This window comes from Pinus tabuliformis, chromosome 1_2 (genome assembly GCF_031772625.1).
Source record: "Pinus tabuliformis cultivar Carrire ecotype Pingquan chromosome 1_2, CPIR1, whole genome shotgun sequence".
NCBI classification, from domain to species: Eukaryota; Viridiplantae; Streptophyta; class Pinopsida; order Pinales; family Pinaceae; genus Pinus; species Pinus tabuliformis.
The window spans coordinates 1,223,974,620-1,224,046,708 of record NC_142298.1 but is presented as its reverse complement, the minus strand read 5'-3'; positions in this window follow the sequence as shown (position 1 = coordinate 1,224,046,708).

Genomic DNA, 72,089 nt, shown 5'->3' with positions numbered 1-72,089 from the left:
CCTAGATAAAAAGTCCGCAACAACATTTTCCTTACCAGGCTTATCAACGATGGTTATATCAAACTGTTGTAATAAAAGCAAACTTCTTATAATTCGAGCATTCACATCTGGTTTTTTTCATTAAATATTTGATTGCACCATGTTTAATATGCACAAATGTTTGATAGCCTGTAATGTAATGCGTGAATTTGTTTAATGAATGCATAACAGCCAGGAGTTCCTTTTCAGTCATTGTATAATTTAGCTCAGCCTTTGACAAGTTCTTAGTGGTAAAATAGATAGCATAAGGCAGTTTTTCCTCTACTTGACCTAGGGTTGCTCCTATGGCTTTGTGTGAGGCATCAACATGAATATGAAAGGGGAGGGCCCAGTTTGGGCCTTGGATAATTGGTGCAGTGGTTAACTTACCCTTTAGAATGTCTAAGGCCTCTTCACAGTTTTTTGACCATATAACTCAGAATCTTTGGCCAAAAACCCAAATAAAGGAGATGCCAACTTGCTGAAGTCCTTTATGAACCTTCGGTAGTACCAAGCTAACCCTAAGAAACTTTTGACATCTCTCTGCTTTAGAGGAGCTGGGACCCTTTAGATGACAACTATTTTGTTCAAGTCCACATACAGTCCTTGTTGAGATATTGAATGACCTAACACGGTCCCTTCAGTCATTAAGAATTCACATTTTTCAAGACTAAGAGACAGGTTCATTTCAATGCATTTGTGTAGTGCTTTTCCTAGGTTAGTTACGGCTTCTTGAAAATCACAACCATAAGGTGTAAAATCATCCATATAAATTTTTACCTCATCATGGACTAATTTGGTGAAAATACTCAGGACTTCTCTTTGGAAAGTGGCAGGAGCATTGAATAGGCCAAAAGGAAGGACCATATAAGAAAAAGTACCCCAAGGATAGCAGAATCTGAACTTATCCTGGTCTTCTAGGTAGATCTGGATTTGGTTGTACCCACTAAATCCATTTAGGAAAGAGAAAAACCTTTTCCTTGCTAGGCCGTCTAGCACTTGGTCAATGAAGGGTAGAGTAAAATGATCATTCTTCCTTATTTGTGGCTTTGTTCAACACCCTGTAATCGACACAAATCCTCCACTCACCATTTTTCTTGGAAACTAACACCAAAGGGGATACCCACTCACTGTCGAAGATAGGGTAAATGAATCCTGCATCTAGTAGTTTTTGCAGTTCTTCTTTGACTATATCTTTAAGAGCTGGATTCATCCTCCTTTGTGGTTTCTAGACTAGCTTGCAACCTTCTTAGATGTATATGTGGTGAGTGCACACTGAGGGGTGCACTCCCTTCATTTCCTTGTAACTCCAAGTGAAGGCTTCTAGGTTTTACTTTAACATGTTGCAGAGCTTCTCCTCTTCGAGAGCATAAAGAGATGGATTAATTTTCAAGGTTTTCTCTTGGCCAAATTATATGGTTTTTACATGGTTTGGGTTGGAATCAGCCAAGCATAAGTCAATTGGATGATTGTTCTGGGTTTCCTTTACTTCTTCTTCTAAAGGTAATGAACTAGGAGTTGGACTTTGGAGCACGTGTTCAATCAAGTCATCTTCATCTTTTTTTCCTCCTCCCATGGTTGCTTCCAAGGAATAAAGTTGGGTAGAATAAACATCATCTTCTTCCTCCTCCTCCAACCATAAAGGTAAATCATGCTCTAGAAAAGGATGAGCAGGAGGGTATAGGACTAACTGCTTGGACATATGCCCATTCTTGATGGTCATATTCGTAGCTTTACAGCTAATGTAAGCATCGATTGTGGCAAACCATGACCTCCCAAGGATGAGAGGATAACCAATAAGCTTAGCCTTAGGCTAGAGAACTAGGAAATCTGCAAGGTACTCCCAAGAGTCAGTGGAGACCATCACATCCTCCACAATTCCCTCAGGGTTTACTGTGGAATGGTCTGCAAGTTTCAAAATTGTTGTGGTCTTCCTCAATAACCCTTGGATGTTGATCTTGAGCATATTGTCCTTGGTCATCACATTAATGGCAGCCCCAAGATCAATTAGAGTGTGTGGGACAATGGTGCCATTAATGTGCACATCTACTACAGGGCTTCTAGGGTCCAAATATTTTGGACATATTACCTACCCCAGTATTAAGTCGGACAACTTTCCAATGACATTAATGGTAGGGGCATCCCTCTTTTGCCTCCCTGGATTCTTGAAGAATTTCTCCTTAATCAACTTATTGTAAATGGGAACATCTTTTATTTCCTGGAGAAGGGGTATATTTACACATAGATTTTTCAATTCTCCCAAAAGTTCAATTTCTTCGGGGGGTAGGCTATAGTGGTTGGGCTAATCTCTCAGGAAAGGGTGGATTTAATTTAAGGTTCCTTTCCTCTCTTTCTTCCTCAACCTCCCTAGGTAGAGGGGGAGGTTGGTTATCCAGGAGAACTCTCCCAGATCTCAGGTTAATATCCTATATTTCCACAGCATAAGCTAGATATGATGTCTCTCCATTGTATACTTGGTGAGCTTGCCTATTGTTCGGGTTTGGAAATGGCTGGGCAGTCATATGGGATTACTTGGGTGGAGCATAGTGTATGAGTTGTGGTTGGGCAGGTGGTGGAGGCAATAGAAATGGAGCATTGTTGTATTGGGGCCTCCACCCTTGGAGTGGTGTATTCCACTGAGGTTGTTGCAGAGCGTAAGGTTGAAATGACTGGTTGGCTGGCTGGGAATGATACTGAGATGCATAGGACCAAGGAGGGGGTGTACACCAAGAAGGATGAGTAGGGGGACCCCAAGAAGGTATAGTTGTGGTTTGGTTGGGGCTGTCATATGCATGGGATGACCCTTGCATGCCCTACTGGTATGGTCTAGGCCTAGGAGGTCTCGTTTGGTTAATGTAGCAAAGTTGCTCGGTGACCCCTTCAGCCCCTTGATATACAACTTTGAGTCTGGTAGTGGTTTTCTTCACAAATTGAGAAAATATCAATACATTTCAATGGACATTCATTCCTAGGATGTCTCCTGGTGCATCTAGGACAAAAGATGGCTAAATCTCTCTTTGCTTCCTCCTGCTTCCTTTTAATGTTCATGGTGTCCATTTGCAAGGCAAGGGTTTGCAACATCTCAATTTTGAAATCTTATATCATGTTTCTAATTTCACCCTTGATGGATGATTTGGAAGATGATGTACTGGCCTTAGGTTGACTACCCCTATCCTTTTTCTTGGCCACCCTAGAATGGTTTCTAAAGATAGTCTTGATATCCTCATATGGTAATTGGTAGATATCTCCTCTTGCTAAAAAATGTAAGGTATCCAGAAGATATTCTCTTACTCCCCTGAGCAGGACTAGCTTTAGTGACTCAAGGTCAAGTGTGCACCTAACCCTTTTGTAACTGAGTTGGAATCTTTCTTTGTAGTCCTCTAAAGATTCATCATGGCCTATGGTAATCTTGAAAATTTCTTCTTTAGTATCCTTTGACCAACAGTAGTCCCGATATTTTTTGTTAAAGGCTTGCCACATGTGAGCCCAAGTTGTGATGCTATCTCCAGGTAATCCCATGAACCAACGCAATGTTGCATCCTTGAGGATAGATGGAAATAGTTTTAAATTTTTCTCATCAGCCGTATATTCATAGGTTTGAAATATAAAAACAAACTCAAATAGGAAAGTGTCGGGGTCTTCTGTGGTTAGGCCATGGAAATGAGGTAGGGAAAAGGGACTTATATTTTTCATCTTAGTGTCCCCATTGGTTTCCATGATGGAGAAGGCACCCTCAACTCTCTCTCTATTACCTCTGTCATTTTGGTTTTCAGCCATTGATTCAGTAGGAATGGGTTCCTTCTCTACTTCTTCCCCTGTAGGTTCTTCAAATATGTTAGTTTTCTCACCTAAAAGTTCCTCCAGTTCACAACCACCAAAGAAGAGAGAAGGTTGACTATTGGATGCAGTGTGGGTATTTGGCAAAAAATTCCCTAAGTTGTCCCTATTCCTATGAGGCATGAAAGGAAATACTTTTGGGTTGGAACCTGGAAATTACTTGCGCAAATGAAATTGTTAATTGAATGAAAATCACTGACAGAATGAAAAAATATACTTGGTAAATTGAAATCCTACTTGTAGAATAGAAAGGAAAGCAAATAATGAAAAATTAATGAAAGGAAGCAACTAGATTACTTTTGCAAAAATAAACTAAATGGCAGAATATTGAAGACAAGTGTTGAGTCTTGAAAATGTCATTCATTTCCATTACACTTTCACTATTATGTCCATTATATCACCTCCATTTCACCTCCATTTCACTACTATGTCACCACATTCATCCCACTTTCATTATCATTGGGCCACCTTTATGTTTTTCCAATCTTTATTATTTCTAAGCCTTTTAAGTGAATTTGTGGTTAAACATTAGAAAATAATGTGCATATGCTTATACCTAACAAATGGGTTGAGATTGTTGACATGTGTAGGTTGAAAGGAGGCTTCTAGAAGACCCTTATGTGGCACCCCAAGGCCAAATTCGAATTTGAGTGGAAAGAATCATGGTATCATGAGGATATGTGTCACATCTCCTAATTGTATTGTAACTCTAAGAAGACATGTGTCTTATCAGTTCCTATTTTGCTTAGGACTCTAGAGGTAGAGGGAGAGATTCATGGATTCTCATTAATGAGATGGCTCTCATCTTTTTGTATAAATAGGAGATCTCTCTCCTTCATTAGTTAGTCCTCTTTAGCTTAGAGTTTGGAGTTCTTAAGTCTTTTTAGCTTGTGAGTTTGTAGTTCTTCCTTGATGGCTTTTGAAAGCTTTGGAGAGCTTTGTTGTACTTTGTAATTTTGAATAATTTGAATAAAGCTTTGATGTTCTCAACATGGAAGGAGATGTGAAGTAGATGTCATGGAGCACATTAAAATGTAAGGTAGAGTAGATTTCATTTTGTAATTTTGCTTTGATTTCATTATGTCATTTGATTGCTTTCAAGTTGGTAGATTAGATTTTTCATTCATGCAATTTTAATTCATGCAAGTGTGTTCAACCGGTTGATTGTAGGTTAATAATGCACATATCTTTTTAATGACTAATGACATGACAGAATCATCTTGTCCTTCTGCTGATTTATTTTTTTGAGTTCTAATTCCAATATTGTTATTTCTTTCAGTTCTGTTTTGCTCATTTATTTTCATGCAATTTAGTATCACATTACTCAACTTGTTCATGATTGCTTCCCATAAGGTAGATTGAGCTGAAGGGTAAAGGATCAGAAGAGTTGAAGTAGTGTGATTAGTTTCCTTTATGCAATTTAGATATCATATTGCTTAACTTGTTCATGATTGCTTCCCATAAGGTAGATTGAGCTGAAGGGTAAAGGATCAGAAGAGTTGAAGTAGTGTGATTAGTTTCCTTTATGCAATTTAGATATCATATTGCTTAACTTGTTCATGATTGCTTCCCATAAGGTAGATTGAGCTGAAGGGTAAAGGATCAGAAGAGTTGAAGTAGTGTGATTAGTTTCCTTTATGCAATTTAGATATCATATTGCTTAACTTGTTCATGATTGCTTCCCATAAGGTAGATTGCGCTGAAGGGTAAAGGATCAGAAGAGTTGAAGTAGTGTGAATTAGTTGCTTTGCTTTCAGTCTTTGAGTTGCTTTATGTTCAATTTTTATTTTCTTTTTCATACAGCAGCAAGGATACTGGGTTTCATAGTCACTAGCTCATTGATTAGTTATTGCATTCTATTTTGATTGAAGTAGCTGCATATTTACACTTTTGTTTAAGTACTAATTCCATTAATAACATGTTTTAAGATATTTTGAAGTGCTAAGTTTTGGAAGTTACCATTAGGGACATAGGCCTTGTCTTGAAATCTCTATCCATACTTGTCCTTTAAAAGTATTCTTAAGACCTTAGAATAGGATTTTCATTTGCATTAGACACTTTAGGAAACCAACAAAAACAAAACCCCAAAACAAAATAAAATCTATAAAACAACGAAGTAAGAAAAAGGTTAACTAAGCACATATGGTGCACCACACTTCATCAGTTTACGATACCTGGATTGATAATTTATGTAGAGCAATTTAAGACGTTAAATTGACGAGACAACAAGAAATAGAAGAAAAGAAAGCAGTAATCACATTCTACTCAAACATCTCCTCGACAACGACGCCAAAAAGTGATGAGCGCCAGTATTGCAGCAAAGACACTGCAACTACCAGGCTACCAGCTTACTTATCAACCTGGGGTTCGTACAAACTTGGAGGTGATAGTGTTGTATGCACAAGTAAAAGTGATGGTCCTGCCTATTGTGTTGTTGGGAAAAGTATCCAATACGGAATGACCCTATCCCACTCTAAGGGTGATAGTACCTCAGCAACAACCGAATGCAAAGCTATTCAAGATTACTTCTTTATGAGATGTAAGAGAGAGGAGAAAGAGATCCACTAACCGTTATCTTCCGCTAATGGTTGATCCAATCTTCCCTCTTTGCTGCTTGGTCCCAGCTCCTTGCTCTTTCACTGGCCCAGCTACACAGAGATCCTGCAAAAGCACAATAAAGGGAAACTACAAGAAGCATACATCCATAACTGATTCAAGGATTAGAATAAATCAAACATACAAGTATCAATACGCCACAAAGACACATGCATATAGAAGAACCTCAAATGCTTTATTAATGGAAGAAGTAAAGTTCTGAGAGTGTTACAACCATAAGAGGCCCAATCCAGCAACACCTCCCAGCAGAAAGAAATCTCCTCTTCACCTCCTTCAAAGCAATCACCCAATAGTTCTATACTCAAACCAACAACACTTCCTTACATTCACAATATTCCAGCCTCCCTAGACCTCATGAGAGAGCTCTATATATAGGAGATTTGGAGAAAGGATGAGTCAGCTTGAGGCTGGCATGAAGCTGACTAGTGTCCTCTCCCACTTCAGTTATTCTTCAGTTCTTGAGTCCACTTGGAGTTCCTTGCTTCCACTTGGAGATCTAGATCCTCTTACTCATCACAAGGCGAATTCCTTGATCCAAGTGTCATTTTGGAAGCTTCCTAGGCATTTGACACCTTGCAGAATGACTGTGCCACTTGGCCAATCTCGCCCAGCGCAGGTAGCCTTCATTGCTTTTGACATTCAGCGCAGGTACAGAGTGGAGCAGTTGACATTCAGCGCAGATGCTCAGTGGAGTAGTTGACATGATCCAGAATTAGCTTGTTTTTGAGTGTTTTCAGGTGGAGAACTGATATTTAGTGCTGTGGTTTGCTGACCTTGTTCCTCTAGGGGTAGGAACAACATGTTTAGGGACTTTGGATCCCTTAGATTATTGACATTTCATGCTTCATGCTGTAAGGCACAAAAATGTCTATAACAGTTGCCCCCTAAAGTATGAGGTCGTTTATCGGGTGAAATGCTTTATCAGGAGGATCCGAAGTTCATTCAATCACTGAGAGGTGTCCTGTAATAAAATACAATACAATACATTATTTTTCATTCTGCTTTCATGATCTAGCTGAGGCGGGCATTCCCATGCTCAGCTTTATAAATTCATTTTGGTACATAGAACAGACGATCGTCTGATGGTAGACTGATAATTCTCTGCTGAAATTATCATCCTTTGAGTAGGATGATCATCTGTTGCAATGATGTACATATCAAATGTCTTTATATTTCCTGAATATATATCGCAGCCCAGATGGATGAAACTAGATCCAGGGTCTTCAAACTCGTTCGATTTTCACTCTAAGTACAAGTCGATCCATGTGAGAATTGCGCTGAAGTCGAACATGGAAAGACACCGCTTGATTACCGGTCAATGATGTAAACTGTTAACAAGCGCGAGAGGAATCACCAATAATGACAATGACCCTCAAGGTACTGCAGTACAATTCACGTGGTGTGAATAAAGGACTTGGCGTCAAACACCACGCAAAATCTTCTGGTCGAAGGTCATTGATGTATACCTGTCGCCGGAAGTGAGAAACTTGCCATTGAGGCATGCAAGCTTCAAAGTACTGAAGGGGTTGTTCCTAGATCAACTTCTTGGATAATGAGCTGAAGTCGACAAGAAGTGATCTGTCACAGGAGGGCCTTAATGAATCCCACATCAGTGACACGGAACGGAGCTAATGATTTTAGTGGAGGTGAAAACAATCTGTGAAATATGATTCAGGGTGGCGATCATGGGTGGATGAAGGATAATGTATGGCAGTGGATGGGACACGGTTGACTCTTTCTGAACAACATCTCTTGAACATATAATGACACTGATGTGATGGATCGGTAGCATTACCCCAAATGTGGATGGTTTGGCGAAGACCATGGTGATGAGACCGGTGAATGAAACAACCCAACCCGATGTGATACGGAGGACAAAGTGTCATGTTCAAGAGCGACTTGCTACCATTAAAGCTTTGAGGTTCTCCCAATTTTTCCCCAGTCATTTCTGACCAGTACCTCTTTATTTTTGTCAAGCTTGAGGAGGATAACATATGCTTGTTCTATAACCTGCCCTTCGGGCAAGCCCATCGCTATGTTTTAACGAGCCTAGCGATAGGGAAACTCGTTCTCGTCTAAAGACAAGTTTGTCGCTATTTAATCATTTTAACGAGTCTAACGACAAGGAAAACTCGGTCCTTTTCATTTTTAGAGAGTCTGAAAAGGTACAAAAAGTTAACTCCAAAATTCCTTTTTCGTCATCTAATCCCTTAAGTCCGAAAAAGTATAAAACAATACAGAAGGGATGAGTTTTCGATAACTTTAACGAGCCGAATAAAACAAGCGCTCGACCTTTTTGTGTAATAATCCCTCAGGTCCAAAAAGATTAAAATCTACGGGAGGGATAGCTCTTCCGGTCACTTTAACGAGCTGGAAGGCCAAAACTCGGCAAACTTTTCATATTTTACGAGTCAGATGAAAAGAGCTCAAAGAAGACTCGTCTTTTGAGGAACGAGTGATAAACAGGGATAGCAGTAGATTCCAGGTACAGGTTGGAATTTGCCAATCACGGCAGTGTCACAAGGATGGCTAGGTGAAATCACTCTTCGCAGTTGTTCCTCAAAATGGGTAAACAATCATATGGAGGTAAACGATTGGCCAAATGAACGGTGGAGGTGATGGCTGCAGCAAAACACGACCAAGGTCTTTTTACGGTTGATCAGGGTACATTCTTAATGGTTATTTACCGGGAAGTTCATTTTTTAATGAGCTTAAACTTGCTCAAAAGCTTATGTTTATTTTTTAACGAGCATGAACTATGACGCTAAAACTGCTCAGATCTCGCTTTTCTATTTTTTAACGAGCATAAATTCCGCAGTAAAACTGCTCGATTATCCCAGTCGTAAGATAAGAAATGTCTCCTACAAGATTCCAATTTTTATAGAGCTTGCACCTCACATAAGCTATGCTCCCTCTCATCCTTTCTTTATGTAAGTTCGGAAACGGCTAATCCCAAAAACAGATAAATAACCGCTCCTAGCTTGCACTCCAAAAGGTTTGCATGCCCCCAGGTATAAAGTACAATTTCAAGGCTGCCCCTACTTATCCGATAAAACATTTGTTTTAAAGGGTGAGGCTTGCCTCTTTCTAGTTACCCAAAGATTGTCTTGTTAACACCATCAAATGAAAACACTTCCTCGGCACTGTCTACCGAAGTAGACAATGGTGAATGACCCTTGTCAAACAAGTAACCTTGACAAAAGAATCTTGTTCCAGAACAACCCCTCTTCCATCCACGGACGGGGTACGGACTAGTCATATTATTTCGCGGAAACTCTACCCTATACCCAAGGTTTCCTTTGCCCGAAGCAGACCAGGATGCATGCCCCCTGGGTTCCAGTCCTATCTTTCCGAATCACTCACATTCATCGGGAAGGAGGACTGGTGGTGGAGACATTTCTTGAGTGAATAGACCATTGAGGGTTGGTATGTGACTATTTGCGATGCGTGATCCCGGAAATGAAAGTTGGTCTACGAGCTTGACCATTCTTCCTTCATGTGGAAAACACATTACTCTAAAGAGTGAGGAGACTATAGCTCCCATGCAATATATATAGTCTCGTCCAAGGAGTAGGTTATAATCCAAGGGTCCTTGAACGACCATCACGTTCATTTGAACGGTCTTCCCTTTCAATGTAACAGGCACATTGGGGAGGATCCCTAATGGTCGACTGGTTCCTTTATCAAAACCCGAGAGATTTCTTATCTCAGGCAAAAGCTCCGGGGAACCCAGTGCTTTCCAAGCAATAGAGGAAAGGATACTCACAGATGCCCCTTCATCAATGATAGTTCCAGCCATTACCATTCTGTAAATTTGGACTATGATTCTGAATGGTATACTGGCTGGTAACCGGGGTCTGCCTAGTTGGTTCTAATCAAAGGACACAACCAGGTTGCTTGGCGGTGGGACCGAATACACGGCCGGATATGACCTTGACGATGTTCCTTCCTGCGATAAAGGAATGGGCGCATTGCCCTGATGCTCATCAGAGTCGGTGTTGATGAAAAGAATCTGGATGGTGTCATCCTTATTCTCTTCAGTGAGGGTGTCATTTGAAGATGAATCTTCAGTGACGGTGTCATTTGAAGATGAAACCTCTGAAGGCGGAACCGGGTCAACTACCGTATCGACCTTTAGACTTTCGTCTGGTCTGGATTCAGTAGGTTCATTTTCAATGACTGACGCTTCAGCTGACCACTTGAGCGGGCCAGCTGTATTTTCAACCAACGAAGGACTTGGCACGAGTTTTTTGTATCCAGGAGGAAGTCTCAACAGTGAAACTGGACGATCTTCCAAAACTCTCTTTGCTTCGTCTAAGAAGGGACAACGGTGGATGGCAGGATTGCCTTCACACAGTCTGCAGGGGGATCTTGCTCCCCCTTTTTGTCTTGAACCTTCACTTTCGCTGGTTGACGGTAAGCATTCAACATGGCTATCAGAGGTTGATGCTCCAGAATTGTGCAACCGAGGGGACCAGTCCCTTAGTATCCGGGGAATATGGGGACAATCTCTATGGAAGTGGTCTCCTCTACATATGACACATGGCGATTTAGGCCCGGTCTGTGCTGTGTGTGGATTTTTGTCAGATGTCTTTTGCTTGCCCCCAGGCGCCTTAGGCTCCTTCTTCTTCTTCTCCTTCTTCTTCTTCTCCTCCTTCTCCATGGGAGCTTGGCTTTTGCCGGCTCTACCTTGCGAAGATGAAGGATTGGAGGAAGAGTTATAGGAAGTTGAAGGCTAGTGGGCAGCTCTAGACTGATCTAACTGTTGACTCGACTGTTCAGGAACCATGGTGTTCTGAACTACATTGGTTGAGAATAGCCAAATAGGCAGGCCAATTTTCAGTCCTGGAAGCGACAATGTGGCCATGTGGGGCGCACCAACTTCTCCCCAAGAGGAGAAAGGACTAGGATTTCCATCATGTGGAGTTCCTTGGTTGGGGCGTTCCATGTTCTCAACCTAAAGATCAACACGGGAATAGGAGGTGATTATGTTCCGTTTAAAATAAATTTTATAACGACGCTTTAGACACAACTTGCTTTTTCATTTTTTAAGAGTCGAGAAAAAGCTAAAGATGACTCTAGTCTCCTTCGATGTTTTAACGAGCCCGAAGTGACAAATGCTCGGATGGACTTTTTTAGTTATAGAGTTTGAAAAAGGCCAAAAGAAACTGCTCTGGAGTTCTAGGCAGAGGGTGTGCCAAACTTTTCGCAAAACCACAGAATACGTTTTACGGTACGAGTGGTCGATCTTCGCGAATGCTGTGTTCACTGCATTGCGATCAGTAGGGCGGCCGACACGGTTTCCTATGGATAAAGGCTTTGTTCCTATAGGGGTCTCCCAATATATACGCGACGGTACGTGGGAGCACAAGTCCGTATTGATACTTATCGCTTCACCGTGGAGGAATCACCCAACCACTCAACGCTAAGATATCACGTTTAACGACGCCGGAACATGTCTCTAGCTTAGACCTCTATGTGTTTGCGTTATGTTTCAATGCGTTGTTATGTAAATTCAATTCATTTTAATGTTGATCTTGTTTAGCAGTTTGCCTTTATGGATCACCACGAGATGTATGATAACACTCCTAAATGCAGTCTAAGATGATAAGCAAGCTTTTCAATTTTTCAACTTTGAAAATCTTAACTACTGAAGGAAAAGAAAGATAACATCTTTTCACACAGATCATAGAGCACACACTAATGCACTTTTTCCTAAATCATCATACAAGTTGTCATAATGTACATGCACAATGCAGGTATTTCTTTTCTCTTTCTTAATGTTTGTGCGACACAAAAAGAAAGCTGTTGTATAATTTTGAATTCAATTTCAAGTGAAAGCAAACAAGCTTGTCCAAAATCAAAAGACACCTTAAGATTTACTTGTTTCGACACTAGAAATATATAAATTCAAACCATATGACGAAAGAAAAAGCTCAATCAGCTATGAACAGCAAACAAACTAACTCTTAAGATCAAAACGACACTTTATCACAGGTCTAGATCTAAGAGGCCACAGCAAGACTAGTTCACTTTCGTTATGGGAAACTGTAAATGATACAAGAAATACACAAAGAACAAACACAGTTTCTTTATACAACCGAGGCAGAATAGTGGCAAGAAAAGTTGGTTTCAGATAGGTACATTGACTGGTAACAGGCAGCAAAAACAAGAGTGAAAACAGGGCAAGAAACAGCAGGAAACCCCAGTAGCACAAGGCAAGACTGGTCCAGCGCAGGTGGTACACAGGCAGTTTGACCTTCAGCACAGGTAGCCCCTTCGGGAACTGCGCTGAAATGCAGACAGCCTTCACACAGCCTGCACTGAAGAACGAAACTTTCGTTTCTCTTGGTTTCCGGGTCACAGATTGCTCAAAAATTCACAGTTTTTGGCCAAATCAGAAGCTATCAGTCAAGTACACACTAAGGGATGAAAAGGAGGATGAAAAGCTATCACTAAGAGCTGTTCAGAGTCCTTGTGGATCAGCTCTTCAAATCATAAACTTGCCCAGAAACTGAGCTAGAGTAGCTGCCCTCTACTTTGCATTTGAAAGATTCAAATGCAGTTCGATTCGGTACTCCCTGTGTTTATGAAATGAATAGCAAAAAACACAAACAACCAACAAGATACGATCCCCAGTGGAGTCGCCAATTTGTTGTTGGGAAAAGTATCCAATACAGAATGACCCTATCCCACTCTAAGGGTGATAGTACCTCAGCAACAACCGAATGCAAAGCTATTCAAGATTACTTCTTTATGAGATGTAAGAGAGAGGAGAAAGAGATCCACTAACCGTTATCTTCCGCTAATGGTTGGTCCAATCTTCCCTCTTTTCTGCTTGCTCCCATCTCCTTGCTCTTTCACTGGCCCAGCTACACAGAGATCCTGCAAAAGCACAAGAAAGGGAAACTACAAGAAGCATACATCCATAACTGATTCAAGGATTAGAATAAATCAAACATACAAGTATCAATACGCCACAAAGACACATGCATATAGAAGAACCTCAAATGCTTTATTAATGGAAGAAGTAAAGTTCTGAGAGTGTTACAACCATAAGAGGCCCAATCCATCAACACCTCCCAGCAAAAAGAAATCTCCTCTTCACCTCCTTCAAAGCAATCACCCAATAGTTCTATACTCAAACCAACAACACTTCCTTACATTCACAATATTCCAGCCTCCCTAGACCTCATGAGAGAGCTCTATATATAGGAGATTTGGAGAAAGGATGAGTCAGCTTGAGGCTGGCATGAAGCTGACTAGTGTCCTCTCCCACTTCAGTTATTCTTCAGTTCTTGAGTCCACTTGGAGTTTCTTGCTTCCACTTGGAGATCTAGATCCTCTTACTCATCACAAGGTGAATTCCTTGATCCAAGTGTCATTTTGGAAGCTTCCTAGGCATTTGACACCTTGCAGAATGACTGTGCCACTTGGCCAATCTCGCCCAGCGCAGGTAGCCTTCATTGCTTTTGACATTCAGCGCAGGTACAGAGTGGAGCAATTGACATTCAGCACAGATGCTCAGTGGAGCAGTTGACATGATCCAGAATTAGCTTGTTTTTGAGTGTTTTCAGGTGGAGAACTGATATTTAGTGCTGTGGTTTGCTGATCTTGTTCCTCTAGGGGTAGGAACAACATGTTTAGGGACTTTGGATCCCTTAGATTATTGACATTTCATGCTTCATGTTGTAAGGCACAAAAATGTCTATAACATATTGTCACTATTTAGCTGGTGAGAGAGCACTGGTTTCCAAGCCATAATTCTATAGAGTTAGAAGAAGCTTGATTATTTGATGGAAGAATGGAAAATCTACTCTAAGAGAGGTACTCTACTGCAGTAATGATAAACAACATGTAATGCTAAATCACACCATACCCTAATTAACAATTTAAGCAGCTATGCTAAGCAAAATTGCTAAATCAGCAGTAGACAAATTTACTATCTAAGTTGCAGAACTAAAAAGCATCAAACTATATTAATGTGCAAGCAAAAAAACTAAACTAAATTTGTTTTCACTTTTTTGGTTTTTCTAGGAAAAATCAACTATGCAAACTAATTCTTCTTATGGATGTGGCAGGTGGATGGAAGGAATTTGAGGATGGCTAGAGGGTTTATGAAGTGGTTGGATAGTGTGGAGGGGTCCAAGGAGGATTTTTGTGACTTCCTAGAGGTTTCCCATCAATTCGGCCTCAAAACAGGTCGTTTCAGGAAAACCTACAAGATGTACTAGAAACCTAACAAGATGATCCTGTAGGAATTATAGGAAACCTATAGGATACAAAAGAGAGCTAATTGTGAGGTGTTGGAGGTGTTGGGAAGCTTGGGAAAGGTGTGTGATGAGTGGAATGGGTGTTAGAAGGTCTAGGAGCACTCAGGAGTCAATATCCAAGATAAGAGATGGTTAGATTCACTCAATGTATCTAGGGTAATTTCAATGAAAAATGATGAAAAACTAGTGAGGGTGATGGTGAAACAAGAGATGGCTACAGTGGATGAAGTGGAAGGTAGTTGTTGGTGATGAAGTCTAGCTCTCATCTTGAAGTACCTACTCTGCTTAAAACATGTGTGTCTTCCAAGAACTATGCAACATGATACATTTTCATAAACTAGAAAAGCATGAATTAATTTCCTATATTATGCATGAAGAAAGCTGCTGGAGGGAATGAAAGTATGAGTGAGAACTTATTGTAGAAATGGAGATGGAAGAATATAACAATGAAATCTTCCTTGCAACATGAACCAAATATTGAATCAAAGACAACAAACTCCAAAGCTCATACTAGAACTAGAAATATGTGTTTCTAGGTCTGCTGAAGGGTCCCTTCCCCAAGTCATTTTCCTAGAGGGAGAAAGTGAGGCCAAGCACCTGCTAAAAACCTTGTGGTGATCCTTTTTCTCCTTGCTAACCTAATACTTGAAAGAAGGCAGAAATGGAAGCAAACTATCACACAACCAATCTAATCTATACTATTGTAATTGAAATGCATCTACTAAGCAAATGAGCAATTAGGCTATGAATCTATACTAGCATACATGTACAATAAAGAGGAGCCTAGGCTACTAGGTTTGGGCCCTAAACCAATATCTTCAACCCTTTGAGTTAACTCAGTGCTGGTTCAAAACAAAACTCATTCTTATTACCAAAACAATTGATTACATCAAAAGTTGTCACAAGTCTTGCAACTCGAAAATGGAGTAGATTTTTACAATAAAAAAATATGAATCCTACAGAGGTCTCAGGCCTCTCTACTTATACATCTAAAGTATCCAATGGCTTCCTTAAAATTAGGGAGGCTCGGCTCCCAAACTCGAGATAAACTAGTTCTTTGTCTTTCACTTGCTCGACTGCCTTCTCGTCCTCATGATTTGCTTGTTTGCTCTCCGAGTTGATGGAGGAATATTTCAATGGAGGGATAATAAATGAGGAGGATTTACCTCCTATAATCCCTCTCACTTGTTCCATTGGGGTTTTGGCCTTGGTCTTTACCAAAGTTCCTTGCTTTTATCCTTTAATCCTGCATTAAATGCAAATTAGACCATAAAGAAAAATATCCAACTCTAACTCATCTCATAAACAAAATATAATCAAAAGTATGCAATAAGTTATGAGAATCGTTGGTTTGACTAAGCTAGGAGGTGAATTAACACCCATATAATTACCCAATGATGAGGCTCATCACTCAACATGATAGTTCTGGTACATTTGTGTTGTTGCTGGACTTCATGTCGAGCTGCAGTGCTGCTAGGTGATAGATGTCTTCATGGTGTGTCACAACTTCACCTAATCATTGCAAGTTGTGCTAAGTCTTCGATGTTCATGGGATGGCTTGATGTTTCTTTGGTACATTTCTCCTTGCTTTTATGTTGGAAGGCTTGACAGGCTCATTTGTTCACGAAAGGTGCATGTTCATTCATTCGTCCATCCGTGAGCACATCTTGCATGTTTGTTCATCTGTCTGTCCGTGAACACATATTTGCATGACCATGCATTTGCAAGCACATCTCTTCACATGCATCATACATTTGCCTGTTAGTGAACCTGTCCTTTTGCATTTGCTCTCTTCGTTCATCCCATTCATTAGCGCAACATGTTTTTTGGTGTACCTATACCTGCACTCACTCATGAAGAGACGACATCAAATCCAAAAACCTCCTAGTCTACCATGACACATGATCATTTTCGACACAGGTGATTGGGAGAGGTAATAAGATTGTGAGGCAAGATGATGGCTCCGTGCAATGTTGATGAAAACTGTGCAAGGGCCACTGGGTGATGAAGAAGGGAAATCCGGATTGATAGTGACTGTTTGTGAGGTCTAGCTCGGCTGGAAGGAAAAATTGTGCAAATTTTGGGAGGAATAGTCCAGGTTGTAGGAAGGCATAGAAGGAAAAATCTGTGCATTTTTTGGAATGAGTGGGTAGTCAGGCTTGACAAAAAAATTTGCACAATTTCTTCGGGGAACTGGATGGGCTAAATGGAGGAATGATAGACAAGATTTGTGCAGTTTTTTGGAAGAACTGGTCGAGAAACCAGCAGCCAAAACTACGCAATTCTTGGATGGAATTGGCAATTGGCTGTTGGGTCATTGGTAATAGAAACTGTGCAATTCCCAAGGCGAACTAGCAGTCAGCTAGCTGGGAGCTTGGAAAAAGAAACTGTGCAATTCCCAGACGAAAATGATAGTCTGCTACTTGGAGCTGATAGTTAGAGAAATTGCACTGAGGCTGGGAGGCTAGCCTACTGATAATCTCTACACAATTTCTGAGCTGAGCGGACTGCTGGGCAGAAGAGGGCCTGCTCACGAAAACTGCACAATTTTCTAGATGAACAACCAGTCGAATGTTGGGAGGATTGGCTAGAAAAACTACACAATGTTCTGAGGAAGATAGGGATGCGCACTGGGTGTTTGTCTGGCTTATCTGCGCAACTTTCCCAACCAGCAGAGTGGGAAAGGTGTACACCCTCTGTGCAATTTTTGAGGGGAATGAGTCTTGGGGTGAAGCTAATTGATTTCTTGCAGGAAGCACAATTTGAAATGACTTTCTTGGTGCTTCTATGTTGTTCTGGGTGATAATCGATCGGGTCTATGGCGGGGTGCTAGTCTAGCTGTGAGATAGGAGTCTGGTTGTTGAAACTTTAGCCAAATGAGTAAGTGTGTGAATGAGTGAAAGATACACATGAGAGCTTACAAACACACATCAACATGACTTGGAGATGAGACAACCCAAAACATCCAGACACACATCCTCAACATGACTGACCGAAGGTGTGAGCAACAAGCGAGACACTTGTGATTGATCGTTGATCGATCATGACGACACTTGTGCGGTAGTGAGTGTGACTCCGTGCGTGAGTGTGACAGATGCTTTCATGGTGAACACAACGTGTACACACGAAGTGAAGACCTTGAGTATGACGAGAACATGGTCACAAGCATGACTTTGCTACTTCCATGAAAAAACTTGGATGAAATGAACAAGAAAGGTGGATGCAAAGACTCACACAAGCTCACGGACTGTTCCTAAGTATGTGCAATCATCAAGCGAAACTCTCAAGGGAGGCTCTAAAATTGGGTGCAGGCCAAAATTTTTGAGGGTGGTTGTAGTCGCTAAAACAGGTGGAAAATAAGTAGAAGTAGAGGCTTCAAGTCTACGTCTAAGGGAATAAATTTGTGCAAGTCTCTTTGAATCTGATAATGGAGTGAATAGATCAAGATCAGAATGAGATTTGGTATGCTTGTGTCAAGCTAGATTTAATCTAAGAAGTCATCCGGTGAAATATTTTAGCCTTCTAACCTCTTATTCACCATTAAGAGGTAAGTCTTATCATTTTCCCTGGGAAATGAACTTCAAAACTTTGATCCCTAGCAATGGAACCAATCTGATGTTTTTTCTTTGTAGATAGTTCTAGGCTCGGGAATTGTGCCATAGCATTTAAATAAGGATTTATTTTAAATGGATGATCAAGGACTCAAACCATTCACATTTGTATTATACATAAATTCCAAATATTTCTTAAAGTTTTGATTCCAACACTAACAACATACAATCTTTAAATGCATGTGATAGATGAAAAAGAAGATATCTAATAACTAAATATCCTTCCTGAATATTGAAATTATCAAATAAAGCATAGGCGTATAGAAAAATTCCTATAGTTAAGACATATATGTTATGAAACCAGCTCAAGAAAAGATAGAAAAGAAAGATCAACGCCTTAGAATTCAGCCTCTTCGAGGGGGCAACCTCCTTTACATTACATAAATGAACAATTCTTGGATGATACAAATGACAAAACCTCCTTTATATATATAGGAGTCTAAGGAGTCACAATATAATCCATCCGACCTAATGATAATAATATAAAGCCACAAAAATAACAATAGAGGGATTCTATGGGGCACAGAAATAACAATATGGGGGTAATAGGGGCACAACAATATAAATAAGGGGTATAACTATAATAGTAATGGGGTAATCACTATTATTATAGGGACCCAACATGCCCCTCTCCTTCAAAAAAGTGTTGTCCTCAACGCTTGAGTAGTTTTGGATACTTCTGCATAAAATTTTCATCCTCCCATGTGGAATCTTCAGCAGATAAGTTCTTCCACTTGATAAGATACTCTGAAATTGATCGATTTCGTAGCTGTCGAGTTCTTGTTTCTGTGACTGCTTCCGGTTCCAATATAATTTTTCCTTCCTCGTCAAGTTCTGGCAATATTGTTTGAACTGGGAGCTTGTCGCCTATAACCTTTTTTAAACATGAAACATGGAAAACTGGGTGCAATCGAGAAGCTGCAGGAAGCTCCAATTTGTATGCCATAGTACCAATCTTTTGCAACACCTTGTACGAACCATAATACTTTGGTGATAATTTATTATCCTTCTTAGCTTGCTTTAGGAACTTTTGCTTGTATGGTTGTAGCCGTAGGAATACCCAATCACCTACATCAAAACTTCTTTCACTGCGATGTTCATATGCCTGTTGCTTCATTCTGTTTTGTGCCAACACGAGGTTATCCTTTAAGAGTTGGAGGACTTGTTGTTGATGTTCGATGTGATGTTCCACTGCCTGAACCTTAGAATTTTCTCTTAAATATGATGTGATGGATGGTGGTTGGTACCCATAAAGTGCCATAAATGGGGTCATTTTTGTTGATGTATGGAAGGAAGTGTTATACCACCATTCAGCCAGAGGCAACCATTTGACCCATTGTGTCTGTTTATCATATACAAAGCAACAAAGATATCCTTCCAAACATTTGTTTACTATCTCAGTTTGCCCATCAGATTGAGGATGATAAGATGAGCTATGGGCTAACTGAGTACCAAGACAAGAAAATAATTTTGTCCAAAAATTTCCAGTGAAAATGGGATCTCTGTCACTTACAATAATCTTTGGGTTTCCATGTAGCTTTTGAACTGTTTCCATAAATGCAGTAGAAACTGTACTGGATTTAAATGGATGTGATAATGCACAAAAGTGTGCATACTTGGTAAGTCTGTCAACTACCATCATGATGACACTCTTTCCCTCAGACTCGGGTAAACCTGTGATAAATCCATTGAAACCTCCTCCCAACGTTGGCTTGGAATGGATAAAGGTTGTAATAGACCCGATGTCTTAATTGTTTCAACTTTATTTTGTTGGCAAACCAAACATTCCGCCACAAACTTTTCAATATCTGATTTAAGGCCATCCCAAAAAAATTCCTTCTTAACCCTGTGGTAAGTTTTTAAAAATCCTGAGTGCCCTCCTAAGGGAGAAGTGTGCAATTCCATAATAATCTTTTGTTTTAGCTGGGAATTCTTACAGAGGTATAAGCAATATTTGTACCATAACGAATCATTTTGCCAGCTAGATGTATCCGAAGTACTGGAATCTTGTTGTAGCTTTCGAATAAGTGCCCACACTTCTTCGTCATTCTTCCATTCCTCATTTTCTTCGTTTATCCAATCTGGTTGGATAATAGAAATGGCACACAACAATGCTTCCATATCCTCATCCTTTCTTGAGAGTGCATCTGCCACCACATTTTGCTTCCCTTTTTTGTGGATGATTTCAAAGTCATAACCCAACATCTTTGTGACCCACTTTTGTTGCTCTTCCGAGGATAATCTTTGTTCTAAAAAGTATTTAAGGCTATCATGATCTGTTTTTACCTTGAAGTGTCTTCCCATTAGGTAGGGTTGCCATTTCTTAAGTGCATGGAGTATTTCCAACATTTCCTTCTCATAAATAGCTTTGCTTAAAAACTTTCCCTTGATTGGATGAATTTCAAAAGCAATGGGTCTTTCATCTTGCATTAGAACAACACCAATTCCATTTCCTGAAGCATCACATTCCACAATAAAGGTTTTTGTGAAGTTCGGTGTAGCTAAGACCGATGCTTGGCACATTGCCTCTCTAAGATGTTTAAAGGCCTTTGTTGCTTCCGGAGTCCATGAAAATGAATCTTTCTTCAATAATGTTGTTAGAGGTGCTGCTATTATCCCATAATTCTTAACGAACTTGCGATAATACCCTGTCAACCCAAGAAATCCTCGTAGATGCTTTATGGATGTGGGGATTTTCCATTCCTTAATGGCTTTAATTTTTTTAGGGTCTACCTTAACTCCTTCATGAGATACAATATGACCCAAATATTCCACCTCCTGGACTCCAAAGAAACATTTGGATCTTTTTGCATATAATTGTTTCTCCTCCAATAGTTGTAGCACCCTGTCAACATGATCCTTCCAAGACTTGCTGTAGATGATACTCAAAAGAGAATAAGAAAGATGATACTCCAAAATCAGATGATGGTGCAAAGATGAAGAAACCCTTGAAGTGTTGGTTATGTGAAGGACCACACACGGTGAAGAATTGTCCCTCTAAACTAAAGGTGGCTACGGTTGCACAATCTGATGATGAGGATAATGATGCTTCTTTGGGGATGATGCAGATACTTGGTGCTTCTGCTACTACAAAAGCAGTCTCTAAGGACGATCCAGAAAGAAACAAGTTAGAGTATGTTCGAATGAAGATTGGAGATACTAATGTGGTCACTATGGTAGATAGTGGGGCTTCTCACAACTTCATGGGAGAAGATACTGCAAGAAGAATTGGGCTGAAATTTGTACCGGCAAAGGCGCAAATGAAGACAGTGAATTCTCCTCCTATGAACATCCTTGGTATAGCTGAGAAGGTGGACACTACACTTGGTGAATGGACCGGGAAGGTGAACTTCACTATAGTACGGATTGATGACTATGAGGTTGTATTGGGGATGGAGTTTATGAAGCAGTTTGATGCTATGATTGTACCACATTTGAAGAAGCTCTACATTTACGATGGAAGGGAAGATGTACCTATTGGTGTGCCTACCATTGGTGCAACAAGGCCTCATTGTAAAGTGGGAGCGATGCAAATGGAGGATAAGGAAAAGGAGAACAAGCGGTTGTCCACTGTTGAGGCAAAGCTTGTGGAACAGTCATTGGTCATTAGATCACTCTCAGATAGCATCTTGGACTTAACAAGAAGGCTAGAGTTGGTGGAGGATGATGATGATGATGATGAGGTATATGTGAGGCCGGATGTCCAGAAGGAAGACCGGGTTGCTTATCTACAAAGGATGGAGATTGAGGATCCTGATAGATGGATTGAATTGATTAGTGAGGAGGAGCCTTCAGGCTCTGCTCCCTCTACATCTTCTTAGATGAATAAGAAGGTGGGCTCATTGTTAGCTGCTCATGGCAGTGAGCCCTCAAGCACATGGAGTAGGTATGATTGATGGTGGCACATTGCAGATGATGAAGAGGACTTCATGGACCTAAATGGGGCACATCGAGAGTCGGTTTGATGAGATGATCTCTTCACTTTGGAGGAGACACACACATGGACAACGTATTGCAGATGACAATGGTTCTACATATGTTGCGGTGATGTTTGCCTTGTGTGGAGGAGACCATATCATGGTTGATGGTATGTTGTCGAGGACAACAACGATTTCAGGTGGAGGAGAATGTAAGGCCTCCGAGCTGCGGAGCGCCGGGTGAATGACGTGCACAAGCTCGGGCAGGCATGTGACTAAGTGTTGAACGAAGGCATATACACGATGATTAAAAAAATACACATGGCAGCCGACTTGTGAACGATAGCTTGTGGACGTGTGTTAAGTGGTTTTGGGGGGTCGGCCATGGGGCTGCACACCCCATGTAATCCCACGTAGGTTGCATATAAGTGTAAAGAGCATGAGGCTCATTTGTTCAACGAACTCGCATCTTCTATACGCACAAGTGCAGGGGTAAAACTTGCGCAGTTTTGGATGGTGCTGCGCATAACTCATGCGCACTGTCCAGAAGCAGTTTTGAGGAGTTGTCTTGTGCCAGTTGGAGTGAGGGTACGGTTTACCCGGGGTTCGACAGATGTACGTGTGCAGGACTTGGTGAAGGTTATTAGTGACTCGGGTGAGCACTAATTCTTTATGCAAATGGTGTACATGTTGTAAAGGCTGTTCTATGTCTCTGTTGTAAAATTATTCTAAGTATTGGCTTGGAACTTGCTAAGCATTACTTGTGTTGCAATATTGAAGGCGCTGTTATAATATATTGTTGGGCAGACTTTCTGGGAGTTGCCCCTCCCTTTGTACTTGCTTATTGTTGATGTTCTCGGTTAATTGTATATGGTTAATGATTGAGAATGATCTTCTTTAAAGTATAAAGGATAACTCTTTACTTGGTTGCAAGAGAACATAAGTTTATGTTGGAGTAGGCGTAGTCCATAAACGTTAGTATTGTTAAAAAGAAAGCATTCGGTGGTGCCGCACCTCGCTACAAGTGGTGATCTTTCAACCGCTTGTAGCGAGGTGCGACACCACCGAACGCTTTCTTTTTAACAATACTAACGTTTATGGACTACGCCTACTCCAACATAAACATATGTTCTCTTGCAACCAAGTAAAGAGTTATCCTTTATACTTTAAAGAAGATCATTCTCAATCATTAACCATATACAATTAACCGGGAACATCAACAATAAGCAAGTACAAAGGGAGGGGCAACTCCTAGAAAGTCTGCCCAACAATATATTATAACAGCGTCTTAAATATTGCAACACAAGTAATGCTTGGCAAGTTCCAAGCCAATACTTAGAATAATTTTACAACAGAGACATAGAACAGCCTTTACAACATGTACACCATTTGCATAAAGAATTAGTGCTCACCCGAGTCACTAATAACCTTCACCAAGTCCTGCACACGTACCTCTATCGAACCCCGGGTAAACCGTACGCTCACTCCAATTGGCACAAGACAACTCCTCAAAACTGCTTCTAGACAGTGCGCATGAGTTATGCACAGCACCATCCAAAACTGCGCAAGTTTTACCCCTGCACTTGTGCATATAGAAGATGCGAGTTCGTTGAACAAATGAGCCTCATGCTCTTTACACTTATATGCAACCTACGTGGGTTTACATGGGGTGTGCAGCCCCATGGCCGACCCCCCAAAACCACTTAAAACATGTCCACAAGCTATCGTTCACACGTCGGCTGCCATGTGTATTTTTTTAATCATCGTGTATATGCCTTCGTTCAACACTTAGTCGCATGCCTGCCCGAGCTTGTGGATGTCGTTCACCCGACGCTCCGTAGCTCGGAGGCCTTACATTCTCCTCCACCTGAAATCGTTGTCGTCCTCGACAACATACCATCAACCATGATATGGTCTCCTCCACATAAGGCAAACATCACCGCAACATATGTAGAACCACTGTCATCTGCAATACGTTGTCCATGTGTGTGTCTCCTCCAAAGTGAAGAGATCATCTCATCAAACCGACTCTCGATGTGCCCCATTCAGGTCCATGAAGTCCTCTTCATCATCTGCAATGTGCCACCATCAATCATACCTGCTCCATGTGCTTGAGGGCTCACTGCCATGAGCAGCTAACAATGAGCCCACCTTCTTATTCATCTAAGAAGATGTAGAGGGAGCAGAGCCTGAAGGCTCCTCCTCACTAATCAATTCAATCCATCTATCAGGATCCTCAATCTCCATCCTTTGTAGATAAGCAACCCGGTCTTCCTTCTGGACATCCGGCCTCACATATACCTCGTCATCATCATCATCATCCTCCACCAACTCTAGCATTCTTGTTAAGTCCAAGATGCTATCTGAGAGTGATCTAATGACCAATGACTGTTCCACAAGCTTTGCCTCAACAGTGGACAACCGCTTGTTCTCCTTTTCCTTATACTCCATTTGCATCGCTCCCACTTTACAATGAGGCCTTGTTGCACCAACGATAGGCACACCAATAGGTACATCTTCCCTTCCATCGTAAATGTAGAGCTTCTTCAAATGTGGTACAATCATAGCGTCAAACTACTTCATAAACTCCATCCCCAATACAGCCTCATAGTCATCAATCCGTACTATAGTGAAGTTCACCTTCCTGGTCCATTCACCAAGTGTAGTGTCCACCTTCTCAGCTATACCAAGGATGTTCATAGGAGGAGAATTCACTGTCTTCATTTGCGCCTTTTCCGGTACAAATTTCAGCCCAATTCTTCTTGCAGTATCTTCTCCCATGAAGTTGTGAGAAGCCCCACTATCTACCATAGTGAGCACATTAGTATCTCCAATCTTCATTTGAACATACTCTAACTTGTTTCTTTCTGGATCGTCCTTAGAGACTGCTTTTGTAGTAGCAGAAGCACCAAGTATCTGCATCATCCCCACAGAAGCATCATTATCCTCATCATCAGATTGTGAAACCGTAGCCACCTTTAGTTTAGAGGGACAATTCTTCACCGTGTGTGGTCCTTCACATAACCAACACTTCAAGGGTTTCTTCATCTTTGCACCATCATCTGATTTTGGAGTATCATATTTCTTCTTCGTTTTGGAGTATCATCTTTCTTCTTCTCTTTTGGAGTATAATAGTTAGTGAACTAGATATACACTACTTGTCTTCATCATAGTTGCATACATACATGAGTTTACATAATAGTTGCTTACAGAAATCTGAATAAGAAAATAAAAATTTTAAGTAGTTTAAAATACCAATTCACTCCCCCTCTCAGTATTTTTCTATCAATTTCTATCAGAGCAGATCCTTTAGAAGAAGCTTGATCGCTTGAAGAAAGATTGATCAAAATAAGTAGCCAAGAATGATCATCATCTATCAAGCCACCATTATTCAATTGATCCAATCTGTTTTTCTGGAAGGTCAGAACAAGAGCTTACCTACAGTCACTTGGAGCAATTGGAGCAATTGTTTATGGAATCGTTGAACGATGCTATCAATATCCAACGTTTATTCCCACAAATGAAATAGAAAAGAAAAAATATGATACCAATGTAAAGGTTGTTAATGATCTGTTAGGAATCTTGGCAGAATTAGAATTTGTCAAAATCATGTACCTCAATACTACAAAGGCTACATGGGACAAGATCATCCAAAGTTATGAAGGTGACACCAAGGTAAAAGTGCCAAACTTTAAACTCTTATAATTCAATATGAAAATCTCAAAATGCATAATGATGAAAGTATTGCAAGTTTCTTTCTTCGGTTAGATGAGATTTGTGAATTTTATGAGAAATCTTGGTGACAAAATAAAATAATCATCAATGGTTCAGAAAATATTAAGATCTCTAACCCCAAAATTCAATTCGAAAGTCTCTACCATTAAAGAAATGCAGGATTTGAAGAATGTTACTATTGAACAACTTCATGGGATTTTAGAAGCCTATGAAATGAGAAAAGGGGGTCCCTCGGATATCAGATAACTTTAATTCAAAGCTACTTGTAAAGGAAATGAAAAGCAGGAGCACAAGAAATCAAGTTATGTATCAGATGAAGAAGAGGCAAATTTCATAAAGAAACTCCAAGTAGGAAGTGATAGATTTAGAGGTAAGCTTCCTCTCAAATGTTTTTCTTCTAGAAGAGTTGGTCATTATGTTGCTAAATTGCCTTATAGAGAAAACCATGAGAAAGGACAAGATGTTACAAAAATGAAGGTTAGAAGAAGGTTTGAAAATAAGAGAAGCTTCTACACATAGGAAGATAGTCATGGTATTTCAAATGGAGAAGAAAGCGAGTCTAATCAAGAATATCGACTACTTATGGAACTTGAAGATAAATGTATTGATAAATTTGATGATGTTTCTATATATTCCTTATAAGAAAAGGATAATCTCATAGAAGAATTAAATCAGCTTAAAATTCAAAAAGAAGAAGCCAAATTAGCAAAAGATTCGACGAAGAAACAAATCCTAGAGAAGGAGAGGCATAATGAAAAGTTAGAACTAGAAGTTGTAAGTCTAAAGATGGAACTTGAAAAGGAAAATATTCTAAACATTAGATTTTCTAAATTATCTAAGACCTTATAAAAAATCATTGAAATACAACGATCTTCTCTTATAAAAACAGGCCTCAGATACAATGGAGAGTCTTAAAAAACTATAAAATATTTTGAAATAGGTAGAGGAGGCTATCTGAATGTAGTACAAGGAAGAAGTCAACAAAATTCATATCCTAGAAAACGAGTAAGGGATAAAATGTTTCTTAGGTATATCACCCTTATCACAATCAAAGGGAAAAATGCACAAGAAGGTAACACACTGCCAGGAACTTTTACTTTAATGGTCAGACTTCACTTTTCATAATTTTGTCCATAAGGTTGCTCAGTGTGTTGCTTATAAAACTATCATGACTAGAGAAGAAAGAGAACAAACGAATGATACTAGGTTAAAGAATTACTCTTACAATACCTTCTCACCTCTTCAAGATGAATATGAATGTACCTTTTGCAATAAATTTGGGCATAGATAAATTGAATGCAAAAGAAAAATATGATCTAATCTCCAAAATGAACAACAAACAACAACATCTAAGGTATGGAAAAAGAAAACTAGAGAATCTGGGAATTGTGGTTTTGCTATACATGTGAGAGATCAAAAAAAGATGTTGTACATTGACAGTGGATGTTCAAAACACATGAGAGGTGATAAAGAAAAGTTCATGTCCTTTAATGAAAAAAGGAAAGAAAAGAACGTAACATTTGGAAATAATTCACCTACTGCTATCAAAGGAAAAGGAATTGTTTTGCTGAAATAAAAGGTTAAAGATGGAAATGTTTTATTTATTGATGGATTAAAACACAACTTATTGATTTTTATTCAAATGTATGATAAAATGCATGAATTTGTTTTTAGATGAAAGAATTGTGTGGTACAAAATATTGATACATGTAAAATCATCATAAAGGGAACGAGAACTCCAAGTAATGTCTATTTCTTGGAAGGCGGGTTATAACATTGTTACCTAAGCAAATCAGATGAAATTTGGCTCTAGCATAGAATATCGGGACACCTAAGCTTCATTCAAATACAAAAGTCAAATAGAATGGGAGCAGTTTGTGACTTGCCTAACATCTCTCCAAAGAAGGTACTTAAAGCCAAAGAAGGTACTTAAAATAAGCCACTTGAAATTATTCATACTTATCTGTGTGGTCCTATGAGAAATAAGTCTCCTTAGGGGGAACAATACTTCATATTATTCATTGATGAAAATCAAATGTCTTATATCTGATAGAGGAGGAGAATTTATATTAGATGAATTTTTCAACTTTTGTGAACAAAATGACATCAAGAGGTAATTTTTCTATAGCTAAAACTCCAACAAAATGGAGTGGAAAAAATAATGAACAAAGCAATCCAACAAATGGAACATTCCATGCTTGATGAGTCTGGAAAACCTCATACCTTCTAGGGGGAAGTAGCACATACAACAGTAAAATCCTCAACAAAGCTCATATTCGGGTAAACTGTGACAACATTCCTTATGAACTATGGTTTGGTAAACCTCCAACTATCAAGAATTTTAAAGTCTTTGGAAGCAAATGTTACATAAATAACAATGATGATAAACTTGGAAAGTTTGAATCTAGAGTTGATGAACAAATTCTCCTTAGATACTCCTCTAGAAGTAAAGGATAAATGCTACAATAAAAGAATTCAAAATATTGTTCAATGCATTGATGTTGTGATTGATGAAGCATCCATAGGTACCAAAATGGAAGAATAAAAAAATGACGAAGATACTCCTACAACAAGCCAAAACAATGTTGGAGAAGGAATCAATGAAGCATCAGCAGAAGGAATTGATAGTAAAAAAGCATCAGAAAATACTCCATCAAGGTATGTTTAGAAAAATCATCTATAATCTCAAATTCTAGGTGATAACGAAGCTGGGGTACAAACTACAAGAAGTCTTGTTGGAACTTCTAGTTATCTAGCCTTACTATCCACAATTGAACCACAAAATGTAAATCAAGCTAACAAAGTTGAATGTTGGGCTAAGGCTATGGATGAAGAACTTGGAAAAATAGAAAAGAACCATACATGGGAATTAGTACCAATACCTCGTGATAAAAATGTTATTGGCACAAAATGGATATTCAAAAACAAACTAAATGAAAATGGTTAGGTAATTAGAAACAAAGCAAGACTCGTATGCAAAGGTTATGCACAACAAGAAGGGATAGTCTTTGAAGAAACATTCACACCTATAGCCATACTTGAAGTCATAAGAATATTCCTTGCATTTTGAAGCTTTCATAACTTTAAAGTATATCAAATGGATGTCAAATCTTCATTTCTGAATGGGGATCTACAAGAAGAAGTTTATATTGAACAACCTGAAGGGTTCATTCTAGAAAATGATAAACACCTTGTTTGTAAACTCAAGAAGGAATTATATGCATTAAAACAAGCTCCTCGTGCATGGTATTATTGCCTTGACAAGTATCTTCAACAACAAGGTTTCACAAAGGGATATGCAGATCGGAATCTATATATAAAGATGGATGATCAAAAACTTTTAATAGTTGTTGTTTACGTAGATGACATCATATTTGGAAGAAATGAATATTTTATGAGTCAAATTTTTGGCTCAGACATGCATAAAAAATTTGAAATGTCATTACTTGGAGAACTTATAGCATACTTTTTGGGTCTTCAAGTTCAGCAAGCAAAGAATGGTATCTTTCTCTCATAGACTAAGAACCTTAAGAAAATTTTAAAGAAGTATGGAATGAAATAATGCAAACATGTATGCACACCAATGGTAACATGGTGTAGCCTTAGTTCACATGATGATTCTCCCTCAGTAAATCAGGAAGAATATGGATCTATTATTGGAATCTTTCTCTATATTACAGGCATAAGATGAGACATAGTGCATGCAATTGGGATTGTTGGATGGTTTCAAGAAAATCCTAAGGAAACTCATCTCCATGTAGTCAAGATAATATTCAAGTACCCACAAGGCACTCAATATTATGGTCTATGGTATCCCAAACATGCATATTTTTCTCTTCATGCTTACATAGAGGCATATTGGGCAGGTAATGTTGATGATTGGAAAATTACTATTGGAGGATAATTTTATATGGGACCCCACTTGGTATCATGGTTCAGAAAAATAAAATATAAAAAATAAGAAAACAAACAAACAAACAAACAAAAACAAAAAACAAAAACAAAAAAAACAAAGCTCCATTGCCTTATCTACTATTGAATGAGAATATGTTTCTATTGCATCCTGTTGTACTAAACATCTATGGATGATGAAACATTATAAGATATTCAAATCACTTGTCCTCAACCTATACCTATTTTGTGTGATAATACTAGTGTCATCAATATTTATAAAAATCCTATCTTGCACTCAAAAACCAAGCATATTCCAATGAAATTTCACTTTATGAGAGAACGGGTACATGAACAAAAGGTCAAGCTAGAGTATGTTCCCTCAAAGGAACAAGTTGCAGACATATTTACAAAGCCTCTTCCGCATGATTCCTTTGAATATCTTAGAAAAAAACTAAGAGTGGTCTCTGCTTCATCAGTTTGTTAATTATTCTCAGATATATTATCATGTTCAGGGGGAGATGAGTCTAAAATTACTACAATTTACTTTATGTACACAAATTCCATGAAGTAGAGTCACATATATACGTGAGGTATGATATAGAAAATCTTGTATGTTTCTCTATGATGAAGATGTAGTGGAAAAAAACAAAGAAAAGGATCTAATATGTTTCAAACAATTATTATTTGGCATTCTGATCGTGATGTTAATTGGGTACAACATGTTATTGCTCAGATGATACTTAGAAGTATTGGTTTATTATGGTTTCTAAATGAAATTTTTTCTTTGATGACTTTACTGATTCATGAAGTTGCTTTGATGACTTTACTAATGAACATGATTAGTCCTAATAGTGAACAGATGGCATAGGTTGAGGGGGGACATTTTCTATATCTCTCATAGTGCACATTGTTGCCATTTTCTTTCTTGAGTATTCCTTGTTGTTGACAAGTGCTCATCTTTATATGGTCATTGATGGTTATTGATGACTATCATAGTCCTGCTACCTCACTATTGAGGTATTTGGTTTTGGTTATAAATGTCATATTTGTCTCTTGATGTAAAGGTCACACTATAAGAAAAAAGGACATTAGTGAGGGTTGAAAAATGTCACCATAAGCTCTTTGGGGACAGTCAAAAGAATCTTCATCACCAAAAACTAAACATCGCCAAAGGTGGAATCGCCAAAAGTATAGGTGTTGTGGTGACATTCAAGGTCTGTCACCAATAATGATTTATAATGACGGATAGTGATTGTCACCATTTCATATGAGCAATGGTGATGGACCTTAGCATCTATCACCAAAAAATTGAACATTGCCAAAGGTGGCGCCAAAAATATGTTTCGTGGTGATATTCAAGGTCTATCATGAATAATTATTATAATGACGGATAGTGACCATCACCATTTCATATGAATAACAATGATTCATTGTGATGAACCTTTATTGGTCATCACTATTGATGCATATATATGGCAATGTTCATTGACTGTCACCATTTCATATATTTGTGAGGGTGAAAAAATGTCACCATAAGATCATTGGTGATGGTCAAAAGAGCCCCTCTCACCAAAAATTGAACGTCACCAAAGGCCACATTACCAAAATTGTAGGTGGTGTGGTGACATTCAAGGTTTGTCACGAATAATTATTATAATGACATATAGTGACTGTCACCATTTCATATGAACAACAATGATTTATGGTGATAGAAATTTTATGGTCGTCATTATTGATGCATATATATGGAGCCGTTCATTGACCATAACCATTTCATGTTTTCATGAGGGTCAAAAAATGTCACCATAAGCTCATTGTTGATGGTCAAAAGAACCTTTGTGACCAAAACCTAATGGTCACAATTCCATATGAATATCGAGACATGATGGAATCGAACCACCAACCTATTGCTTGTAAAGCAAGTGCTCTTCCTTTGAGCTAGCACCCTTAAAGAATTAGACTTTAAAAAATTAAGCCTTGAAACTTTATAAAACTTTCAATAAGTTATAAAACCTTGTTCATTCTTGGAAAATCGTTTACTAGACAATCAAAATACCGTCAAAACTTCATGTCCCTACCTAATGGCTATGGAAGCTACGAGAAGTGGGTGAAGGGAAAAATAGTTATTTATAAGATACTCAATATGTTCATTTGAATACTAAATTATAAGTGACACTTTTAAGACATTTATAGCCTATAAATGATCTATAATTATCAAACATAAAATATGCACTTACACCAAAGATTGATTCCTCACCTTGTGAATCATGTAAATCTATTGTGATAGATAAAAATCTACCTCTAAAAGTCTTATTTTCATGTCAAAAATTAAAAAATAGTAAGTATATATGATGCAATTATGAATAATGAGCTATATGATTGAATCCTACTGGCTATAGGGTCTAGAAAACTAATTGGGAGTGCTTCTCATTATTAATTAATTCAATATGTAAAAATACAACAATCAATAAAAATGACCCTAAAATGAAACCATTAAATAGATTTTAAAATTATAAACACAAAGTTTGGCTAATATACGTTACTTTTATTACCATCCAGATTTAGAAATTAGTTCCATTTGCAAAATAATTCAAGGAATGGTCATACCTAAATGCTCTCTAACAAATTGTAATTTTCAAAATCAAATATTGTCCAACTTATTTGATGACTAGAACAACTTCCAAACTTCAATATACTATATTAAAAAGGACTAACTACTATAGAAATTTCAACCTCATTTCTTCATGTCGAGATTTAATTCATTCTATATCTCTCCACACAAGCTAGAATTCACTCCAAATTTCTTTTTGTAATTCTTGTCCCCTTCAATCTCACATAATGTTGCTCCCTTTTATAATTATTGTCCCCTTCAATATCACATAATGTTGCTTACCTTTCAAGGGAAATTAATGCTTCTTATATTACAATTAAAAACAAGACTATTACAAAAATATTGTATCTATGGACTAAGTGTTACCCATGATGGATTCCTCGACCAATAAGAGCAAGAAGTGTCAAGGGCCTTAAGCTCCAATCTTGAATGAATCAATATTCATTCTAGATTATAATTTGGTTGTATTATATGATAATATCCACTAACTCGACTTCGAAAGTTGATGCTAAATTCAACTTCAAGGAGTTTCAATTAAACGTTGTGTCACAAAATTCAAGTTCATGAATGATTAGGTTTGATTCAAATTCAAATCTTCTAAAATGGTTTGAATGAGGTTTTCCATTATATATTATATAAATTAATATATAAGTTTATGTTTGTATTATATTTATATAATATAATAGGTATGTAATTATAATTTATTATCACAACCAACAACTTATTTATCTCTTATTAAAATCACAATTGCCAATTGGTGTCTTAGTTAATGCCTCCAAATATCAAATACGATTAGACACTGGTGGTCCAACTTATTTTATGACTAGAAAAACTTCCAAAATTCAAGATACCATATAAAAATGACTAACTACTATAGCAATTTCAACCTCACTTCTTCAGGTCGAGATGTAATTCATTCTATATCTCTCCAGACAAGCTAGAATTCACTCTGGATTTCCCTTTATAATTATTGCCCCATTCAATATCACATAATTTTTCTTCCCTTTAAATAAAAATAAATGCTTCTTATATTACAATTAAAACACAAGACTATTACAAAAAAAAATTGTATCTATGGACTAAGTGTTACCCATGATGGATTCCTTGACCAATAAGAGCGAGGAGTGTCAAGGGCCTTAAGCTCCAACCTTGAATGAATCAATATCCATTCTAAAAGTATACTTTGGTTGTATTATATGATAATATCCACTAACTTGACTTTGAAAGTTGATGCTAAATTCAAATTCAAGGAGTTTCAATTTAAGGTTATGTCACACAATTCAAGTTCAAGAATGATTAGGTTCAATTCAAATTCAAATATTCTGAAATGGTTTGGATGAGGTTTTCCATTATATATTATAGAAAGAAATATATAATTTTATGTCCATATTATATTTGTATAGTATAGTAAAGATGTAACTATAATTTATTAGCACAACCAACAACTTATTTTTCTCTTATTAAAATCACAATTATGAGTTGGTGGCTTAGTTAATGACTTCATATATTAAATATGAATAGAAATTGGAGGCTTACCTAACCTTGCATCCACTCCATCCATAGTCATATACATCAAAATAATCACAAATGGCACATTTGACGTACGTATGGAGGTTGAGGGGCACATTTCATAGTGTTTCATTCCACTACCATCTAAAAACATGTTGAAAATTATTTATTAAAAGAGAACAAGGTTGAACCAAACAAATGAAAACAAACATGAATCAAACCTTAGCCAAATTTGAACTTTGTTTTGAGTTTCATCTATCTTCAAACCTCAAGAATCAAGTTCCAAGAAGTGTTAAAAGCATTAGCTTCAACCTTGAATGAATAAATATCCATTCTAAAAGTCTACTTTGGTTGTATTATATTATAATATCCACTAACTTGACTTCGAAATTTGATACTAAATTCAGCTTCAAGGAATCTTGATTAAAGGCTATGTCACACAATTCAAGTTTGGCAATGATTAGGTTCGATTCAAATTCATTTTTTTCATTATGTTAATCTATTTGCCCATGTTTCTTATGTTATGGTTGTTCTGTTGATAATCTGATCCATCTGGCGGTGAAACGATCTCAGCTAAAAGGAAACCATCCTATGGGCTACTCCAACCAACCAAATTTTGCCTCCACCCATCCATCTAGCCATGTCTAATCAGTTCTAGCTTTATTGAATTTGGTTGGCAATTCCATGATATAAACTTCAGTTATGAAGTTCCAAATATATCTCTCCACTGAATTTCTAGATATATGTGTGTTGAAAATTATTTATAAAAAGACAACAAGGTTGAACCAAATAGGCGAAAGAAAAACTGAATCGAAACTTAGCCAAATCTGAATTTTGTTTTGAGGTTCATTGAATTTCAAACCTTGAGGATCTAAGTTCAAGGAACACTCGGACATTGATCAAGTTGCTTTGAATCGACCTTTCAATAAGAATAAGTGGCATATAAAGACAAATAGTACACCAAATTCACTTCCAAAGAATCATATTATGCAATTGTCCCTAGGAATTGTTCCTTTCCACAAGATGCACCCATAATATAATAATAATAATAATAATAAATTATATTATAGAAAGTAATATATAAGTTTTGTTCTTATTATATCTATATAATATGTATTATATTATATTATAGTATAGTTTATTAGCACAGCCAACAACTTATTTAACTATCTCTTATTAAAATCACAATTTCCAATTGGTGGCTTAGTTAATGACTTCAAATATTAACGATGATTGGAAATTGGTGGCTTATGTAACCTCGCATCCACACCATCCATAGTCATATACATTGAAAGAATCACAAATGGCACATTTGACGTATGTATGGAGGTCCAAGAGTACATTTCATAGCATTTCATTCAACTGCCATCTGAAAACATGTTGAAAAATATTTACTAAAAGAGAACAAGGTTGACCCAAACAGAGGAAAGCAAACCTAAATCGAACCTCAGCCAAATTTGAACTTTGTTTTGAGGTCCATTGATTTCAAACCTCAAGGATCAAGTTCAGAGAACCCTTTGACATTGATTGGGTCGCTTTGAATCTACCTTTCAGTAAGAATAAGTGGCATATAAAGAAAAATATTATTCCAAATTCACCTCCCAAGAATCCTACTATGCAATTGTCCCTAGGAATAGTTCCTTTCCACTAATGGGCCCATAATTGTTATTACATATCCTATCACAACCCATTCGAAAAATTCCAGGCTACCTTACACAATCTTCCTTGAAACATACATCTTGCATTGAAATATATAAAATATTTCATACTGCATGAAACATTTCCATTACATGGTCTCTTCCTTAAAACATATGAAATAAAATTGTGAATTCTATAAAAAAATAAAAAAAAATCCAAAAGATATGTTTCACTGTCTCTTCTTTGAGGCAAATGATAAAGTCTTTCTGGACATCTCGTGATATGGTTGACTTTAACATCCAAACTCTAAATAATCATCGTCCATCCTAGCACACAGTGTTTGAAAGAAAATCCGTCCTTACTATTCACCCACCTATTCTTGCCACCCTATAGAGACCTTATTCTTTTAATTATTTTTATAATATTTGGGCATGCCTAATATTCTCGTAGGATTTGAAAGAAACTCTATTTGTCTAAATGGTCAGGCATCTCTTCACACACCTATCCCCATGTTGATTTTATCATATTTAAAAGATTCAAACACCCTCTTGACAAACTTTGATTTAAATTCTCAAACTTATTTTAGAAGAATAAGAAAACTTGATAATATCATTAAGGTATGAAAGAAGTATTTTCCATAAACTTTTTATTTAAGTTTGACATCACTACATTGAATGGTGGAGGATGATGTTGAATTTTATGCTAAGGAACTTTCTACATTTCAAATTCAATTGTATTTCAATTGCTTAGAATGATATTCAAGCAAAAGAAGGTAGTTATTTATAGGGTGGCAGTTGCCTTTTTATTTAATGCTAACCTCACAACTCTCAATCTAGTCTATAAGGATGTTTTCTAATTCCCTTACTAGCATATTTTCTTAAAGGAAATAAATCTATATGTTTGTTCTATAGACATAATTTGTCTATAATGTTAATAAAATGTTCATTGAAGAAATACTTTATTTGATCTATTTTTCAGATTTCCAATGTTCTCATTATGTTGGGTCATTCACGTATAAACTATCCTCCTCTTCTTCCAATTCTAAAATTTCACAACTAACCCACATGTAAATCAATGATTTTTCTAGCAACCATGATCATGTAAGACCATGCACAAACATGGTTTTCCGAAGAGTAATGCTCCATTGATACCTATATCTCCTTTCTTAAATAAAACCAATCTCAACCCATAGAAAACCTACAAACTACAAAGGCCTCACTGAGCTACCTTGAGCTTCCTCTTCGCCACTCATCTTTGAAAAAATGTCAACAAAGAAAAATGATATTACCGACAATAAAAAATCCCAATTTAAGGTTCTGGAAAAATATGTTTGAAGAATAGATTACCAATGGCATAATGGTTAAATCCATTGATTTACACACCAAGCACACTATAGAGATGATGTGATATGTATGGATTTTAGTTGTGATATTATTAATTAATTGTTATTTTTTATTTGTAATATCATGTTTTAAAATTTTATTTAATAATGATTGTTTAATTATTCAATATCTTTTCTTTTTTATAATTAGAATGAGAAGATTGTATTAATAGAATCTGTGATGTGATTGCATCTATTACATCAAAAAAGAGTTATGCTTTCCCACATGATTGTATGAGGATGCCCACTAGATCCAAAAATCCTACATCTATGATATCCAAGCCACTAACTATACACACGTAAATAAGCCACAAAACACGAAAGATAATACTAAATTTAAAATAAATAAAAACTAGCTTATGGAGGGACTACGTCTTCGTGCCAAAAGCCCCCACACTATAGGGAGAACAAAATACTTAAATATTAAAAAACAAAATCAATGTAAGAAATAGGGTTCCTAGAAAAAGAGGGGCCCATTGGACTCTTGTTAAGAGAAATTTCCACGTTTTCAATTTGTTGACGTAAGATTGAAATCTCATCCTTTGTCCTCTGCATGATAGAATGGTGGTCAATTAGCATCTCCAAGGTGTATGTCAAACTAGAAACCAAGTAATTGTATCTCATATGTATGGAAAAAATTTCGTCTCGCAATTGATTAATCCTCTCCATAATCTTTCTATGTTCATCACTGGAATGACATGGGCATGGATACATCCTCCCACTTGCACACGTTATCAAGAGCATCAAGGAAATTAATATTAATTGAAGCACCGAAAAATTGAAATGTCGAAGGCCCAATTCGGTTCACCTATGCCTCGCTGATATGGAAGAGTTTAAATCTTTACAATTATAGTGTTGAAACAATAGGGTAAACCCAAACCAAAATTATTTGAGTTGTAAGATACCAAAGGATATGATTTTAACTACTTTAGTAAAAACTAATTCACATCTCTACTAAAACAAAAAGAAGACTAGGAGAGGTGATTGCTTTTGCTTTGATATGCTCCACCTTAATACAAAATTTCACGATTGGGAAAGTATGAAGTGGAATTCAACCAGAGCTAGACTATGAATTTATTATCATATAACACAAAATAGAGAATAGAACTTTGGTTGAGCTCCAGAAAGGATGGTCATACTTAATTCCAAATTTCTCGTGGCTCCTTGTCTTGGTCAAAGAAAATATACACTTGCAACAATAAAAAAACCCTCACATAAGATTCCCCCATAAAAACTTAGACCAACTTTCAAATATCTATGGTAATCCACAGAGAACTAGTAATAAAAATTGATGAAGGGAGGAGTCTAGATTTCAAAAAAGCCAGGCAAAAGGGAAATTTCTTTACTAGATCTTCCATCATTCCATGAATGGGGGATGGGCTTTCACACCATCTATAAGTTCTCTCAGATTTAAGGAAGGTGAACATACCTTGAGTGACAAGCATATAATTAAAATGCCACTCCCTATTCATGGAAACAATCAATTCAACCTGATGATAATCCCTAGGAAAATGCTTCCAATGCCAATAATCTCCACAAATAGTGTACCTGAAAGCTAGGCATATTCAAAATTCATTCTAGTGTACCAAAACCAGCTTACAAAATGACATGGTTACCTAAATGTTTGCATAATGGATGAGTTATGCCACATGACTACCCATAATAATAGTTTGAGAAGACTATGCATACCTTAAACAATGGACAAACATGCTCACACCACCTTTTGGAGAATGACAGATGATTTTGTGTGAACCACTTACCTCCCCATGTCACACGGAATCAGTCAATAGTGCGGACACAACCGACCTTCCTAGAAGTCTAAGACATTCTAATGACAAACAAAACAAAGTAGAGCTATCCTTCTCTAAACATGCATTACGATATGAGATATCAAGTGTTTTGTTCTTACCTTTGTCCAAACGCTGTTGTAGAAGTCCAAGCTTTGTTGATCTGGATGAGCTCCTCCTTTTCTCCAAAACCTGCAATCACCAACAGTCAAACCATTAAATAGCACCTGATTATAACATAAAACAAAGCATATTCAACATGTAGACCAAGGAGTACATGAAACAACTCATAAACAACCAGTCATTGAGAAGAATGGACTAATTTGCATTAAAGGTAACAAAAGGAACCATTACAACCTGAGCCTTGGTGTTGTGCAAGCTCCTTCCAGGGTCCACAAGAGTCTTCCTTTACTTTGACAAAGCGCACCTGCCTCTTGAGATACAGAGCGTCTTTGGACGCAGACATTGTGAACATTAGGTGCGTACCCGTAGGCAAGGTTGAGAGAACCTGCGTACCCATAGATAAACACATTTACAAAGACTTTCTCTCTTCTTGGAGTTTGACATGCATAGCAGAGGCATAAGACTTGCTTAAGAGGGTAGTATGACTGTTGATAGAGCCATACTAACTGTAAATAGCCATGGTGACATTTTTTAGTGTAACAAATTGCCCCCTAAAGTGCGAAGCCTGTAGTAGATTAGGGTTTCATAAGATGTAGGAAGGGTGAAGCGTTTTATCATTTCAAGGATTATCTCGTGGGGAGCCTGGTCGGAACCTGCAATTTTCAACACAAAATACATGTATAAGATTATATCATCACTGAGGTAGGCATTCCCATACTCAGATAAAAACTTTAACTAACAGACTAACTATTCTGATACAGGAATGATCTTGCAGTACATCATAATCATAGACTTTTGTAGACACAGTATGGGCGCAACCATCTGTTTATGATTAGTCTACTTAGATAATGAATACAAAACTCCTCGCAACCTGGATGGTGGAAACTAGATCCAGGGTCTTCATTTCTACTTCTCGAATTGGTACGATCCTATCCATGCGAATAAATGAGTTGATGTCGAGCATGGTAGAAACCACTTGATTACCGGTCGATGATGTAAACCGTTAACAAGTGTGAGAGAGACCACCAGTAATGTCAATGGTTCTCAAAGCACCCAGTACAATCCATGAGATGTGAATGAATGAGTTGATGTCGAACATTTCACGGAATCCTTTGATCGAAGGTCAATGATGTAAACTGACGTCAAAGGCGAGAAACCTGCCATTGATGCATGCAGACTTCAAGGTACTGACGATTTCTAAGTCATCTTTCTAGATAATGTGTCGATGTCGATAGAAAGAAACCTGTTGCAGGCAAGCCCACAACACGAAATCATTGATCAAGTTGAAGAAATGTTGCTGTAAGGACTGACTCAGGGATGGTCAAATGGATGACAGGTATTTTGCAGATGAAAGTTTTGTTGCAGACCTCTTGAACACATAACGACACGACAGATGGCTTGGTGATAAACGACTCAAAGTTAATCCCCGAAACCCGGCTTGAAGACTATTCAAAGCGGTTTGGTCAACTGTGAGGTAAAAGATTTCCCAACCCAGGTGAATGAAAAGTGTCGTGTTCAAGAGTGGTGATAAGGTTCTTCTGTAGTAAAAGATAACAAATAGGTTCATTCTTCTCTATTTTCCCCCACCATTTCTGGCAAGTACCTCTTTATTTTTAACAAGCTTGAGGAGGATAACATATGCTTGATTATAAGCCCATCCTTTGGATGAGTCCAACCTAGTTTTGATTCGAACCCTAGGAAGGAGTGGTTCGTTCCTGTTTGTAATTGAACAGGTCCTTTACTGTGAAATGTTTAACGAGCCCAGTATAGGAGAAACTCGGCGTTTTTCAATTTTAGAGAGTCTGAAAAAACTAAAGAAGACTCCACGGTGAACTTTTTCGTAAGTTTGTGTCCCTCAAGCCCGAAAAAGTATAAAATAATACCTGGGGGAACCGCTTGATGTTGCGACCAAGGAGTACTTTCATATTTAGTGTCGCTGACCTGAAAAGTAAAAAGCGATCAAGGACACGTCGTTTTATTTCCAGTATCGAGTTTGAAACGACGAAAACCCGTCAATCGTTTCCTGATTTTACGGTCAGAAAAGAGCTATAAGGGGACCGTCTTTTAGTTCCGTTTTAACGAGTGTAAAAGAAACGCTCGGCAATCTTTTCATGTTTTAGGAGTCAGAAAAAGGGCTTAAAAGATGACTCTGATATTTTTGTTCGTGAAAAATGACATTTTCCCCCTAAATCCCTTTGTCCTGCACAAAAACGACACATTACTCATACCTGTTTAAGATAGGTAAAAATTCATTGAAAAACATCCTTTCATGGTGAAAAATAAACAAACCTAGAATTCATTTATCCAAAAAAACCTATAAAAAGACTTTTTACCATGTCATTTTTACCATTTTACTGTTGAAGCTGAGAAAAGGGCTTTTGGCAAGAAACTTCCCGTGGTCATTGCGGAGAATCCGACCGTCAGAATCGAACGTCGTCTCTTCCAGGTATTTCACAACATCCTCCTTGTCAATTTCATCCAATTAAAATTTGATTTTAGGTTTCAGTTTTTATTTTTGAGGGGTTTTAGGTTTTGAAAACCACTCCGCAGGGCACGCAGGTTCCCTAAAGGGTGACCCGCGTCCCTCGACTTTTTCCTACACAGGAAAAAGGTCGGGGGACGCAGGCTACCTTCAGGCCACCTGCGTCCCGGCGCTCTGTGTGCCAAACGCGGGGTGCGTCCTCCGCAAAACGCGGAATTTGAAACCCCAAACTCCAAAATCAACCATTCAAATTTCCTAAAATTAATTCTAATGCCTGTTTATTCATGTGTAGGGCATTTACCATGCTGGATTGGAGAGAAAGAGAGCACGAGGAGGTTGATGAAGCTGCAATCAACCACCAACCTTCCATCGATGCCCTAAGAGCATGTGGATTATACAAATACTGGGCCATACCTGGCATGAGGGCTCAGGTAAGATTCTTGGAGTGGCTGGTCGAGAGATGGAACGTTAATGAACAATGCTTTTACATCGGAGAGCACCAGCTCGAGATAGAGCCCTCCGACATCTACTTTCTCACTGGCTTGCCGAATAGGGGTGAGCAACTCAATCTAGCCGAGACTAGGCCGGGTGGCCAATCCCTTGATAGTCTCCGAGCAGATTGGTGCATACCCAATCAACGCCATGCGAAAGGCATAGAGATCAAATACATCTCTCGGCGTGAACTCATGGTCTTAGCTTTCACTGTGACCAGGATTTGCGACTCAGCCACTTTGCATATTGCCATTGGGTCCCAAATGCGGATGGCAATTGACTATCTCCAAGGCACCATATTCAACTGGTGCGATGCTGTGTCGGCCAACTTGAAGGGCCAACTGACTAGGGCAAAGAACGGACAACTAAAGACCTTTGGATATGGGCCTCTAGTTGTGAGCTTTGCCTTAGAGAGAGTTCCAATGCTGATCCCTCAGCATCTCACTGTTGATATCTTGGGTCCTCGGGAGCCAAAGCTGATACGATGGGTTACGGTGATGGCCCGACATCCTGACGAGGGTGCGACAGTTGTTCGATTCACTGATAGTTATTTTCACTGGTTAGAGGACCAGGTGTTTGCGATCCAGGATTTTCCGTATGCCGGAGTAGATTTTCAAAATGATCCGGACATGGTTCTTCCACAGGGAGAACAATGGGATGACAGAGGTACTTTATTTTCACAAGTTTTTTAAGTTATGTATTTTTTTTTTTTTTATATATATCGCCTCAAACTGACAGTAAAAATGTTCAAAATGTAGATGTAGGCCCACGACGTCCGGCCAATCTCCGGGCATTCGAGAGGAGACATCCACCTGCACCGCCACCGGCCCCACAGGATGCGGCCGCAGAGATGCTAGTCGAGTTGGAGCATGACCTAGAGCGTCTCACGGTAGGCATACCGGAGACGACCATAGACGACATTCCTATCAGACTGCAGCGCTATGTAGTCGCGGTCCCGGGGCCTATTAGGAGTTTTTTATGTAAGGTGGCCCGGGCAGTAGTGTCTTACAGAGAGCATCGCCAGTGACTGGATGGTCACCTTTTGTAGTCACATGTGACATTTTGACTTTTTGTACTTATCATTTTACCGATCATAAGGTGTTTTAAACCTATGATCGAAGGCGATGTATATTTTTTGACACACTCCTACCTATATATATATCATTATCACCGGTTTATTTTGTTTAACATGTATGATGAAATGTTTATAAATTTGCATTTATGATTGTTTACAAATGTCTATTTAACATTCGAGACGCCATTGCATCTGCTAATGTATTTAAAGACCTTGGAATATGTTGATATTCAATGTAATCAAATTCACGTTCCAAAAGACGCACCCTCAAAAACAACCTCAATAACACAGGATTTCTAATGGCATAAACTCTATTAACCTGTAATACAACGAGTTCAGAATCCAACCTCACTATCAAACTCCAAATCCCTAATGAAATAGACTCAGATAATAATTCAATCACTGCACTGTATTCTGCAATGTTGTTGGTTGTTTGACCGAGGCTCACCCCATGCATAGAAACTAACTCGTCAAAGGGCGAATAGATAACCCAAGCTGCGGAAGAGATATTCCGTGTACTACGACAAGCACCATCAGCAAATCCAATGTACGTTTGGAGAGGCATCGACATCTGAAATATCAAGAGCAAAACCAAGATAAGCTAGAATAACGACGAAAACACACTCTTCTAAACTAAGCACACTGACTAAACTAACAATCATACTAGCTAGAAAAGTAAATCTAACCTAATTCTCCATACCCACCATTTAAGCATAATACCTCTTTAGGTAAAGCCCATTTCTGGGTTTGCCCAAAGAGTCCCCATCAAAATCAACCACCTCATAAGCCCCTGTTGCTAGCTTTCGCTTTACAATGTAGGGCCCATGCCACATAGGGACGAATTTTCCAGCACCTAGCTTATCGTTAGCTTGATCATATAATAGCACTAGGTCTCCTTCCGAAAAACTGTGAGGGGTCACATTCTTATCATACTGAGCTTTCATTCGCTTCGCGTGAGTCTCGATTGCTAAAGTAGCTTCACGTCGAGTCTCATCTAATTTGGCTAAGTATAATAGACGTTTCTCTTCTTCGGAAGTAGCTGGGAGTAATTCGACAGCCATTTGAAGTGATGGGATTTCGCATTCAATGGGTAACACGGCTTCCAAGCCATAAACTAGCTGGAAAGGAGTGAACCCTGTTGAAGTTTTCACTGAGGTTCGGTATGCCCACAGCGCCGAAAATAACATGTTATGCCAATTCGTCCGATGGATACCAATGATCCGTTGAATCATGATGACTAGAACTTTGTTGATAGATTCAACCAAGCCGTTGGCTTGTGGATAATAAGGAGTAGAACTGTCGTGGCGCAAACCAAGCTGGCTTGTAAGCTCAGTCATCATGATGTTTCGAAAATGACTCCCATGGTCAGTAATGATTGCTTGTGGGACACCAAACCTAGTTATAATATGATTGAATACGAAAACTGCAGTTGTTTTGCCGCTTGCGTCAAATGTAGGCATCGCCTCGGCCCATTTAGTAAAATAATCAACCGCGAGGATGATATACGCATGCCCCCCGGCCGAGTGAGGGTTACAAGTAATAAAATCGATACCCCATTTGGCGAATGGACCAACGACAATTATAGGGTGGAGAGGAGCAGGTGGTGCGCGCATCTTGCGATCAAACACTTGACAGTTGTGGCACTTCCGGACCGCAATGATACAATCTTTAAACATGGACGGCCAGAAATAGCCAGCGCGCAACACCTTCTTAGCTGTGGCATACCCAGACATATGACCACCACATGCTCCAGAGTGACAGTCATTCAAAACCCTCTCAGCCTCTTCGTGAGTTAAACAACGTCGAAAAACTAAGTCTGCCCCCTTGCGATAAAGTGTATCTCCAATAATCTTGTATTGCTGGGATTGAAACCGAATTTTTCGACGTTCTGACTTTGAAGCTTCAGGCCGAAAGGTTTGGGTTTGGAGATAGATGATTATATCCCCATACCACGGATCTAAAGTACTGATAAGAAACAAAGAGTCGTCTGCAATGGGCTCCTCTGCCACAGTCTCTGTATCAGTATACGGGAAATCACACATCAACTCAGCGAAAACTAAGGATTTCTTAGACTTGGACTTCTCGAACTCCAAATCGAACTCCTGCAGGATAACGATCCATTTGGAGTACTTGCCCCCTAGCAATTGTTTTGTCAAAATATAGGTCATAGGGTTGCAATCCGAAATCACTATAGTTTTGCGGAGAAGAATGTAGTGACGAAAACGCTGAACAGCTTGAACGGCTGCCAGAGCCAACTTTTCCACATGTGAGTATTTTAACTCGGTTGGATTTAAGGTCCGACTAAGATAATATATCACATGTTCCGTTCCAAGTTCATCTTCCTGAACTAACACCATTCTGATGGTGGAGTGGGAGGCGGCGAGATACAAGAGGTAATCCTGCTTGTAGTTGGGAGGATGCAGCAACGGTGCATGGGTCAACGCGTGCTTGAGCGCATCAAAAGATTTCTGAGCTATCTCATCCCAAAAGAATTGAACATTTTGTTTCAACAATCGGGTGAAACCCTTTGTAATCTCGGCGTAGTTAGGAATGAATCGGCGTAAAAAGTTTGCTTTCCCTTGCAAACTTTGGAGTTGGCATAAACTCGAAGGAGGAGGCAATCTGATGATAGCTTCTACCTTCGAGGGATCGACGCGGATACCGGCTTTTGAAACAACGAAACCTAGCAATCGTCCCACTTCTATGCAAAAGACACATTTGTGTGGATTCAAATGAATTCGATAATGCCGACACCTCATGAAAATAGCTCGTAAGTGAATAGGGTGATCAGCTCGACGTAAAGAGTGAGCAGGCAAATCATCGAGATACGGTTGCACAATGTGTTTGATGTCGTGAAACGCGTAAGACATTGCCCGTTGGAAAGTGGCTTCGGCGTTCTTAAGCCCAAAAGGTAATTTGCAGTAAGCAAACGTCCCCCAAGGGCAAATGAAAGCCGTTTTTGGTTGATCGGCAGGTAGAATATTGATTTGGTTGTATCCGAAAAAACCGTCCATGAAGGAAAATATTTCACTGCCGGCACAATCATCAATGATTTGATCGATATAGGGCGTGGGATAGTTGTCTTTTGGACAAGCACGATTTATATCCCTATAATCGATACAGATTCTTATTGTTCCTTGTTTCTTGTTGACCGGAACAATATTCGAAACCCAATCCGTTAACGGGATCAGATAAATGAAACCTGCCTTCAACAGCTTCTCAATTTCTGCTTTAATCGCAGCCGCTTTCCTAGGGTGTATCTGACGCAGACGTTGCCGAACGGGTTTAGCGTCCGGGTAAGTTTTAATCTCATGAACAACAATGGAGGGATCAATTCCTGGCATCTCCTCATAAGACCAGGCAAACACGTCGCGGAACTCTTGGAATAGGGCCTTGTAACTTTGAATTTCATCGTCTGTACATAAGGCCCCTATATGAATGTTCTCAATAGTTCCAGTTTTTACTGAAATGTCAATGGCAATAGTATGAGAAATATTTGCTAAATTCAACTCGGAATCAGGATGTTTCATTGGATTCTGAGCGTCTTTGACATATTCAGTGGTAAAGATAGATGAAAAATCATTTTCAAAAGCATCATCTTCAGGTAAAAACGAAGATCTGTGATGGAGATCTTCCCATTGTAGATCGTCTACACTTAGGATTTCGCGAAGCTGTTCGTCAGATGACACAACTTCAGGAAACGTTATCCGTTCTGAGGTTGATGTGAAAAGTGACTCTTCACCGACCACATTCATTTGGTCAATTTGGGTTGAACTCGTGTCGGAAAAAGACATGACTGCTTCATAAGCAATTTCATATGGACTCAAAGGCATAGCATCACTGAATGAGTCTATCTCAGATTCAGATGGGACGATCCAAGGATCATCATAGATAATGTTTTCTGACGTAATCATATGAATTGTTGCAAATGAAGGGTCTGCGTTGATTGGAGGGAAAGGAAAAGTTCCCAGTAAACCGGAGTCTTTAACTAAACCTACGCCAACGTCCCTATAAGGGATTGTCGTTTTTCCGACATGCTGAATACTCTCTGAAGAGGCTGGGTCAGATGAAAAGTAAGCCAGCTGATCTATGGTCACGATCTTACCATTATGTGGAAACTTTATAACTCTGAAGACCGATGACATGACCGCTGTCATAGCGTAAGACCAACTTCGACCCAAAAGAAGGTTGTAGTCTAGAGGGGCATCAACCACTTCCACATCCAGACTAACGGTTTTTCCTTCAACCCCTATAGGCAAATCCTGTAGAATTCCAAACGGATGGAACCCACGGCCATCGAAGGCCTTAAGAATGGTCGGGGACTGGTTCAATGAAGGAGAACCAAGCGATCTCCAACATTGAATCGACATAATACACGTAGAAGCTCCTTCATCAATTACAGTCCGATGAATGGGCCTGTTTTTGACTATCACTGGGATCTGGAAAGCCATTTGATGAGGGAGACGCGGTGTACTATTTTCTAGATCAAAGATTATCAGGTTCGGATCCTGAATATCAACAGCTCCTATAGCCAACAATAGTAATTTGCGCTGTGTTGGACATGATTGCAGCACTTCCAAAGCCGACATTGCTGAGGGTGAAACAGCTAAGTCCTCAACAATGTTATAATTCTGAGCTGCTCTCGCATGTGGATTGAAAGCAGACTTTCGAAGTATACCCTTGGTGGGTGGTTTGATTACTAAGTCTGGGTTAGGTTTCTCGATCTGTAGTGGATCGGAACCAGGAGCTGAGGTTGATGGATTAGAATGAGAAGATTCTGCTTCTTTACCATCAACAGGACTCTTACTACCATAATCTTGCGACCGAGTCGCAATCCGTACGTGAGACATCATTAATATGGGTTCTTCACTAGCATTCGAGGAAGAGCCTATCATTTTACTCTCCTGCTTTGGAAATGGATCTTTCAAAACAGCAGGAGTTGGGGAACCTTTAACGATTTTCACAACCTCCGCCCGATGAGGGCAATCTCTTGTGAAATGATCTTCTTCACAAATTAAACAAGGATATTTAGGTTTGCGTTTTTCGTCATTAGGTTCCGACTTCTCTTTTTTCTCCTTTGGAGCCTTATCTGCTTTCTCTTTCTTCTTACCTTTCTTCTTTCCACCGTTTTTTGATTTGGCCGTAGATGACTCTACAGCGTGAATATCGGCGGTAAGTTCAGGAGAAGACTCTCCTGTCCGGGAATCAGGAAAAGTGATTATAGGAGTAGTTGAAGCCTTTGAAGACTTCTTCTTACTCTTTGTATTCACGATGCCAATCATACCATCGGCAGCATGAGATCCCGAAGGAGCAGCAGCGAGTTGATTTGATTTTGGAAGATCTAGGATCTTCTCGTGTAACGTACCCGACTGAGTATAAACTAAGTCAAGGTATTGCGCCTGAGCAATGACTTACTCCTCAGTAACTACTCCGACCTTAGCTACATCTTCAGTAATCTTCGGTAATAATGATTTAACAAACCATTCAGCTAAGATTTGGTCCGGGATAAAAACTTTCACTAACCTTCTTCGACGTCTCCACTCATGAATGTGATCAGAAATATACGTGGACGTCGATTGTTTTAGTGAAGTTAATAACTCCGTGCCGTTATCGTATCTGACCGGCAACTGAAAGTGAGTTAGGAACGAGGTAGCTAACTGGCTGAAATTGTAAAAAGGGGCCCGTGGTAGCTCAATGTACCACTTGGCCGCGAGACCAATGAGTGTACGCTGGAAAAGACATAAGCGGATCATATCATCCGAGATAGAATTTGAAGCACACTAGAGGTGGTAAGTCATCACATGATTGGACGGATCCTCTCCAGACTTACCTTCGAACTTGGGTATATCACTGGGCAACTTATTTGGCATTGGCGGCCAGAACTGAAGATATTGAATTGGATCATTCGTGAGGCGCGTCAAGTCTGGTAAATCCAAAGTTGCGATAAACGATAACTGCCGGTTAGGATCTCTAAAACTCTGGGTCACAAGACCAGTCCCAGGAGGAGGATATCCAGGATAACTAGGAACAGGAATCGCATTAGGGATATTATATCCTCCTGGAAAACCAGGATTAACCGGACCGTACTGGGGTTGTTGAGGTTGTTGATAAGTGTACCCAGGATACGGTTGATACTGGTAAACCGGTTGTTGGACAGCTTGCCCATGTTGGTACTGTCCCTGGTGCGGAGGTTGAACAAATTGAGGTTGAGTAGTAACAACCGTACTTATACCAGGCTGACCTACAGGCATCTGGACTGTGGTTTGAATCGTAGATCCAGACAATGGTAAAGATGTCTGAGGCGTGGTTACAGAGACAGTAGAAACAGGAGCTGTCGATACTCCAGAAGTAAGTATGGTAGATGCGGCGGTAGTTGCAGCAGTCGTTTGAGATGGAGTACTAGGTGCAATTGGCGGCTGAGTAACTACCGAAGTTACAGAAGTTTGAACATTTGACTGGATAGGTTGCGGTTGCTGAGGTGGACCAGCAACTACGGGTTGTCCAGCTTGAGGTACCGACTGTAAACTTGGCTGCAACACCTGTTGACCCTGTGATGGATCCCACACTAACATTCCGGGGTATTGACCCGTAATAGGTTGAGGATACTGAGGTCCGTAACTGGATTGAGGATAGGATTGATAATTGTAAGGTGCAGTTCCCATACTTGGAACATATGACTGACCTTGAGGTGGTTGATAACCTTGACTCGAGTATTGACCTTGAGGTTGATAACCTTGAGGTAAATACTGATACTGGGGTTGACCTTGACCTTGAGGTTGATACCCTTGAGGTTGATACCCTTGGGGTTGATACCCTTGGGGTTGATACCCTTGGGGTTGCCATCCTTGAGGTTGCCATCCTTGAGGTTGATATTGATACTGAGGTTGGCCCTGGGGTACATATTGAGGTTGGGGTTGACCTTGAGGCATGTATGCATACTGACCTTGAGGTTGCCCCCCAGACACGATTTGTGTACCTTGAGGTTGCCCCCCAGGCATTAACTGAGGTTGCCCCCCAGGCGGTAATTGGCCACCTTGAGGTTGGGAAACGGGAACTGAACCTGTCATCATGTAAATGTCTCCTACACCCAATGGTATATTACCACTGTTTCCAGTTAATAACCCATGATCAACGGGTTGAGGAGATGCCCCCGCAAAGATACCAGAAAGTGACTGATATCCAGGAGGAACAGAAGGACCGCCATGTAAAAATGATTCAGATGATTGAGAAAAAATGGACGACTGACCGGACATATTTACAGGACTATATATACCTCTAGGTGGAAAAGGAGTACGAGGTGGAGAAAAACCGGCACTTAGGTTGTCTAGATAATTAGTTAACGCAAGATACCAAGTAGTACTTCTAGGAGGGCTGTAAAAGATAGATTCACGTTCTCTTAGTTCAATAGTTGGTTGATCTTCAAGAACCGGGCCTACTTCTTCTTCTGGAACAAGTTCTTCAATGGCAATTAATCCAGAAGGAAGATTTTCAGTTATGACTCTTTCAACCCTAGGTGAATCAGGAACACTAGAAGTTGGAGTAACAGGTTCAGATATTTCAGGTTCTTCACCTGTGTCACTAGTAGATGAAAAACTACCAACAAGCTCAGAAACTGTAACAGCTTCGGGATTATAACCTGTCTCTAAACTTTGGTAATCTGGATGGACTACCAAGGAAGATTCTCCTTCTTCGGGTGAACCTACTCTACTGCCACTAGGAGGAGTTACAAGGACCTTTAAACCTTCGTACTGACCTAGATCGTCTTCAGGAGGTCCACCCTACGCTCTATGGAGTTTCCTTAACAAATCAGTTCCGGTAACAATCTCAGGTGACTTGCCCCGAAGTCTACGGGACTGTCTCGGTAATTCCGCCACAATTAAAGACTTTTAACTACCACACATGAAAACAAAGTAAAATCTCAAATCAAACCACCTAAAGTCTCTAAATAACCAAACAAATTTGAAGCACATGCCTAAAGAATCTAGGGCGTCAAACCAAGCACAAACAGTGGTCTTCCAGACCAAAAGCGCTAGTTGGTGATGAAACCCAACATCGTCGGATTCAGTACAGAAGTGGCGGGTGGAACAGTTACCCCGGCAACCTGCTTAATGAATAGACTGGACCAAGTTCCTCCACTTTAACCGTCTCGAGTGAAGTGAACCCCCCAAAAAATCCAAGTGAGTCTAGCCGACGTCTGCTCCAGGTACAGTGGGATCTTCCCTCCACCGTCACCTCGGTAGAATCCTAAAGATAATGGTCACTAAGGTTACCAACCGCAACAAATGCACCTGGGGGAACAGTCTAAACTCCGACAGCACGCAAGGGCAGAGTATCAAGCTCAATCCCCTTGCCGGCTCCTTGACAATAATCCAAGGTTTACCGACAAGTGACCCCTGGCTCCTCGACAATGGTTAATCCGAGGTTTACCATTTGTAATACGTGCGTGTCTGGCGTTGTTCCCATCGAGGGGGGATTGATCCCCTCACTGGTTCGGACACGAGCTCGTGCTTCTCCTTTAAGAGGAGCTTTCCCAGAGTACAAATGAGACAATTGGATTTAATCTATCACAAGATAAACTACTTGTTTGGTTTCGTTGTCTTGGAGAGTTAATTACTCTCCTACTCCAAGACATTAGCCTAAGCTATGTTGGTGTTTCAGAGCCCTACTAAATAAAAATTACTACGTCAATTTTACTTTAAGCGTTAAATTTTATGGCATCCTTAAGACAAAGGGTGGTGGAGATGAAACTGGTGGTGTGTAGACTCGACTCGTAACCACTACAAAAATGCACCTAGAATGATTTACCCACTACTTTTGCTTTTTCAATGAATTGCTTAACTAAGAGAGTTGAGAGAATGCAAATTTATAAAAGCAACTTTCTTAATAAAGACAATCAAAGAAACAATTTTCTTTTATCTTTTCCAAAACATGCACTCATAACCTCTAATTACTCACGAAAATTCCTTTTCTTCAAAAACTAGAAACGCTACTAAAGCAAATTCGATTCCAAAAGAATTTTGTATTTTTCCTATATTAACAAAGCAAATAAAACTATTTATCAAAAATGAAATCTTTAACAAATCTAAGAAAATCAAGCCAAAATCACTCAAAAACAAACTAAAAGGAAATTTACCTACAAGCAAAAGAGGACAAAAGCTTACAAGGATGATTCCCGGATGTTTTACTTGACCAAAATCAAATCAAGGACCAGCTAATGCAGAATCAAAAACCAGTCAAAACAAAACTCTAATCTTTTTGTTCTTTTTATAAAATGGAATTCAATACTCAATCAAAAAGTAGTTCGAAATTTGCCAAAGAGACCACTCAAAGGGAGGTTTCTCTCACAGGTAGACTTTATGACAGGTCCGACTTCTAAGAATGCTGACAAAACCAGAGAGATCTAAGGCTTGACAACTTCTACCGTCAAAGTCACTACAAGACCCACTCAAAAATCAAACCCTATGGCTCAAACTTCTATGAAAACCACTAAAACACTCAATGCTATTGAAACAAGTTCAGGGGAAGATCTTTGACAAGAGAGCTATGTATCTGGGCAGAAAAAACTAAGAAAAATCAAAATCTAAGAGGAAAAAGGGCAAAAAATGGAATTTTCTCAAATTTTAACATTGGACGCAGGCAGCCTGTTAAGACAGGTGCGGGCCCGCTCTGTGCACACAGAGACAGTGCGTCCACGGACGCACTGTGAAATACTCAGAGGGTGCGTCCTTCGAAAAAACTCAAGAAAAACTAAAACTAATTCAATCCTAAGCTAACCCACCCAAATACAAGTTCACACAGTCAAAAACCAGAAAAATAAATCAATTTTCTCAGAGCAAAGTTCATTCAAAGGAAAAGACTTTCACAACAATGGATCCCCAGTGGAGTCGCCATTTTGTCACACGGAATCAGTCAATAGTGCGGACACAGCCGACCTTCCTAGAAGTCTAAGACATTCTAATGACAAACAAAACAAAGTAGAGCTATCCTTCTCTAAACATGCATTACGATATGAGATATCAAGTGTTTTGTTCTTACCTTTGTCCAAACGCTGTTGTAGAAGTCCAAGCTTTGTTGATCTGGATGAGCTCCTCCTTTTCTCCAAAACCTGCAATCACCAACAGTCAAACCATTAAATAGCACCTGATTATAACATAAAACAAAGCATATTCAACATGTAGACCAAGGAGTACATGAAACAACTCATAAACAACAAGTCATTGAGAAGAATGGACTAATTTGCATTAAAGGTAACAAAAGGAACCATTACAACCTGAGCCTTGGTGTTGTGCAAGCTCATTCCAGGGTCCACAAGAGTCTTCCTTTACTTTGACAAAGCTCACCCCCCTCCCAATGGAAACAAGTAAAGATGACAATCTCTCCTCACAAGTTCTCACAAAGAGGTCCCAATTCTAGCAGCATCTACCCTTAGGAATTATTAGCTTTCAGCCCCTTCTCCCTCTGGCCCAATGCCTGTATTTATAGTGTTCAAGAGGAAGTTAATTAGCTCCACCATTAATGGGATAATCCCCTCTTTGGATGGGATAACTCCCTTACTGATGGGATAAGTTCCTCTTTGGTAGGGGTACATGAACCATCTGGAGGCGCTTCATACACGTCGAACAACCTTCTAGAATGCTCTAGAAATGACCACAAGTAACTTTTTAAAGATGAAACTTGCGCATTTTGACCTTTTCAGGAGGATGCACCTGCCCCTTTAGATACAGAGCGTCTTTCGACGCAGACATTGTGAACATTAGGTGCGTACCCGCAGGCAAGGTTGAGAGAACCTGCGTACCCAGAGATAAACACATTTACAAAGACTTTCTCTCTTCTTGGAGTTTGACATGCATAGCAGAGGCATAAGACTTGCTTAAGAGGGTAGTATGACTATTGATAGAGCCATACTAACTATAAATAGCCATGGTGACATTTTTTAGTGTAACACCCCACCTCTTTAAATATATCCCTACATGCTATAAATTCCACTTTGTTTCCATTTAGAATTCTCAAATTATTTGATTTTTGAAAATAGTTTTGGATACCATAAGATTAAGGGATGGGGAAATACATCTCATTTTTATTTATTTTGATCATGCCCGTAGTAAAGAAAAACTTCTGTTAGCCAAGGAGTTGGCATATTTACCAAATTTCCTCAAGTCATGATATTCCTCATAAAATGTAAATTTTCTTTAGGATCCCCATTATTTTCATAATATGGATTTTCTTTAGGATCCCCATTATTTTCATAATATGGATTTTCTTTAGGATCCCCATTATTTTCATAATATGGATTTTAGATGCATGTCTTTAGGAAGATTGTTCTTGACCTACATTTGACTAGTGATCATGGAGCCTTCGAGGATTGAAATGCTATAGATGTTCCATTCCTGATCTAATAATAAGCCTAAAGGAGAGAATGTGCTTATGGTTGATTGTTTGATTGAAATCCTAAGACTCGAGAAAAGGATAATTCTAGAGATTCACCAGGGAAAATAATAAACCTGCCCACCCCCCGCTTCTGCCACCCCTAGGTTAATTTTTGAACCACCATCGAAACAAAGGAAATGAAAATACTTAGAGCATATCCATTGATTTAATTATGCCTTGAATCTGTGGAGTTTCCAATCCGAATGTGAAACAATTTTTTTTTGGTAGGAAAAAAAGAGCTAAAGGAGGGTTGAGAAAAATGAGGCTTCCAATAATATTCATTCCATCGAAACCCAGCCAAAGGATGGAGGAATCAACTATTTTCTGCCAATGTTCTACCATCAAAGAGACAACCCTCAAGGCTATATATTGGGCTTAATGATTTTTATTTTAAAAAATGTATGTGTTTCTAGGAAGCCATATTTTTCAACATATGAATTTTGGAAGGCAGCTGAAATTTGTTTGTATCCATGTTAGCAAATTCCTTACAATGATCCGAAAAACATGAAAACATGCCAAAATGTAATTGGTAGTTTCTAATAATCCTACATGCAAGGAATAGGAGAATACCTTCCAATTAGCAGAAAAACATATGGAGCATTAACATATGGCGTTGCTTTTGACACATATGTATAAAATTTGCATTACAAACATCTTCTTGTTGTTGGAAATAATACTGAGAGGGGGGGTGAATCAGTATTATCAGATCAATAATTTTTTATTTCCCAAACAAGTTTATATATGCTACTTCTGTGAAGTGAAATAGCGTGTACATGCTACTGTGATTAGTGAAACTAATGTATACCGAGAGAACTTGTGATTTATTTAATTTATCATGTGTTGATATATAAACAGTGCATCAGTAACTTATTAAACAGTGCAATAAAAATAGAATAAACCATCACATATAAGCAACACACATGAAGACCAAGATTTAAGGTGGAAACCCAATGTGAGTGAAAACCAACTACTGTTGTTGTCTATGTCTTTTTTTAATAATAAGAAAATCTATTTATAATCTTGTATTGGTGCAGACTCATACGAGTACGTAGGCACCCACCTATATAAGGCTAAAAACTTCTCTTGTTTTCCAACTTCTATTAGAAGGGAGCTACAACCCCCTATCTCTTATACTAGCCAATGTGTTTATTGGTACATAGGTGCCAACCTACAAAAGGATACGACCTTCTCTCTTCCTCCAGGGACCACATTTCATAAATTTTCAGACTGGATGCTCCTGGTACATAACAATACACATGAAGGCCTCATTTCATAAAATTTTCATACTGGACCCATCAGAAACTTTGAAACTCAAACTGCATCAACCAACAAGCAGTTAATTTGAAATATTAGATCACTGTCACCAGAGCACTATGATGAACCTAGACACCTGCATCATCATTTAGAACCAGCTGCAGCCTCAAAAATCATGCATCAGAATGTATACGCTACTTTATTGAACCCAACCTACATGTATATGCTACTTCCTTTAATCAAACATGCACATGCCTTCACAACTACTGAAACATAAAACTTCTGAATCAAGTCTATACCAACCAGAATTATATTGAACATCTACTGTCAATTTATAGAGCTTTACATAGGCAGTAGCAGAGATCACCCTTCTCACTTATACAATCAATCAATCAGATATCAATCTCCTTATGCATTCAGTTTTACGTTCAGATCTAAGAAGACTTCATTGACAGACAACAACAAAACAACATAACTGAACAAATATATCAGTCAGATCTCAAGAATAGGCTTTTCCTCTATATACGCTACTTGGAAGAGTAGAACCTGCATGTATGTACACTTTTACCGAGAAGAACCAGTGTATAAATCTGCAAATATTAACTCATAACTTCACTGCTATTCTGGACTTCAGACAAACCTAGATCATGACATTTAAAGAATAAAATAGGCACACACAATCAGATCTGGCCCAACCAATATTACATCATTCAATGATAAGTCATTTCAGGTCTCATGATCCTGATCCAACATTAAATTCAAGGTGCACACAATATTTTAGATCAAATCACCAACATAGCCCCTGCAACATAAAATATGCTTCAGCTATAAGTATTCCTTAGAAACCCTTTTAACTTGTTGAAAAATGTACAACAAGAAATGTTAAATTTAGAATGTGCTAAAAATAGACCTGCTAAAAATAGAATGTCTAAAAATAGCAGTTTGGCCAATGAGGTCACTGGCCACATTAGGTGAGAGGTGAAACTACTAAAAATAGAATGTTCTAAAAATAGAATTTCTGGGTCCCTTCCTATTTATAGTAGTCCCTAGTCTATGTAGAGGAAGTAAAATTAATTTTGGTCTTAACAACACTTGGAAATATTAATTAATTAATTCAGTTGAGTTAATTAGTTAAGGAAATTCGAATTTGAAGTCTTTGTGAGCATGCACATGAGTTGACCCATTGATTGAGGAATTTATCCTTAATTTCCTACACTAACTGAGGGAATGAGTATGAGTTCTATAATGAAAGAATCAGTGGACTTAGTTGTAACTAGTCAAGTCTAGTTAGATTATTTTAACAAGTTGTTAAAATAATAAAAAATGGCTTGTTAATGCTTGCGTGCATGTGACAACTATTCTTTTAGATAACTGAGAATTCACTCATGGATAATTGTTGCATGTCAGTTCTGTCAAAGACCCAGTTGAGATCAGATGTGGGACAATGTACTATCAGATGCTTGACTATTTTTAGTAAGTAGTTTTTGCATGGTTGAGGAACTAGTGTCCTCAAGGATTGCGTAGTTGGACCATTAGTTAACTTGGTATGTTTGGAATTAATTGCATATGCTTTTGCTATTATTTCCTAAGCAAACTATGCAAGGAAATAGGGATTGGACCATAGGTAAAGCCTTTATATACAGGGCTTGGTTGGTTCATGAGACATATCTTCATAGTTCATTGAGAACTGAATAGCTTGAGAGCTAATTCTTTTTGTATTATGAAGGGGATTTCCACTTGATTGATAATACATGGTTGGGGTTTTATGCTAGTGCTTTCCCTTGGATATATCTTGTGTTACGTGTGATTATTTATCTTGATCAATTATGCATGTTTCTACTTGATGTTGCTCATGAATTTGATTGTGCTTCCGCTTAATGTTTTGTAGAAGTAGAACAAGTATTATGCTTTAGGACATTGCATATATCGGTTTGTTCTATAGGTGAAATTTCTACATGGTATCGGAGCACAAGTGATCAAGCAAGAACAATATACTAGCAGGAGAAATTCAAAGTTTATTATTTGAGATATAGATCTCAAGTTCTTATCACATCTATTTCATCAATGGCGTTCTATGGTTTGAGGCTTGAGTATGCCCTTGATGGCAGCTCAAACCATATAGCTTGGAAGGATCGCATGGAGGAAGTTTTGGAAGATAATGGCCTTAAGGATTTCATTGATCAAGAAATCCCTAAGCCTACTGACAAGACTGAGGAGGTGGAATGGAGGAAGTGTGTTTCTAGAGCCAGGAGAATTCTCTTAGAGGGAGTGCAAGATCACATTGTCTCAAGCCTCCATGGGAAGGAGACTCTACATGCAATGTGGAAAACATTGAAATATTTATATCAGAATAGCAGTGATCAGAGGAAGTTGGAACTGAAGGAAAAACTTCGAAAGATCAAGTGTGAAAGGGATGAGACAATCTCTATGTATCTGACCAAGCTCATCACATGCAGGGATGAGCTTGCAAGTGTAGGGGTCATGACATCGGATGAGGATATGGTGAGTCTACCACTCCTTGGCCTTCCTAAAAGCTGGCATAGCTACCAGGACTCGGTGAATGGAAGGGAGATACTGCCAGATTGGGAACAACTATGGTCAGATTTGATGTAGGAGGAGATCAGATGGAGCACCAGAGATAGTTCTTCATCCATGCATGATGAGGAGAACTATGCCTTAAAGAGTAAGGCGAAGTAGGGGAAGGAGAAGGTTTCTCTTTCTGAATCCAGTTCTTCCAATGATGGGAAGAAGGATGACAAATTGAAAGTGTGATGCTTTTGTTGTCATGACGTGGGCCATTATGCTGCAAATTGTCCATGGAGGAAATCCAAGAAGAGATCCGGGGAAGGATCTGAAGGTGAAGCACGTGTTTCACAGTTTGAGTTGGATTTCACACTCTTTGGATGCATGGTTTCATCCATGGTGGGAAGTGGTTGGTTTTTTGACAGTGGAGCTTCTTTCCACATGATCGGCGACAAGAGTTTGTTCAATACTTTGGACGAGAAAGATCTCAAAATACTCATAGTGATGGGTAATGATGAGAAGTATAGTGTCTCAGGTGTAGGCGTGCTTATTTTTCAAAGGGAGCATGGATCTCACCTTACCTTGACCGATGTCAAGTATGTACTAGGACCGAAGAGAAACTTGGTGTCGATTGCAATGCTGGAAGATAGAGGCTATGATGTAGTCTTCAGTAAGGGAAAGGTTTTCCTTAGACACATCATCGCTAGACAGGTGAAGCAGATTGGTTCACGGGTCAAGAACCTATATCCTCTTAAGGTTCAAGATGCATGCAAAGTAATGATGGAGACTTGGTGGTTGAGAGGGAGGGTATATTACCTCTCAACATGCAGAGCCAGAAGAAGTCTCAGACGATTGTGGAGGAGCGACGATTGGTGTAGCAGCTTCAGGAGGTTGTGGAGCAGCCAAAATAGGGGAAGTTGAGTGGAGATTGAGTAGAGACATCTACTCACACAGAGACCTCCAGTAAGGGGAAACTTTGAGCCAGGTGGGCTGAGGGATCACATGCAGCCATACCTCTATATAGGAGGTGGGGCGACATAGAGTGATCATCCTAAGGAGGAGGGGGAGGATCCTTGAGGTACCGAACCTCTTGGATGAGACCTTGCTACAGGAGCATCGATGTGGAGTAGCAGGAACTGACTGATTGGGTAGATGGATGGAGCGCAGAAAGAGCGACAGTGTAGGGAATCACAAGACAACGCATAGCTAGCAGGCTGCAGCAATGCAAGAGGCATAAGAGAGGTGTTCAATGGTGCGAGATGCATGGAGATGTTGCAGTAGCGTAGATGTTAGAGAGGGAGCACTTGTTAGCAGCAGGTAGAGCTTCAACATCAGAGTATGTTCCTAGCCCAACAAAGTGGTTAGTTGGGAGTGTTTATGTTCAAAGCGTTGCTGGAGCAAGTTGACCGGGTAGATGTGTTGCATGCAGAACATTCTAGAGTTACAGGATCGGGTTCGAGAGAAAGCCTTTCTTGTTGAGAGGGAGTGTTAAAAAATGTGCAACAAGAAATGTTAAATTTAGAATGTGTTAAAAATAGACCTACTAAAAATAGCATGTCTAAAAATAGCAGTTTGGCCAGTGAGGTCATTGGCCACATTGGGTGAGAGGTGAAATTGCAAAAAATGGAAAGTTCTAAAAATAGAATTTCTGGGTCCCTTCCTATTTATAGCAATCTTTAGTCTATCTATAGGAAGTGAAATTAATTTTGGTCTTAACAACAATTGGAAATATTAACTAATTAATTCAGTTGAGTTAATTAGTTAAGGAAATTCGAATTTGAATTCTTTGTGAGCATGCACATGAGTTGTCCCACTGATTGGGGAATTTATCCTTAATTTCCTCCACTGATTGAGGGAATAAGTATGAGTTCTATAATGAGAGAATCAGTTGACTTAGTTCTAACTAGTCAAGTCCAATTAGATTATTTTAACAAGTTGTTAAAATAATAAAATATAGTTTGTTAATGCTTGCATGCATGTGACAACTATTATTTTAGATAACTAAGAATTCACTCATGGATAACTGTTGCATGTCAGTTCTGTCAGAGACCCAGTTGAGATCAGATGTGGGAAAGTGTACTATCAGATGCTTGACTATTTTTAGTAAGTAGTTTTTGCATGGTTGAGGAACTAGTGTCCTCAAGGATTGTGTAGTTGGACCATTGGTTAACTTGGTATGTTTGGAATTAATTTCATATGCTTTTGCTATTATTTCCTAAGCAAACTGCGCAAGAAAATAGGGATTGGACCATAGGTAAAGCCTTTATATACAGGGCTTGGTTGGTTCATGAGACATATCTTCATATCTTCATAGTTCATTCAGAACTGAATAGCTTGACAGCTAATTCTTTTTTGTATTATGAAGAGGATTTCCACTTGATTGATAATACATGGTTGGGGTTTTATGCTGGTGCTTTCCCCTGGATATATCTTGTGTTATCTGTGATTATTTCTCTTGATCATTTATGCATGTTTCTACTTGATGTTGCTCATGAATTTGATTATGCTTCTGCTTAATATTTTGTAGAAGTAGAACAAGTTTTATGCTTTAGTACATTGCATATATTGATTTGTTCTATAGGTGAAATTTCTACATCACTTGCACACCTTGGCCTTATGATCTTCTCCTCCTTATTTAGTTTTAGGCCTTTCTCAATACCTCATACCAAAACCACTTAGGACCCATGGTATTCTTGGACGATATCAAATAGTCATTACTCCACTCAATATTGTGAGCTAATACCATGGTATTGACCCTTGGTATTGTCTCCTCTTGAATTTCCTTGATTTTCTAACATATACACACTTTTCTTCTTATGAAAGTGCGTGTATACATATACGCTCTTTTTGTTCTGTGAACCATTGTATATACGATGTTTTGACTAAGTGGACCTACGTATACATCTTAAAATACTTTTCACCATCCTTTACCTTCAACTTCTTCATTTTGATTAGGAGACTTTAGTTCCATCTTCTTATTCTTTTGTACCGATGCCTTGCTACATCTGAATGGACCTGTTACACTATGGGTTTCCTTTCATCAAAATTGAACTGACCTGTGAGTGATTTTACATCAAGGACAACATTTGAATCATAATTCCAATATCTCCCCCTTTGGAATTGATGGGAACCATGCTGGTGTTGATTACTGCAAGCTATAGAAACTGTTAGAGATAACAAGCAACACCCAAATACTCTCCCCCTTTGACATCAAGGGCAAAGGGTAGACCAAGCTATTCTCCCCGTTTGATATACATTATGTTATCCATGCTCCCCCTGAGTACATGTCGAGTCTACATAGATATGTTTCAAAAGAATAACATGACTCTATAACTCAACTAAGTGAGTATGACCTCCCTATTACCAATGACTCATACATACATCAATCACCCAACCAAGTGGGGGTACACCATATTTGACTCATCCACCCAACCAAGTGGGGGTACACCATATTTGACTCATCCACCCAACCAAGTGGGGATATACCAATTGTTTATAAATGACATAAATACAAAAATGATTACATCATCCATCCCATGCAAAGTGGGGATACAAATTACATCATATGTTCAATAGGAATCATTGAAATATAGACCATGACAGATGAAGTCATATCATACCCTAGATCTTTACATGAATTATGCAACAAATGATATAAGTATCTGAAGCCATAGCTAATCTCAGCAACCATGATGCCAACAATGTTGAATGTGCGTGAAGGCTAATTCTCCATGTGAACCTGTGCTACCTGTACATTGTTAACAAGTCATTCATCAAGGCATCTTTGTTAGTCAGATAAAAATCAATAAACAAAGCATATCGTTTGAATGTAATCATCAATATCAGATAGAGCACCCATATGAGAGTTTGACCCACTATTTTCCTATCATAAAAAAATGTACGCTTCTTCAGCCACAGATTCCCGCATGTATACGCAACTATACTTCATGAAACCAATGTATAATAACCTTCCTTTGAAAACTAGATTTAACAACATGATGATGCAGTAACTACTCCCAACTTTTGTCTGAGATATTCAAATGTTTCTCTAGGAAGCGGTTTAGTGAATATATCAACAACATGTTCTTTGGAGGGAACATACTCCAATTTAACCTTTTGTTCAAGCACTTGTTCTCATATAAAATGGTACTTAATGGGTATGCACTTGGTCTTGGAGTGCATGATTGGATTTTTCAAAATACTTATGGCACTTGTATTATCACATAGAATGGAGATGGGTGAAGTACATGTGATCTGAATGTCTTGCAATGTTTGCATCATCCAAAGTAGTTGTGTGTAGCAAGATGCAGTAGCCACATATTCTGCTTCAGCTATGGATAAGGCAATCGAGCTTTATTTCTTGCTGAGCGAAGACACCAACCATGAAACCATATAGAATGATCCTCCACTAGTACTCTTTTGATCATCCACATTTCTTGCCCAATCAACATCTGTATAAGCATGAAGAGTAACATATGTATCTTTAGGATACCATGGACCAAAGTCCTGAGTTCCTTGAAGATATTTGAAAATTCTTTTAACTGCGAGATGTGACTCCTTTGGATTTGTTTGGAACCTTCTAACAATTCCTATTGCATGCATGATATCAGGTCTGGTACTTGTTAGATAGAGAAAACTTCCAATCATAGATCTATAAGTTGGTTGGTTTAGTTTTGGTGATTCATCGTTAGAACTGAGACTACATCCTGTTACCATTGGATTACATACTAGTTTAGAATCTTCCATTCCATACTTCTTCAAGATCTGCTTGAGATGTTTGGTTTGTGAAATAAAGATACCATCTTTTGTTTGTTGTACTTGTAGACCAAGAAAATAATTAAGTTCACCAAGTAAGGACATTTCGAATTCTTGCTGCATTATTGAAGAAAAATTCTGACTCATGGATTCTTCATTGCTACCACATATGATATCATCAACATAAACAACAATAAGTAGCAGTTTAACATTTTCAACCTTTGTGTATAAATTGCTCTCTGCAGGACCTTTTGTGAAATCTTGTTGTTGTAGATATTTGTTAAGGCAGTAATACCAAGCCCTTGGAGCCTGTTTTATACCATAGATAGGATTTTTGAGCTTGCATACGAGTTTTGCATCATTTCCAATAATGAATCCTTTTGCTTGTTCAATATAAACTTCTTCTTCTAAATATCCATTAAGAAAAGCTAATTTTACATCCATTTTATAGACTTTGAATTTTCAAAAACTAGAAAGATAAAGAAACATCCTTATGGCTTCAAGTATGGAACCAGGTGAAAAAGTTTCTTCAAAATCTATACCCTCTTGTTGAGAATACCCTTTACAAACAAGTCTTGCCTTGTTTCTAATAACTTCTCCATTTTCATTCACATTATTCTTAAATATCCATTTTGTTCCTATAACATTTTTATCATGAGGTCTAGAAACTAATTCCCACGTATCATTCTTTTCAATTTGGTCTAGTTATTCATCCATGGCCTTGACCCAACATTCATATTTGTAGGCTTCATTTACATTCTGAGGTTCAGTGGAGGATACTAATGTTAGATAACTTGAGGTCCCTGTAAGAGTTCTTATTGTTTGTACACCAGCCCCTTTTTCTCCTAGAATTTGAGATTCTGTATGATTCTTTTGAACATACCTAGATGGAGTCTTTTCCCTACCTTTTGTATCTTCTTCTGGTGCTTCATTGGTTTATTCTTCTACATCATTTTGATTTGATGCGGGAAAGAATTCCCCATCTTCCTCATTGTCATATTCCTCTATTGATTTCATTTGTTCTGGATTTCTGCATGCTTCATAAATTACAACATCAATGCTTTCAACAATTTTCCAAAGTATTTTGTTATAACATTTGTATACTTGACTTCTGGATGAAAAGCCAAGAAGAATTCCTTCGTTTGCTCTGGGTCAGAACTTACCATGTTTTTCATCAGTCCTTTTGATGAAACATTTGCTTCCAAACACTCTAAAGTGTTTTATAGTAGGAAGCTTACCATACCAAAGTTCATATGGAGTTTGATTGATATCTACCTGAACATTCTCTTTGTTGAGAATATTCACAGCAAAAAATGCAACGTCTCCCGAGAAGGTTACAGGAGTTCCATATTCATCAAGCATTGCTCAAGCCATTTGTTGAATTGTTATATTCATTCTTTCCAGCATGCCATTTTTCTAAGGAGTTCTTGCAATAGAGAATTGCCTCTTTATTCCATGTTGTTCACAAAAGTCAAAGAATTCATTTGGTATGAATTCTCCCCTTTGATCAAATCTGAGACATTTGATTTTTTGATCTGATTCATTTTCAACTAAAGCTTTGAAGGATTTAAACTTTTAAAATGATTCATCTTTATGCTTTAGTAGACCTATCCAACACATCCTGGAAAAATCATCAATAAATAAAATAAAGTATTCTTCTCCACGAGGTGAATTTTTCCTTGTTGGTAAACATAAATTAGTATGGATGAGTTCAAGAGGCTTACTTGTTGATCCTTCTTTTTCATTGAAGTGAACTATGGTTTGCTTACTGAATTGACATGGTTTGTATATGGTATTGTCTGGGATGCTGATATCTGGAAGATCACGAACTGCCTTGATCTTGCATGCTTTTCTTATTTGAGAAAAGCTTAGATGTCCCAATATTATATGTCATAGCTAGTTTTCATCTATTTTTCTTAGATAACATTGTTTTTGTTCTCCTTTGAGTATGTATAAGTTGTTTTGAGTTCTTGTTCCTTTGATCATGGTCTTTCATGTATCAAGCTCATGAACCACACATCTGTTTGATCGAAACACAACTTCATTTCCTTGATCACACATTTGACTGACTTTCAACAGGTTATGCTTTAAACCATCTACATACATGACATTTCCAACTTTAACCTTTTCTTTCAATAATACAGAACCTTTACCTTTAATGACAACTTGAGTGTCATTTCCAATGAGACATTCTTTTCCTTTTCTAAAGCATTATATGAATGAAGATTCTCTTTATCACCTCTCATGTGTTTGGAGCATTCGTTGTCAATGTACCATTGATTTTCTTGTCCTTCTACGTATAGAGCTATGCTACATCTTTCTGATTTAGATTCCTTCTTTCTCCATATCTTGGGATTTAATGATGTTTGCTCCTTTTGAAGTGATGACCGAAATTTTCTCCTACATTCAGATTCTTTATGACCAAATTTGTTACAAATCGAACATTCTACTTCATTTTCAAGAGGTGAAAAGTTATTATAGGAACTTTTCTTGATTCCTATTACACTCCTTTGATTTCGTGATTCTCTAGTCATGATGGTTTTGTAAGCAACACATTTAGTAGCCTTATGCCCAAACTTATGACATGAAAAACATTGCCCATTAAAGAAGTTTCTACAATCACAGAATCTTTTAGCATTGTTTACCTGTTGGTTGAATCTTCTACTGATATTCATCCTTGGAGTAAATTGGTTACGATTTACCTGATGAGTAATTTAGGCCTTTGTTGATCATTAACATACTATTCATTGGCCTTTGCTTCATCAAGATAGCTTTTGGTGTAGGCTGACGAATTTTGTGATTGAGATGATTCTTCAATATATCCAAGACCTATCTTTATCAGAGGAGAATGCTGAACTTTGATGATTTCATTTAAATTTTCAGATCCTTTAGCAAATCTAGGATTAAGAAATTTTGTCTTCTCAAGTTCTTTTCTTAGACCCATAATTTCACATTCTAGGTTTTCATTGTGTTTTTCTCTTTCATTGAGTTGGTGTGTCAACGTATCGATGATCATATTCTTTTCTTCTAAATAGATTTTTACTTTGTGATTTCTTCAAGAAAGTCTTCCTCTTCTAAGGCATCCAAAAAGTCTTCATCGTCATAAGCCATGAGTAGTCTAAAATCTTGGTCAGTGTCATCTTCATCACTATTGGATAATCCATCACTATCAACATGTGTATAGTAACTCCTATTCACAACCTATTTTCTATTTCCTTTTGCATATTCCTTTCCTTTTTCATATTTATCTTTATGAGGACATTTGGCAGCATAATGGCCGACTCTACTACAAGAAAAGCATTTGAAAGGTAGCTTACCTCTGAATCTTTTGGAACCCTGTTGAAGCTTCTTGAAAAAATATACCTCATCTTCTTCTTCTGAAATGTGTTCTAATTCATTGTGCTCTTCCTTTTGTTTTCCCTTTTCTAACACTTTAAAAGTGGTTTCTCTCATATTTGATGGATCTACTTTTCTCATTTCAAAGGTAGTTAGGATTCCATGGAGTTGAGTCACAGTAATAGTTTGAAGATCTTGCTTTTATTCTATGGCAGACACTTTTGACTCAAATTTAGAAGACACAGATCTCGAAATTTTCTCAACTAAAGTAGTTTCCTTTATCTCTTCACCCAAATTCTTCATACAGTTAACAGTCTCATCTATACGTAAAAAGTAACTAGAAACACTCTCACCACTATGCATCTTAAGAGTTTCATACTGAATTCTAAGAGTTTGAATCTTAACATGTTTTACCTGAGAGTCTCCTTCGTAGCTCTCAATGACTTTGTCGCATATCTCTTTGGCTGTCTTGAGTTGCATGACTTTGAAAAATTTTGATTCTGACAGACTTCTCAATAACATATTGACAGCTTTAGCATTGCTTTCATATTACTTCTTAACTGCAAAGTCTATAGGAATTGTTGTTGGAAATTGATATCCTCCTTCCACAATTTCCCAAACATCAGCTCCAAGTGATTGTAGATAAGCTCTCATTCTTATTTTCCAATATACTAAGTTGCTCCCATTAAACATTGGTGGTCTGATGGATCCCATGCCTTCATGATTATTCATCTTGAAATATCTTCCTTCAAGCGATCAAGCTCTTCTGAAGGACCTTCTCTAATACCAATTATTGGAAATAATACTAAAAGGGGGGGTGAATCAATATTATAAGATCAATAATTTTTTATTTCCCAAGTAGATTTATATACACTACTTCTGTGAAGTGAACTAGCATGTACATGCTACTGTGATTAGTGAAACCAGTGTATACCTAAAGACCTTGTGATTTAGTTAATTTATAATGTGTTGATCTATAACTAGTGCATCAATAACTTATTAAACAATGCAGTAAAAACAGAATAAACCATCACATATAAGCAACACACATGAACATCAAGATTTAAGGTGGAAACCCAATGTGGCTAAAAAACACCTATTGTTGGCATCTCTGTCTTCTTTTAGTAATAAGAAAATATGTTTACAATCTTGTACTGGTGCAGACTCATACTAGTATGTAGGCACCCACCTATAGAAGGCTACAACCTTCTCTCGTTTTCCAGCTTCTACTAGAAGGGAGCTACAACTGCTTAGCTCTTGTACTAGCCAATGTGTTTACTAGTACGTAGGCACCAGCCTATAGAAGGCTATGACCTTCTCTCTTCCTCCAGGGACCATGTTTCATAAATTTTCAGAATGGATGCTCCTGGTACACAACAATACACATGAAGGCCTCATTTCATAAAATTTTCATATTGGACCCATAAAAAACTTTGCAATTCAAATTGCATCAACCAACATGTAGTTAATTTGAACAATCAGATCATTGTCACCAGAAGACTGTGCTAAACCCATAAACCTGCATCATCATTCAGAACCAACTGCAACCTAAAAAATCATGCATCAAAATGTATACGCTACTTTATTAAACCCAACTTGTGTGTATACACTACTTCCTTTAATCAAACCTGCATATACCTTCAAAACTACTGAAACATAAAACTTCTTAATCAAGTTTGTACCAAATAGCAATATACTGAACATCTACTGTCAATTTATAGAGCTTTACACAGGAAGTAGCAAAGATCACCCTTTTCACTTATACAATCAATCAATCAGATATCAAACTCCTTATGCATTCAGTTTTACATTCAGATCTAAGAAGACTTCATTGACAGACTGTAGTAAAACAACAGCACTGATCAGATAGATCAATAAAATCTGAAGAATAGGATTTTCCTCTGTATACGCTACTTGGAAGAGTAGAAGCTATGTATACACATGCTTTTACCAAGATGAACCAATGTATAAATCAAAAAATATTAACTCATAACTTCTCTGCTATTTCAGACTTCAAAAAAACCCAAATTGTGACATTTAAAGAATAAAATAGGTGTACCCAATCAGATCTAGCCCAACCAATATGATATCATTCAATGATAAATCATTTTAGGTCTCATGATCCTGATCCAACATTGAATTCAAGGGGCACACAATATTTCAGATCAAATCACCAACATAGCCCCTGCAACATAAAAGATGCTTCAGATAGAAGTATTCCTTAGAATCCTTTTTCACTTGAACACCTTAGCCTTATGATCTTCTCCTCCTTATATAATTTTAGGCCTTTCTCAATACCTCAGACCAAAACCACTTAGGACCCATGCTATTCTTGGACGGGATCAAATAGTCGTTACTCTGCTCAATTGTAGGCTAATACTATGGTATTGACCACTGGTATTGCCTCCTCTTGAATTTCCTGTATTTTCCAACATATACATGCTTTTCTTCCTGTGAAAGTACGTGTATACATATATGCTCTTTTTGTTTTGTGAACCAGCATGTATACATTGTTTTGACTAAGTGGACTTGCGTATACATCTTAAACTACTTTTCACCATCCTTTACCTTCAAATTCTTCATTCTTATTAGTAGACTTTAGTTCCATATTCCTATTCTTTTGTACCAATTCCCTGTTACACTATGGGTTTCTTTTCATCAAAACTGAACTGACCTGTGAGTGAGTTTCCATCAAGGACAACACTTGAATCATAATGCCAACACTTGTACAATCAAATTATTTGAATGGTGGTAAGAGAAGAATTACAACACTAGCCCATCATCACATTGAACATGAAATAAAACCTATAGTGATGGAGAGGATGGAACAAAGGAAATTCAATATCAGTTATTAATTCCTGTGGATGGTGCCCATACCCTCATGCATACAAATGAATGACCAGGAGAAGAAACAACCTAGAGTACAGATCTTCTTATCAAAGTGCAGCCTGGAGATGAATATTCATGTCATCCTATTGTGAATATACTAATTGTTTGGTTGACATTGAATGCCATGAAGAGAAACAACATAATTTCAAATATTTCTTGCTACAAACTTTTGATATTGTATCCAATCTTTCATCGGTACACAAATCTTTCGAACTGCAGAGAGATAGAGTTGACATGGACAACATGTTTCCACTGTTTTATGGTGTTATTGTACACAATATACTCCCAAACCATACAATCAATAATGGAACGTATGAAAATCCCTTTGATGTTTGGATGGACACTATTTGTAGAAATGCAGGTCTGCAGGAGCATCGAGTGGTGATTTGTTGTTCAGAGTAGAAAATTTGGAATTCTACATCTCTTTTGCAACAATAAAATATTTGTCAAATATTTGAAGGACCAGCATACTTATGGAAGTACTTGACTTCCATGATTTGTTTTATAAAATTAAAGTCAAACATAAGGGAAGATTTCATTCTTTTGATGTGATCTGTGGGCGACTACATTGGAAATATAATATGTGTTTTTATTGTTTAGCTTAGGGTAGGATAACACTATCTATCTAAATAATTTCAGTATCGGAACACTAGTTGGTTATTCGAGAATGTTGCATTATGAGTTTCTATTTGGCATTTTGACTAATGCCTAGATTTTTGAGACTTTCTTGTCTTTCTCTCTAATTAAGAACTAGCAGATGGAAGTGGTACAATCTGAGTCTTTATATGAATTGTATAAGGTGTTGCTTGTGTCAAAGAATGTAAAAGGCTAGGATTTGTCATACTGAAATTGTGTCATGGTATTACCTGAGTTACATATTGATTTCAATGGGATTAGTAATCCCACATGTGTCCTTGGGAAAATTCTTCATAGGTGAAAAGACATCAAGATAGAGCACACACATATTGTACCCACCAAATCAAGCAACATCCAACCAAGAGTAGCAACTTTTCATAAACATCTTTGACTCTGGTGCAGCTTTTCAAGTTCAAGGGGTAGATCCTGATTAGGATATCTACAATTCTTAGCACCCCACAACTAGGTTTTCACTACCCATATGGAACCACTTTTAGCCCCAAACATTACATATCTAGTTTTCAGATTTTTTTATTTATGTTAAAAAGAAATAGATACAAAAGCCTACTAGAAAATTTGAAGAATTGAGGAGTAGAGTGTGTGTTCCTTGAGCATATATAAAACCTATTACAGTGAAGTCCTTTCATGCAAAAATTCATTGATATATGCCCACTAGATAAGAACGCTAGAGTCTTTATGGAAACCTCCATTTACCTCCAACCAACTCCATGCTATGTCCACTGCCCTATTACCTTGACCCTTACCACTCACCCCACCTCATTTCTCTACATACCTTATATTATTTGTTCTTTCCTTCTCAACAAGCCATCCAAAGTGGGTGCAGAGGGGAGGGAGGGGAGGATGATTCCTTCGTGGAAAAGTCATTTATATTTGCCCTCTAACAAGATCAATAGGGTCTTTATGTAAACAATAAACCTCTTTGCACTCCTGACTTCATACTCCATCTTCCACACACTCCATACTTCACTGTTTTTCAACTTCACTTGGGGTGAAGGGTGAAGGAATTCATCCTTCCCCACCCTCCACTTAGCTCCAAGCCACTTCATGTTCTATCCTCTACCTTATTACCTTGAGCCTTGCCACCCACCCTTCTTCATTTCTTTGCATCTATTCCATCCTAATTATTTCCCTTCTCATCAATCAATTTTAAGTGGGTGGAGAGATGAGGAAGGCAAATAGGATGACCCCACTTCATTCCACTCCCTTACATCGTTCCTATATCCATCCTAGATTAGAATACTATAGAGCAGTGACCATGGAGTGGAAAACAAGTGGCAACTAGAAGCCAAATGGAACATAGCATATAGAATGACTTGGCATAGGGGAATGGTGATGAATTGGACACTAAAAATAACATGCAACATGCATGAGTGACAAGGTATATGGAGACTCTACTTTACCACACAATATGATGTCGATTTGTTTGTAAGAATTTTCTTTGCACAATTCACGTGAAATAAAGAGCTAAGTGCCAAATCCGATAGATAAGGTTGAGTGAATGAAAATTAATGGTGATTGTAGCCTCCATTCCAAAAGGCAGTAATTGTGGCTACAAATAGGAAATTTATGGGAATTACTTATTTTTGAAAAACCCAAAATCATGTAGAATCTAATGAGAGAATCCCTGCAATTTAGGAGAGTAGATTTGACATGTAACTTTAGCTCGAATGGTGTGCATTCCCACAACTAAAATTTTGTTGGTGGCGAAAAATCAAGGAGGAGGACACATAATTTTCACTAGAAAAGCATTAAGATATTTTATCATACAAATGACAATAACGAAAAGTCCTAAAAATTTCTTGGCATGGCCAAGTCATTGAATCATAAAAAACAAGTCCAATATTTGTGCACAGATCTTCAAAGAGAGATTTGAACAAAAGCTTTTAATCTTTGTTTAAGGAATAAAAGGGGATTCTTTGACATTAGAACTAAATAAGGTTCAATTCTCGTAGGTTAGAGAGCTCCATTTATAGAGACCGTTGAAGATGGTTCCAAAAGTTGGTTTCATAAAACTAATTTGTTATTGTTTAATGATCATCTATGACTATGTCATATATAATATATGAAAATCCAATGGCTAGTCCTCTGCATCCTCATGAAAATGCTGTCATGAAATGTAAGAGGCATGGGTCGAAAGGTTAAACAAGGTCACTTAATAGAAATATCATCCTATAAAATATACACATCATATTCATTCAAGAGTCCAAACTTGATGAAACAAGGATGGAAGACACCAAAAGGAGAATATA